Raw genomic sequence first — 71,871 nt, 5'->3', positions numbered from 1 at the left:
ATTTTGGCCTCTTGCTCAACGGAAAAAAAGACCCGAAGGCACAAGCCTTGCTTTCCCATTTTAAAAGCCCTATCCATGCTGCCCTGAAGATACCTAAATAACACTGTTTTCGACTGGCCTCTTGTCACTGTAGGCAGCCCTCTGGAAAGAAAAGGAGTTGTCTCTAAGGAAACAAGGTGCTTCCATAGCATAGGTGGGACCTCATCCTGTTATGCTCTAGAGCTACAGGGAAACTTTACCTGAGAACTTGCCTCAAGCTAAGGCCTGAAAAGCCCTGTTGAAGCGAAAGCGTGTAGCAGCTTCCATTAGGTCGTATTCGCAGTTCTGCTTTACTTTAACGTTTCTTCACTTATCCAGACACTTAGCACCCTCGTGTAGGCATCCTTTTGCCTACAAATACAGTGAGCACCAGCAGGCTCCTCTGCCCTTCTAAGAAACATCCAAACCGAGAAGCCTTTCCCAGTCACTCTATATATTCAGAGATTAGGGAAACACACTGCACCCTTCCTTGAGAAAGCTAGATGTCCTCAGCTCTCCAACAGCTCCAGGGATTCTGTTCTCTCACGTCCTACATGCCATGGAAGTCTGCCTCATTGCCCTCATTGGAGCAGCACTTTGAAACACAATCGGCTTCGCCTTCCTTCTAGGAAGTCTTAGCCAAGGACCCCATACCTACAGGAGAAAGGAGGCTTGCATTCCCACTGGAACAAAAGCACAGTTTTTACTTTTACCCTGCAGGATTTTAGAATTGTCTTAGGACCGATAGCCCACATAGAGCATTCCAAGGAAGAGGGAATTCACTACATGCAGAACACCCTGTGAAGAAAACGATTCAGCAAGGGACCAGGATGTAGCTATAGTCTCTTTTGACTTTTTAGAAATCAGAAGGATTTTGGCCTCTTGTTCAACGGAAAAAAAGACCCGAAGGCACAAGCCTTGCTTTCCCATTTTAAAAGCCCTAGCCATGCTGTCCTGAAGATACCTAAATAACACTGTTTTCGACTGGCCTCTACTCACTGTAGGCACCCTCTGGAAAGAAAAAGAGTTTTCTCTAAAGAAACACGGTGCTTCCATAGCATGGGTGGGAGCTTATCCTGTCATGCTCTAGAGCTACAGGGAAACTTGACGTGAGAACTTGCCTCAAGCTAAGGCCTGAAAACCCCTGCTGAAGCGACAGCGTGTAGCAGTTTCCATTAGGTCGTATTCGCAGTTCTGCTTTACTTTAACGTTTCTTCACTTTTCCAGACACTTAGCACCCTCGTCTAGGCACCCTTTTGCTTACAAATACAGTGAGTACCAGCAGGCTCCTCTGCCCTTCTAGGAAACATCCAGAGCCAGAAGCCTTTCCCAGTCAGTCTATGTATTCAGAGATTAGGGCAACACACTGCACCCTTCCTTTGGAAAGCTAGATGTTCTCAGCTCTCCAACAGCTCCAGGGATTCTGTTCTCTCACGTCCTACATGCCACGGAAGTCTGCCTCATTGCACTCATTGGAGCAGCACTTAGAAACACAATCTGCTTCGCCTTCCTTCTAGGAACTCTTACCTTAGGACCCCATACCTACAGGAGAAAGGAGGTTTGCATTCCTACTGAAACCAAAGCACAGTTTTTCCTCTTACACTGCAGGAGTTTAGAATAAGATTACCCCGATAGCATACTCTGAGCGTTCCAAGGAAGAGGGAGTACGCTAAATGCAAAACAACCTGTGAAGGAAAGTTGATTCAGGCAAGGGACAAGGGTGTAGCTAGGGTCTCTTTTCACTTGTTAGAAGTCAGAAGGGTGTCGGCTGCAGGTTCACTGGAAAAGAAGACCTGATGGCACAAGCCTTGCTTTCCCAGTTTAAAAGATCTATCCATGCTGCCCTGAAGATACCTAAATAACACTGTTTTCGACTGGCTTCTAGTCACTGTAGGCAGCCCTCTGGAAAGAAAAGTTTTCTCTAAGGAAACACGGTGCTTCCATAGCATGGGTGGGGGCTCATTCTGTCATGCTCTAGAGCTACAGGGAAGCTTGACGTGAGAACATGCCCCAAGCTAAGGACTGAAGAGCCCTGCTGAAGCAAAAGCGTGTAGCAGTTTCCATTAGGTCGTATTCGCAGTTCTGCTTTACTTTAACGTTATTTCACTTATCCAACACTTAGCACCCTCGTGTAGGCACCCTTTTGCCTACAAATAGAGTGAGTACCAGCAGGCTCCTCTGCCCTTCTAAGAAACATCCAGAGCCAGTAGCCTCTCCCAGTCACTCTATGTATTCAGACATTAGAGCAACACACTGCACCCTTCCTTTGGAAAGCTAGATGTCCTCACTCTCCAACAGCTCCAGGGTTTTTGTTCTCTCACGTCCTACATGCCATGGAAGTCTGCCTCATTGCCCTCATTGGAGCAGCACTTAGAAACACAATCTGCTTCGCCTTCCTTCTAGGAAGTCTTACCCAAGGACCCCGTACTTACAGGAGAAAGGAGGCTTGCAGTCTTACTGGAACGAAAGCACAGTTTTTCCTGTTACACTGGAGGACTGTAGAATAGGATTAGCCCGATAGCACACATAGAGCGTTCCAAGGAAGAGGGAATACACTAAATGCAGAACACCCTGTAAAGAAATGTTGATTCAGGCAAGGGACCAGGGTGTAGCTAGGGTCTTTTTTGACTTCTTAGAAATCAGAAGGGTTTCGGCTGCAGGTTCACCGGAAAAGAAGACCTGATGGCACAAGCCTTGCTTTCCCATTTTAAAAGCTGTATCCATGCTGCCCTGAAGATACCTACATAACACTGTTTTCGACTGGCCTCTAGTCACTGTAGGCAGCCCTCTGGAAAGAAAAGTTTTCTCTAAGGAAACATGGTGCTTCCATAGCATGGGTGCGGGCTCATTCTGTCATGCTCTAGAGCTACAGGGAAGGTTGACGTGAGAACTTGTCCCAAGCTAAGGCCTCAAGAGCACTGCTGAGCGAAAGCGTGTAGCAGTTTCCATTAGGTCGTATTCGCAGTTCTGCTTTACTTTAACGTTTCTTCACTTACCCAATCACTTAGCACCCTCAAGTAGGCACCCTTTGCCTACAAATACTGTGAGTACCAGCAGGCTCCTCTGCCCTTCTAAGAAACATCCAGCCCCAGGAGACTTTCCAAGGCACTGTATGTATTCAGAGATTAGGGTAACACACTGCACCCTTCCTTTGGAAAGCTAGATGTCCTCAGCACTCCAACAGCTCCAGGGATTCTGTTCTCTCACGTCCTACATGCCTTGCACGTCTGCCTCACTGCCCTTTATGGAGCCGGACATAGAAACACAATCTGCTTCGCCTTCCTTCTAGGAAGTCTTACCCAAGGACCCCATACCTACAGGAGAAAGGAAGCTTGCATTCCTACTGGAACCAAAGCACAGTTTTTAGTTTTACACTGCAGGATTTTAGTATAGGCTTAGGATCGATAGCACACATAGAGCATTCCAAGGATGAGGGAATACGCTAAATGCAGAACACCCTGTGAAGAAAAGTTGATTCAGCAAGGGACCAGGATGTAGCTATAGTCTCTTTTGACTTGTTAGAAATCAGAAGGATTTTGGCCTCTTGCTCAACGGAAAAAAAGACCCGAAGGCACAAGCCTTGCTTTCCCATTTTAAAAGCCCTATCCATGCTGCCCTGAAGATACCTAAATAACACTGTTTTCGACTGGCCTCTTGTCACTGTAGGCAGCCCTCTGGAAAGAAAAGGAGTTGTCTCTAAGGAAACAAGGTGCTTCCATAGCATAGGTGGGACCTCATCCTGTTATGCTCTAGAGCTACAGGGAAACTTTACCTGAGAACTTGCCTCAAGCTAAGGCCTGAAAAGCCCTGTTGAAGCGAAAGCGTGTAGCAGCTTCCATTAGGTCGTATTCGCAGTTCTGCTTTACTTTAACGTTTCTTCACTTATCCAGACACTTAGCACCCTCGTGTAGGCATCCTTTTGCCTACAAATACAGTGAGCACCAGCAGGCTCCTCTGCCCTTCTAAGAAACATCCAAACCGAGAAGCCTTTCCCAGTCACTCTATATATTCAGAGATTAGGGAAACACACTGCACCCTTCCTTGAGAAAGCTAGATGTCCTCAGCTCTCCAACAGCTCCAGGGATTCTGTTCTCTCACGTCCTACATGCCATGGAAGTCTGCCTCATTGCCCTCATTGGAGCAGCACTTTGAAACACAATCGGCTTCGCCTTCCTTCTAGGAAGTCTTAGCCAAGGACCCCATACCTACAGGAGAAAGGAGGCTTGCATTCCCACTGGAACAAAAGCACAGTTTTTACTTTTACCCTGCAGGATTTTAGAATTGTCTTAGGACCGATAGCCCACATAGAGCATTCCAAGGAAGAGGGAATTCACTACATGCAGAACACCCTGTGAAGAAAACGATTCAGCAAGGGACCAGGATGTAGCTATAGTCTCTTTTGACTTTTTAGAAATCAGAAGGATTTTGGCCTCTTGTTCAACGGAAAAAAAGACCCGAAGGCACAAGCCTTGCTTTCCCATTTTAAAAGCCCTAGCCATGCTGTCCTGAAGATACCTAAATAACACTGTTTTCGACTGGCCTCTACTCACTGTAGGCACCCTCTGGAAAGAAAAAGAGTTTTCTCTAAAGAAACACGGTGCTTCCATAGCATGGGTGGGAGCTTATCCTGTCATGCTCTAGAGCTACAGGGAAACTTGACGTGAGAACTTGCCTCAAGCTAAGGCCTGAAAACCCCTGCTGAAGCGACAGCGTGTAGCAGTTTCCATTAGGTCGTATTCGCAGTTCTGCTTTACTTTAACGTTTCTTCACTTTTCCAGACACTTAGCACCCTCGTCTAGGCACCCTTTTGCTTACAAATACAGTGAGTACCAGCAGGCTCCTCTGCCCTTCTAGGAAACATCCAGAGCCAGAAGCCTTTCCCAGTCAGTCTATGTATTCAGAGATTAGGGCAACACACTGCACCCTTCCTTTGGAAAGCTAGATGTTCTCAGCTCTCCAACAGCTCCAGGGATTCTGTTCTCTCACGTCCTACATGCCACGGAAGTCTGCCTCATTGCACTCATTGGAGCAGCACTTAGAAACACAATCTGCTTCGCCTTCCTTCTAGGAACTCTTACCTTAGGACCCCATACCTACAGGAGAAAGGAGGTTTGCATTCCTACTGAAACCAAAGCACAGTTTTTCCTCTTACACTGCAGGAGTTTAGAATAAGATTACCCCGATAGCATACTCTGAGCGTTCCAAGGAAGAGGGAGTACGCTAAATGCAAAACAACCTGTGAAGGAAAGTTGATTCAGGCAAGGGACCAGGGTGTAGCTAGGGTCTCTTTTCACTTGTTAGAAGTCAGAAGGGTGTCGGCTGCAGGTTCACTGGAAAAGAAGACCTGATGGCACAAGCCTTGCTTTCCCAGTTTAAAAGATCTATCCATGCTGCCCTGAAGATACCTAAATAACACTGTTTTCGACTGGCTTCTAGTCACTGTAGGCAGCCCTCTGGAAAGAAAAGTTTTCTCTAAGGAAACACGGTGCTTCCATAGCATGGGTGGGGGCTCATTCTGTCATGCTCTAGAGCTACAGGGAAGCTTGACGTGAGAACATGCCCCAAGCTAAGGACTGAAGAGCCCTGCTGAAGCAAAAGCGTGTAGCAGTTTCCATTAGGTCGTATTCGCAGTTCTGCTTTACTTTAACGTTATTTCACTTATCCAACACTTAGCACCCTCGTGTAGGCACCCTTTTGCCTACAAATAGAGTGAGTACCAGCAGGCTCCTCTGCCCTTCTAAGAAACATCCAGAGCCAGTAGCCTCTCCCAGTCACTCTATGTATTCAGACATTAGAGCAACACACTGCACCCTTCCTTTGGAAAGCTAGATGTCCTCACTCTCCAACAGCTCCAGGGTTTTTGTTCTCTCACGTCCTACATGCCATGGAAGTCTGCCTCATTGCCCTCATTGGAGCAGCACTTAGAAACACAATCTGCTTCGCCTTCCTTCTAGGAAGTCTTACCCAAGGACCCCGTACTTACAGGAGAAAGGAGGCTTGCAGTCTTACTGGAACGAAAGCACAGTTTTTCCTGTTACACTGGAGGACTGTAGAATAGGATTAGCCCGATAGCACACATAGAGCGTTCCAAGGAAGAGGGAATACACTAAATGCAGAACACCCTGTAAAGAAATGTTGATTCAGGCAAGGGACCAGGGTGTAGCTAGGGTCTTTTTTGACTTCTTAGAAATCAGAAGGGTTTCGGCTGCAGGTTCACCGGAAAAGAAGACCTGATGGCACAAGCCTTGCTTTCCCATTTTAAAAGCTGTATCCATGCTGCCCTGAAGATACCTACATAACACTGTTTTCGACTGGCCTCTAGTCACTGTAGGCAGCCCTCTGGAAAGAAAAGTTTTCTCTAAGGAAACATGGTGCTTCCATAGCATGGGTGCGGGCTCATTCTGTCATGCTCTAGAGCTACAGGGAAGGTTGACGTGAGAACTTGTCCCAAGCTAAGGCCTCAAGAGCACTGCTGAGCGAAAGCGTGTAGCAGTTTCCATTAGGTCGTATTCGCAGTTCTGCTTTACTTTAACGTTTCTTCACTTACCCAATCACTTAGCACCCTCAAGTAGGCACCCTTTGCCTACAAATACTGTGAGTACCAGCAGGCTCCTCTGCCCTTCTAAGAAACATCCAGCCCCAGGAGACTTTCCAAGGCACTGTATGTATTCAGAGATTAGGGTAACACACTGCACCCTTCCTTTGGAAAGCTAGATGTCCTCAGCACTCCAACAGCTCCAGGGATTCTGTTCTCTCACGTCCTACATGCCTTGCACGTCTGCCTCACTGCCCTTTATGGAGCCGGACATAGAAACACAATCTGCTTCGCCTTCCTTCTAGGAAGTCTTACCCAAGGACCCCATACCTACAGGAGAAAGGAAGCTTGCATTCCTACTGGAACCAAAGCACAGTTTTTAGTTTTACACTGCAGGATTTTAGTATAGGCTTAGGATCGATAGCACACATAGAGCATTCCAAGGATGAGGGAATACGCTAAATGCAGAACACCCTGTGAAGAAAAGTTGATTCAGCAAGGGACCAGGATGTAGCTATAGTCTCTTTTGACTTGTTAGAAATCAGAAGGATTTTGGCCTCTTGCTCAACGGAAAAAAAGACCCGAAGGCACAAGCCTTGCTTTCCCATTTTAAAAGCCCTATCCATGCTGCCCTGAAGATACCTAAATAACACTGTTTTCGACTGGCCTCTTGTCACTGTAGGCAGCCCTCTGGAAAGAAAAGGAGTTGTCTCTAAGGAAACAAGGTGCTTCCATAGCATAGGTGGGACCTCATCCTGTTATGCTCTAGAGCTACAGGGAAACTTTACCTGAGAACTTGCCTCAAGCTAAGGCCTGAAAAGCCCTGTTGAAGCGAAAGCGTGTAGCAGCTTCCATTAGGTCGTATTCGCAGTTCTGCTTTACTTTAACGTTTCTTCACTTATCCAGACACTTAGCACCCTCGTGTAGGCATCCTTTTGCCTACAAATACAGTGAGCACCAGCAGGCTCCTCTGCCCTTCTAAGAAACATCCAAACCGAGAAGCCTTTCCCAGTCACTCTATATATTCAGAGATTAGGGAAACACACTGCACCCTTCCTTGAGAAAGCTAGATGTCCTCAGCTCTCCAACAGCTCCAGGGATTCTGTTCTCTCACGTCCTACATGCCATGGAAGTCTGCCTCATTGCCCTCATTGGAGCAGCACTTTGAAACACAATCGGCTTCGCCTTCCTTCTAGGAAGTCTTAGCCAAGGACCCCATACCTACAGGAGAAAGGAGGCTTGCATTCCCACTGGAACAAAAGCACAGTTTTTACTTTTACCCTGCAGGATTTTAGAATTGTCTTAGGACCGATAGCCCACATAGAGCATTCCAAGGAAGAGGGAATTCACTACATGCAGAACACCCTGTGAAGAAAACGATTCAGCAAGGGACCAGGATGTAGCTATAGTCTCTTTTGACTTTTTAGAAATCAGAAGGATTTTGGCCTCTTGTTCAACGGAAAAAAAGACCCGAAGGCACAAGCCTTGCTTTCCCATTTTAAAAGCCCTATCCATGCTGTCCTGAAGATACCTAAATAACACTGTTTTCGACTGGCCTCTACTCACTGTAGGCACCCTCTGGAAAGAAAAAGAGTTTTCTCTAAAGAAACACGGTGCTTCCATAGCATGGGTGGGAGCTTATCCTGTCATGCTCTAGAGCTACAGGGAAACTTGACGTGAGAACTTGCCTCAAGCTAAGGCCTGAAAACCCCTGCTGAAGCGACAGCGTGTAGCAGTTTCCATTAGGTCGTATTCGCAGTTCTGCTTTACTTTAACGTTTCTTCACTTTTCCAGACACTTAGCACCCTCGTCTAGGCACCCTTTTGCTTACAAATACAGTGAGTACCAGCAGGCTCCTCTGCCCTTCTAGGAAACATCCAGAGCCAGAAGCCTTTCCCAGTCAGTCTATGTATTCAGAGATTAGGGCAACACACTGCACCCTTCCTTTGGAAAGCTAGATGTTCTCAGCTCTCCAACAGCTCCAGGGATTCTGTTCTCTCACGTCCTACATGCCACGGAAGTCTGCCTCATTGCACTCATTGGAGCAGCACTTAGAAACACAATCTGCTTCGCCTTCCTTCTAGGAACTCTTACCTTAGGACCCCATACCTACAGGAGAAAGGAGGTTTGCATTCCTACTGAAACCAAAGCACAGTTTTTCCTCTTACACTGCAGGAGTTTAGAATAAGATTACCCCGATAGCATACTCTGAGCGTTCCAAGGAAGAGGGAGTACGCTAAATGCAAAACAACCTGTGAAGGAAAGTTGATTCAGGCAAGGGACCAGGGTGTAGCTAGGGTCTCTTTTCACTTGTTAGAAGTCAGAAGGGTGTCGGCTGCAGGTTCACTGGAAAAGAAGACCTGATGGCACAAGCCTTGCTTTCCCAGTTTAAAAGATCTATCCATGCTGCCCTGAAGATACCTAAATAACACTGTTTTCGACTGGCTTCTAGTCACTGTAGGCAGCCCTCTGGAAAGAAAAGTTTTCTCTAAGGAAACACGGTGCTTCCATAGCATGGGTGGGGGCTCATTCTGTCATGCTCTAGAGCTACAGGGAAGCTTGACGTGAGAACATGCCCCAAGCTAAGGACTGAAGAGCCCTGCTGAAGCAAAAGCGTGTAGCAGTTTCCATTAGGTCGTATTCGCAGTTCTGCTTTACTTTAACGTTATTTCACTTATCCAACACTTAGCACCCTCGTGTAGGCACCCTTTTGCCTACAAATAGAGTGAGTACCAGCAGGCTCCTCTGCCCTTCTAAGAAACATCCAGAGCCAGTAGCCTCTCCCAGTCACTCTATGTATTCAGACATTAGAGCAACACACTGCACCCTTCCTTTGGAAAGCTAGATGTCCTCACTCTCCAACAGCTCCAGGGTTTTTGTTCTCTCACGTCCTACATGCCATGGAAGTCTGCCTCATTGCCCTCATTGGAGCAGCACTTAGAAACACAATCTGCTTCGCCTTCCTTCTAGGAAGTCTTACCCAAGGACCCCGTACTTACAGGAGAAAGGAGGCTTGCAGTCTTACTGGAACGAAAGCACAGTTTTTCCTGTTACACTGGAGGACTGTAGAATAGGATTAGCCCGATAGCACACATAGAGCGTTCCAAGGAAGAGGGAATACACTAAATGCAGAACACCCTGTAAAGAAATGTTGATTCAGGCAAGGGACCAGGGTGTAGCTAGGGTCTTTTTTGACTTCTTAGAAATCAGAAGGGTTTCGGCTGCAGGTTCACCGGAAAAGAAGACCTGATGGCACAAGCCTTGCTTTCCCATTTTAAAAGCTGTATCCATGCTGCCCTGAAGATACCTACATAACACTGTTTTCGACTGGCCTCTAGTCACTGTAGGCAGCCCTCTGGAAAGAAAAGTTTTCTCTAAGGAAACATGGTGCTTCCATAGCATGGGTGCGGGCTCATTCTGTCATGCTCTAGAGCTACAGGGAAGGTTGACGTGAGAACTTGTCCCAAGCTAAGGCCTCAAGAGCACTGCTGAGCGAAAGCGTGTAGCAGTTTCCATTAGGTCGTATTCGCAGTTCTGCTTTACTTTAACGTTTCTTCACTTACCCAATCACTTAGCACCCTCAAGTAGGCACCCTTTGCCTACAAATACTGTGAGTACCAGCAGGCTCCTCTGCCCTTCTAAGAAACATCCAGCCCCAGGAGACTTTCCAAGGCACTGTATGTATTCAGAGATTAGGGTAACACACTGCACCCTTCCTTTGGAAAGCTAGATGTCCTCAGCACTCCAACAGCTCCAGGGATTCTGTTCTCTCACGTCCTACATGCCTTGCACGTCTGCCTCACTGCCCTTTATGGAGCCGGACATAGAAACACAATCTGCTTCGCCTTCCTTCTAGGAAGTCTTACCCAAGGACCCCATACCTACAGGAGAAAGGAAGCTTGCATTCCTACTGGAACCAAAGCACAGTTTTTAGTTTTACACTGCAGGATTTTAGTATAGGCTTAGGATCGATAGCACACATAGAGCATTCCAAGGATGAGGGAATACGCTAAATGCAGAACACCCTGTGAAGAAAAGTTGATTCAGCAAGGGACCAGGATGTAGCTATAGTCTCTTTTGACTTGTTAGAAATCAGAAGGATTTTGGCCTCTTGCTCAACGGAAAAAAAGACCCGAAGGCACAAGCCTTGCTTTCCCATTTTAAAAGCCCTATCCATGCTGCCCTGAAGATACCTAAATAACACTGTTTTCGACTGGCCTCTTGTCACTGTAGGCAGCCCTCTGGAAAGAAAAGGAGTTGTCTCTAAGGAAACAAGGTGCTTCCATAGCATAGGTGGGACCTCATCCTGTTATGCTCTAGAGCTACAGGGAAACTTTACCTGAGAACTTGCCTCAAGCTAAGGCCTGAAAAGCCCTGTTGAAGCGAAAGCGTGTAGCAGCTTCCATTAGGTCGTATTCGCAGTTCTGCTTTACTTTAACGTTATTTCACTTATCCAGACACTTAGCACCCTCGTGTAGGCATCCTTTTGCCTACAAATACAGTGAGCACCAGCAGGCTCCTCTGCCCTTCTAAGAAACATCCAAACCGAGAAGCCTTTCCCAGTCACTCTATATATTCAGAGATTAGGGAAACACACTGCACCCTTCCTTGAGAAAGCTAGATGTCCTCAGCTCTCCAACAGCTCCAGGGATTCTGTTCTCTCACGTCCTACATGCCATGGAAGTCTGCCTCATTGCCCTCATTGGAGCAGCACTTTGAAACACAATCGGCTTCGCCTTCCTTCTAGGAAGTCTTAGCCAAGGACCCCATACCTACAGGAGAAAGGAGGCTTGCATTCCCACTGGAACAAAAGCACAGTTTTTACTTTTACCCTGCAGGATTTTAGAATTGTCTTAGGACCGATAGCCCACATAGAGCATTCCAAGGAAGAGGGAATTCACTACATGCAGAACACCCTGTGAAGAAAACGATTCAGCAAGGGACCAGGATGTAGCTATAGTCTCTTTTGACTTTTTAGAAATCAGAAGGATTTTGGCCTCTTGTTCAACGGAAAAAAAGACCCGAAGGCACAAGCCTTGCTTTCCCATTTTAAAAGCCCTAGCCATGCTGTCCTGAAGATACCTAAATAACACTGTTTTCGACTGGCCTCTACTCACTGTAGGCACCCTCTGGAAAGAAAAAGAGTTTTCTCTAAAGAAACACGGTGCTTCCATAGCATGGGTGGGAGCTTATCCTGTCATGCTCTAGAGCTACAGGGAAACTTGACGTGAGAACTTGCCTCAAGCTAAGGCCTGAAAACCCCTGCTGAAGCGACAGCGTGTAGCAGTTTCCATTAGGTCGTATTCGCAGTTCTGCTTTACTTTAACGTTTCTTCACTTTTCCAGACACTTAGCACCCTCGTCTAGGCACCCTTTTGCTTACAAATACAGTGAGTACCAGCAGGCTCCTCTGCCCTTCTAGGAAACATCCAGAGCCAGAAGCCTTTCCCAGTCAGTCTATGTATTCAGAGATTAGGGCAACACACTGCACCCTTCCTTTGGAAAGCTAGATGTTCTCAGCTCTCCAACAGCTCCAGGGATTCTGTTCTCTCACGTCCTACATGCCACGGAAGTCTGCCTCATTGCACTCATTGGAGCAGCACTTAGAAACACAATCTGCTTCGCCTTCCTTCTAGGAACTCTTACCTTAGGACCCCATACCTACAGGAGAAAGGAGGTTTGCATTCCTACTGAAACCAAAGCACAGTTTTTCCTCTTACACTGCAGGAGTTTAGAATAAGATTACCCCGATAGCATACTCTGAGCGTTCCAAGGAAGAGGGAGTACGCTAAATGCAAAACAACCTGTGAAGGAAAGTTGATTCAGGCAAGGGACCAGGGTGTAGCTAGGGTCTCTTTTCACTTGTTAGAAGTCAGAAGGGTGTCGGCTGCAGGTTCACTGGAAAAGAAGACCTGATGGCACAAGCCTTGCTTTCCCAGTTTAAAAGATCTATCCATGCTGCCCTGAAGATACCTAAATAACACTGTTTTCGACTGGCTTCTAGTCACTGTAGGCAGCCCTCTGGAAAGAAAAGTTTTCTCTAAGGAAACACGGTGCTTCCATAGCATGGGTGGGGGCTCATTCTGTCATGCTCTAGAGCTACAGGGAAGCTTGACGTGAGAACATGCCCCAAGCTAAGGACTGAAGAGCCCTGCTGAAGCAAAAGCGTGTAGCAGTTTCCATTAGGTCGTATTCGCAGTTCTGCTTTACTTTAACGTTATTTCACTTATCCAACACTTAGCACCCTCGTGTAGGCACCCTTTTGCCTACAAATAGAGTGAGTACCAGCAGGCTCCTCTGACCTTCTAAGAAACATCCAGAGCCAGTAGCCTCTCCCAGTCACTCTATGTATTCAGACATTAGAGCAACACACTGCACCCTTCCTTTGGAAAGCTAGATGTCCTCACTCTCCAACAGCTCCAGGGTTTTTGTTCTCTCACGTCCTACATGCCATGGAAGTCTGCCTCATTGCCCTCATTGGAGCAGCACTTAGAAACACAATCTGCTTCGCCTTCCTTCTAGGAAGTCTTACCCAAGGACCCCGTACTTACAGGAGAAAGGAGGCTTGCAGTCTTACTGGAACGAAAGCACAGTTTTTCCTGTTACACTGGAGGACTGTAGAATAGGATTAGCCCGATAGCACACATAGAGCGTTCCAAGGAAGAGGGAATACACTAAATGCAGAACACCCTGTAAAGAAATGTTGATTCAGGCAAGGGACCAGGGTGTAGCTAGGGTCTTTTTTGACTTCTTAGAAATCAGAAGGGTTTCGGCTGCAGGTTCACCGGAAAAGAAGACCTGATGGCACAAGCCTTGCTTTCCCATTTTAAAAGCTGTATCCATGCTGCCCTGAAGATACCTACATAACACTGTTTTCGACTGGCCTCTAGTCACTGTAGGCAGCCCTCTGGAAAGAAAAGTTTTCTCTAAGGAAACATGGTGCTTCCATAGCATGGGTGCGGGCTCATTCTGTCATGCTCTAGAGCTACAGGGAAGGTTGACGTGAGAACTTGTCCCAAGCTAAGGCCTCAAGAGCACTGCTGAGCGAAAGCGTGTAGCAGTTTCCATTAGGTCGTATTCGCAGTTCTGCTTTACTTTAACGTTTCTTCACTTACCCAATCACTTAGCACCCTCAAGTAGGCACCCTTTGCCTACAAATACTGTGAGTACCAGCAGGCTCCTCTGCCCTTCTAAGAAACATCCAGCCCCAGGAGACTTTCCAAGGCACTGTATGTATTCAGAGATTAGGGTAACACACTGCACCCTTCCTTTGGAAAGCTAGATGTCCTCAGCACTCCAACAGCTCCAGGGATTCTGTTCTCTCACGTCCTACATGCCTTGCACGTCTGCCTCACTGCCCTTTATGGAGCCGGACATAGAAACACAATCTGCTTCACCTTCCTTCTAGGAAGTCTTACCCAAGGACCCCATACCTACAGGAGAAAGGAAGCTTGCATTCCTACTGGAACCAAAGCACAGTTTTTAGTTTTACACTGCAGGATTTTAGTATAGGCTTAGGATCGATAGCACACATAGAGCATTCCAAGGATGAGGGAATACGCTAAATGCAGAACACCCTGTGAAGAAAAGTTGATTCAGCAAGGGACCAGGATGTAGCTATAGTCTCCTTTGACTTGTTAGAAATCAGAAGGATTTTGGCCTCTTGCTCAACGGAAAAAAAGACCCGAAGGCACAAGCCTTGCTTTCCCATTTTAAAAGCCCTATCCATGCTGCCCTGAAGATACCTAAATAACACTGTTTTCGACTGGCCTCTTGTCACTGTAGGCAGCCCTCTGGAAAGAAAAGGAGTTGTCTCTAAGGAAACAAGGTGCTTCCATAGCATAGGTGGGACCTCATCCTGTTATGCTCTAGAGCTACAGGGAAACTTTACCTGAGAACTTGCCTCAAGCTAAGGCCTGAAAAGCCCTGTTGAAGCGAAAGCGTGTAGCAGCTTCCATTAGGTCGTATTCGCAGTTCTGCTTTACTTTAACGTTTCTTCACTTATCCAGACACTTAGCACCCTCGTGTAGGCATCCTTTTGCCTACAAATACAGTGAGCACCAGCAGGCTCCTCTGCCCTTCTAAGAAACATCCAAACCGAGAAGCCTTTCCCAGTCACTCTATATATTCAGAGATTAGGGAAACACACTGCACCCTTCCTTGAGAAAGCTAGATGTCCTCAGCTCTCCAACAGCTCCAGGGATTCTGTTCTCTCACGTCCTACATGCCATGGAAGTCTGCCTCATTGCCCTCATTGGAGCAGCACTTTGAAACACAATCGGCTTCGCCTTCCTTCTAGGAAGTCTTAGCCAAGGACCCCATACCTACAGGAGAAAGGAGGCTTGCATTCCCACTGGAACAAAAGCACAGTTTTTACTTTTACCCTGCAGGATTTTAGAATTGTCTTAGGACCGATAGCCCACATAGAGCATTCCAAGGAAGAGGGAATTCACTACATGCAGAACACCCTGTGAAGAAAACGATTCAGCAAGGGACCAGGATGTAGCTATAGTCTCTTTTGACTTTTTAGAAATCAGAAGGATTTTGGCCTCTTGTTCAACGGAAAAAAAGACCCGAAGGCACAAGCCTTGCTTTCCCATTTTAAAAGCCCTATCCATGCTGTCCTGAAGATACCTAAATAACACTGTTTTCGACTGGCCTCTACTCACTGTAGGCACCCTCTGGAAAGAAAAAGAGTTTTCTCTAAAGAAACACGGTGCTTCCATAGCATGGGTGGGAGCTTATCCTGTCATGCTCTAGAGCTACAGGGAAACTTGACGTGAGAACTTGCCTCAAGCTAAGGCCTGAAAACCCCTGCTGAAGCGACAGCGTGTAGCAGTTTCCATTAGGTCGTATTCGCAGTTCTGCTTTACTTTAACGTTTCTTCACTTTTCCAGACACTTAGCACCCTCGTCTAGGCACCCTTTTGCTTACAAATACAGTGAGTACCAGCAGGCTCCTCTGCCCTTCTAGGAAACATCCAGAGCCAGAAGCCTTTCCCAGTCAGTCTATGTATTCAGAGATTAGGGCAACACACTGCACCCTTCCTTTGGAAAGCTAGATGTTCTCAGCTCTCCAACAGCTCCAGGGATTCTGTTCTCTCACGTCCTACATGCCACGGAAGTCTGCCTCATTGCACTCATTGGAGCAGCACTTAGAAACACAATCTGCTTCGCCTTCCTTCTAGGAACTCTTACCTTAGGACCCCATACCTACAGGAGAAAGGAGGTTTGCATTCCTACTGAAACCAAAGCACAGTTTTTCCTCTTACACTGCAGGAGTTTAGAATAAGATTACCCCGATAGCATACTCTGAGCGTTCCAAGGAAGAGGGAGTACGCTAAATGCAAAACAACCTGTGAAGGAAAGTTGATTCAGGCAAGGGACCAGGGTGTAGCTAGGGTCTCTTTTCACTTGTTAGAAGTCAGAAGGGTGTCGGCTGCAGGTTCACTGGAAAAGAAGACCTGATGGCACAAGCCTTGCTTTCCCAGTTTAAAAGATCTATCCATGCTGCCCTGAAGATACCTAAATAACACTGTTTTCGACTGGCTTCTAGTCACTGTAGGCAGCCCTCTGGAAAGAAAAGTTTTCTCTAAGGAAACACGGTGCTTCCATAGCATGGGTGGGGGCTCATTCTGTCATGCTCTAGAGCTACAGGGAAGCTTGACGTGAGAACATGCCCCAAGCTAAGGACTGAAGAGCCCTGCTGAAGCAAAAGCGTGTAGCAGTTTCCATTAGGTCGTATTCGCAGTTCTGCTTTACTTTAACGTTATTTCACTTATCCAACACTTAGCACCCTCGTGTAGGCACCCTTTTGCCTACAAATAGAGTGAGTACCAGCAGGCTCCTCTGCCCTTCTAAGAAACATCCAGAGCCAGTAGCCTCTCCCAGTCACTCTATGTATTCAGACATTAGAGCAACACACTGCACCCTTCCTTTGGAAAGCTAGATGTCCTCACTCTCCAACAGCTCCAGGGTTTTTGTTCTCTCACGTCCTACATGCCATGGAAGTCTGCCTCATTGCCCTCATTGGAGCAGCACTTAGAAACACAATCTGCTTCGCCTTCCTTCTAGGAAGTCTTACCCAAGGACCCCGTACTTACAGGAGAAAGGAGGCTTGCAGTCTTACTGGAACGAAAGCACAGTTTTTCCTGTTACACTGGAGGACTGTAGAATAGGATTAGCCCGATAGCACACATAGAGCGTTCCAAGGAAGAGGGAATACACTAAATGCAGAACACCCTGTAAAGAAATGTTGATTCAGGCAAGGGACCAGGGTGTAGCTAGGGTCTTTTTTGACTTCTTAGAAATCAGAAGGGTTTCGGCTGCAGGTTCACCGGAAAAGAAGACCTGATGGCACAAGCCTTGCTTTCCCATTTTAAAAGCTGTATCCATGCTGCCCTGAAGATACCTACATAACACTGTTTTCGACTGGCCTCTAGTCACTGTAGGCAGCCCTCTGGAAAGAAAAGTTTTCTCTAAGGAAACATGGTGCTTCCATAGCATGGGTGCGGGCTCATTCTGTCATGCTCTAGAGCTACAGGGAAGGTTGACGTGAGAACTTGTCCCAAGCTAAGGCCTCAAGAGCACTGCTGAGCGAAAGCGTGTAGCAGTTTCCATTAGGTCGTATTCGCAGTTCTGCTTTACTTTAACGTTTCTTCACTTACCCAATCACTTAGCACCCTCAAGTAGGCACCCTTTGCCTACAAATACTGTGAGTACCAGCAGGCTCCTCTGCCCTTCTAAGAAACATCCAGCCCCAGGAGACTTTCCAAGGCACTGTATGTATTCAGAGATTAGGGTAACACACTGCACCCTTCCTTTGGAAAGCTAGATGTCCTCAGCACTCCAACAGCTCCAGGGATTCTGTTCTCTCACGTCCTACATGCCTTGCACGTCTGCCTCACTGCCCTTTATGGAGCCGGACATAGAAACACAATCTGCTTCGCCTTCCTTCTAGGAAGTCTTACCCAAGGACCCCATACCTACAGGAGAAAGGAAGCTTGCATTCCTACTGGAACCAAAGCACAGTTTTTAGTTTTACACTGCAGGATTTTAGTATAGGCTTAGGATCGATAGCACACATAGAGCATTCCAAGGATGAGGGAATACGCTAAATGCAGAACACCCTGTGAAGAAAAGTTGATTCAGCAAGGGACCAGGATGTAGCTATAGTCTCTTTTGACTTGTTAGAAATCAGAAGGATTTTGGCCTCTTGCTCAACGGAAAAAAAGACCCGAAGGCACAAGCCTTGCTTTCCCATTTTAAAAGCCCTATCCATGCTGCCCTGAAGATACCTAAATAACACTGTTTTCGACTGGCCTCTTGTCACTGTAGGCAGCCCTCTGGAAAGAAAAGGAGTTGTCTCTAAGGAAACAAGGTGCTTCCATAGCATAGGTGGGACCTCATCCTGTTATGCTCTAGAGCTACAGGGAAACTTTACCTGAGAACTTGCCTCAAGCTAAGGCCTGAAAAGCCCTGTTGAAGCGAAAGCGTGTAGCAGCTTCCATTAGGTCGTATTCGCAGTTCTGCTTTACTTTAACGTTTCTTCACTTATCCAGACACTTAGCACCCTCGTGTAGGCATCCTTTTGCCTACAAATACAGTGAGCACCAGCAGGCTCCTCTGCCCTTCTAAGAAACATCCAAACCGAGAAGCCTTTCCCAGTCACTCTATATATTCAGAGATTAGGGAAACACACTGCACCCTTCCTTGAGAAAGCTAGATGTCCTCAGCTCTCCAACAGCTCCAGGGATTCTGTTCTCTCACGTCCTACATGCCATGGAAGTCTGCCTCATTGCCCTCATTGGAGCAGCACTTTGAAACACAATCGGCTTCGCCTTCCTTCTAGGAAGTCTTAGCCAAGGACCCCATACCTACAGGAGAAAGGAGGCTTGCATTCCCACTGGAACAAAAGCACAGTTTTTACTTTTACCCTGCAGGATTTTAGAATTGTCTTAGGACCGATAGCCCACATAGAGCATTCCAAGGAAGAGGGAATTCACTACATGCAGAACACCCTGTGAAGAAAACGATTCAGCAAGGGACCAGGATGTAGCTATAGTCTCTTTTGACTTTTTAGAAATCAGAAGGATTTTGGCCTCTTGTTCAACGGAAAAAAAGACCCGAAGGCACAAGCCTTGCTTTCCCATTTTAAAAGCCCTATCCATGCTGTCCTGAAGATACCTAAATAACACTGTTTTCGACTGGCCTCTACTCACTGTAGGCACCCTCTGGAAAGAAAAAGAGTTTTCTCTAAAGAAACACGGTGCTTCCATAGCATGGGTGGGAGCTTATCCTGTCATGCTCTAGAGCTACAGGGAAACTTGACGTGAGAACTTGCCTCAAGCTAAGGCCTGAAAACCCCTGCTGAAGCGACAGCGTGTAGCAGTTTCCATTAGGTCGTATTCGCAGTTCTGCTTTACTTTAACGTTTCTTCACTTTTCCAGACACTTAGCACCCTCGTCTAGGCACCCTTTTACTTACAAATACAGTGAGTACCAGCAGGCTCCTCTGCCCTTCTAGGAAACATCCAGAGCCAGAAGCCTTTCCCAGTCAGTCTATGTATTCAGAGATTAGGGCAACACACTGCACCCTTCCTTTGGAAAGCTAGATGTTCTCAGCTCTCCAACAGCTCCAGGGATTCTGTTCTCTCACGTCCTACATGCCACGGAAGTCTGCCTCATTGTACTCATTGGAGCAGCACTTAGAAACACAATCTGCTTCGCCTTCCTTCTAGGAACTCTTACCTTAGGACCCCATACCTACAGGAGAAAGGAGGTTTGCATTCCTACTGAAACCAAAGCACAGTTTTTCCTCTTACACTGCAGGAGTTTAGAATAAGATTACCCCGATAGCATACTCTGAGCGTTCCAAGGAAGAGGGAGTACGCTAAATGCAAAACAACCTGTGAAGGAAAGTTGATTCAGGCAAGGGACCAGGGTGTAGCTAGGGTCTCTTTTCACTTGTTAGAAGTCAGAAGGGTGTCGGCTGCAGGTTCACTGGAAAAGAAGACCTGATGGCACAAGCCTTGCTTTCCCAGTTTAAAAGATCTATCCATGCTGCCCTGAAGATACCTAAATAACACTGTTTTCGACTGGCTTCTAGTCACTGTAGGCAGCCCTCTGGAAAGAAAAGTTTTCTCTAAGGAAACACGGTGCTTCCATAGCATGGGTGGGGGCTCATTCTGTCATGCTCTAGAGCTACAGGGAAGCTTGACGTGAGAACATGCCCCAAGCTAAGGACTGAAGAGCCCTGCTGAAGCAAAAGCGTGTAGCAGTTTCCATTAGGTCGTATTCGCAGTTCTGCTTTACTTTAACGTTATTTCACTTATCCAACACTTAGCACCCTCGTGTAGGCACCCTTTTGCCTACAAATAGAGTGAGTACCAGCAGGCTCCTCTGCCCTTCTAAGAAACATCCAGAGCCAGTAGCCTCTCCCAGTCACTCTATGTATTCAGACATTAGAGCAACACACTGCACCCTTCCTTTGGAAAGCTAGATGTCCTCACTCTCCAACAGCTCCAGGGTTTTTGTTCTCTCACGTCCTACATGCCATGGAAGTCTGCCTCATTGCCCTCATTGGAGCAGCACTTAGAAACACAATCTGCTTCGCCTTCCTTCTAGGAAGTCTTACCCAAGGACCCCGTACTTACAGGAGAAAGGAGGCTTGCAGTCTTACTGGAACGAAAGCACAGTTTTTCCTGTTACACTGGAGGACTGTAGAATAGGATTAGCCCGATAGCACACATAGAGCGTTCCAAGGAAGAGGGAATACACTAAATGCAGAACACCCTGTAAAGAAATGTTGATTCAGGCAAGGGACCAGGGTGTAGCTAGGGTCTTTTTTGACTTCTTAGAAATCAGAAGGGTTTCGGCTGCAGGTTCACCGGAAAAGAAGACCTGATGGCACAAGCCTTGCTTTCCCATTTTAAAAGCTGTATCCATGCTGCCCTGAAGATACCTAAATCACACTCTTTTCGACTGGCCTCTAGTCACTCTAGGAAGCCCTCTGGAAAGAAAAGTTTTCTCTAAGGAAACACGGTGCTTCCATAGCATGGGTGGGAGCTCATCCTGTCATGCTCTAGAGCTACAGGGAAACTTGACGTGAGAACTTGCCTCAAGCTAAGGCCTGAAGTTTCCTGCTGAAGCGAAAGCGTGTAGCAGTTTCCATTAGGTCGTATTCGCAGTTCTGCTTTACTTTAACGTTTCTTCACTTATCCAGACACTTAGCACCCTCGTGTAGGCATCCTTTTGCCTACAAATACAGTGAGTACCAGCAGGCTCCTCTGCCCTGCTAAGAAACATCCAGAGCCAGTAGCCTCTCCCAGTCACTCTATATATTCAGAGATTAGGGAAACACACTGCACCCTTCCTTGAGAAAGCTAGATGTCCTCAGCTCTCCAGCAGCTCCAGGGATTCTGTTCTCTCACGTCCTACATGCCACGGAAGTCTGCCTCATTGCCCTCATTGGAGCAGCACTTAGAAACACAATCTGCTTCGCCTTCCTTCTAGGAAGTCTTACCCAAGGACCCCGTACTTACAGGAAAAAGGAGGCTTGCATTCCTACTGGAACGAAAGCACAGTTTTTCCTGTTACACTGGAGGACTGTAGAATAGGATTAGCCCGATAGTACACATAGATCGTTCCAAGGAAGAGAGAATACGCTAAATGCAGAACACCCTGTTAAGAAAAGTTGATGCAGGCAAGGGACCAGGGTGTAGCTAGGGTCTTTTTTGACCTCTTAGAAATCAGAAGGGTTTCGGCTGCAGGTTCACCGGAAAAGAAGACCTGATGGCACAAGCCTTGCTTTCCCATTTTAAAAGATCTATCCATGCTGCCCTGAAGATACCTACATAACACTGTTTTCGACTGGCCTCTAGTCACTGTAGGCAGCCCTCTGGAAAGAAAAGTTTTCTCTAAGGAAACATGGTGCTTCCATAGCATGGGTGCGGGCTCATTCTGTCATGCTCTAGAGCTACAGGGAAGCTTGACGTGAGAACTTGTCCCAAGCTAAGGCCTCAAGAGCACTGCTGAGCGAAAGCGTGTAGCAGTTTCCATTAGGTCGTATTCGCAGTTCTGCTTTACTTTAACGTTATTTCACTTATCCAACACTTAGCACCCTCGTGTAGGCACCCTTTTTCCTACAAATAGAATGAGTACCAGCAGGCTCCTCTGCCCTTCTAAGAAACATCCAGAGCCAGTAGCCTCTCCCAGTCACTCTATGTATTCAGACATTAGAGCAACACACTGCACCCTTCCTTTGGAAAGCTAGATGTCCTCACTCTCCAACAGTTCCAGGGTTTTTGTTCTCTCACGTCCTACATGCCATGGAAGTCTGCCTCATTGCCCTCATTGGAGCAGCACTTAGAAACACAATCTACTTCGCCTTCCTTCTAGGAAGTCTTACCCAAGGACCCCGTACTTACAGGAGAATGGAGGCTTGCATTCCTACTGGAACGAAAGCACAGTTTTTCCTGTTACACTGGAGGACTGTAGAATAGGATTAGCCCGATAGCACACATAGAGAGTTCCAAGGAAGAGGGAATACACTAAATGCCGAACACCCTGTGAAGAAAAGTTGATTCAGGCAAGGGACCAGGGTGTAGCTAGGGTCTTTTTTGACTTCTAAGAAATCAGAAGGGTTTCGGCTGCAGGTTCACCGGAAAAGAAGACCTGATGGCACAAGCCTTGCTTTCCCATTTTAAAAGCTGTATCCATGCTGCCCTGAAGATACCTAAATAACACTCTTTTCGACTGGCCTCTAGTCACTGTAGGCAGCCCTCTGGAAAGAAAAGTTTTCTCTAAGGAAACACGGTGCTTCCATAGCATGGGTGGGAGCTCATCCTGTCATGCTCTAGAGCTACAGGGAAACTTGACGTGAGAACTTGCCCCAACCTAAGGCCTGAAGATTCCTGCTGAAGCGAAAGCGTGTATCAGTTTCCATTAGGTCGTATTCGCAGTTCTGCTTTACTTTAACGTTTCTTCACTTACCCAATCACTTAGCACCCTCAAGTAGGCACCCTTTGCCTACAAATACTGTGAGTACCAGCAGGCTCCTCTGCCCTTCTAAGAAACATCCAGCCCCAGGAGACTTTCCAAGGCACTGTATGTATTCAGAGATTAGGGTAACACACTGCACCCTTCCTTTGGAAAGCTAGATGTCCTCAGCACTCCAACAGCTCCAGGGATTCTGTTCTCTCACGTCCTACATGCCTTGCACGTCTGCCTCACTGCCCTTTATGGAGCCGGACATAGAAACACAATCTGCTTCGCCTTCCTTCTAGGAAGTCTTACCCAAGGACCCCATACCTACAGGAGAAAGGAAGCTTGCATTCCTACTGGAACCAAAGCACAGTTTTTAGTTTTACACTGCAGGATTTTAGTATAGGCTTAGGATCGATAGCACACATAGAGCATTCCAAGGATGAGGGAATACGCTAAATGCAGAACACCCTGTGAAGAAAAGTTGATTCAGCAAGGGACCAGGATGTAGCTATAGTCTCTTTTGACTTGTTAGAAATCAGAAGGATTTTGGCCTCTTGCTCAACGGAAAAAAAGACCCGAAGGCACAAGCCTTGCTTTCCCATTTTAAAAGCCCTATCCATGCTGCCCTGAAGATACCTAAATAACACTGTTTTCGACTGGCCTCTTGTCACTGTAGGCAGCCCTCTGGAAAGAAAAGGAGTTGTCTCTAAGGAAACAAGGTGCTTCCATAGCATAGGTGGGACCTCATCCTGTTATGCTCTAGAGCTACAGGGAAACTTTACCTGAGAACTTGCCTCAAGCTAAGGCCTGAAAAGCCCTGTTGAAGCGAAAGCGTGTAGCAGCTTCCATTAGGTCGTATTCGCAGTTCTGCTTTACTTTAACGTTTCTTCACTTATCCAGACACTTAGCACCCTCGTGTAGGCATCCTTTTGCCTACAAATACAGTGAGCACCAGCAGGCTCCTCTGCCCTTCTAAGAAACATCCAAACCGAGAAGCCTTTCCCAGTCACTCTATATATTCAGAGATTAGGGAAACACACTGCACCCTTCCTTGAGAAAGCTAGATGTCCTCAGCTCTCCAACAGCTCCAGGGATTCTGTTCTCTCACGTCCTACATGCCATGGAAGTCTGCCTCATTGCCCTCATTGGAGCAGCACTTTGAAACACAATCGGCTTCGCCTTCCTTCTAGGAAGTCTTAGCCAAGGACCCCATACCTACAGGAGAAAGGAGGCTTGCATTCCCACTGGAACAAAAGCACAGTTTTTACTTTTACCCTGCAGGATTTTAGAATTGTCTTAGGACCGATAGCCCACATAGAGCATTCCAAGGAAGAGGGAATTCACTACATGCAGAACACCCTGTGAAGAAAACGATTCAGCAAGGGACCAGGATGTAGCTATAGTCTCTTTTGACTTTTTAGAAATCAGAAGGATTTTGGCCTCTTGTTCAACGGAAAAAAAGACCCGAAGGCACAAGCCTTGCTTTCCCATTTTAAAAGCCCTATCCATGCTGTCCTGAAGATACCTAAATAACACTGTTTTCGACTGGCCTCTACTCACTGTAGGCACCCTCTGGAAAGAAAAAGAGTTTTCTCTAAAGAAACACGGTGCTTCCATAGCATGGGTGGGAGCTTATCCTGTCATGCTCTAGAGCTACAGGGAAACTTGACGTGAGAACTTGCCTCAAGCTAAGGCCTGAAAACCCCTGCTGAAGCGACAGCGTGTAGCAGTTTCCATTAGGTCGTATTCGCAGTTCTGCTTTACTTTAACGTTTCTTCACTTTTCCAGACACTTAGCACCCTCGTCTAGGCACCCTTTTGCTTACAAATACAGTGAGTACCAGCAGGCTCCTCTGCCCTTCTAGGAAACATCCAGAGCCAGAAGCCTTTCCCAGTCAGTCTATGTATTCAGAGATTAGGGCAACACACTGCACCCTTCCTTTGGAAAGCTAGATGTTCTCAGCTCTCCAACAGCTCCAGGGATTCTGTTCTCTCACGTCCTACATGCCACGGAAGTCTGCCTCATTGCACTCATTGGAGCAGCACTTAGAAACACAATCTGCTTCGCCTTCCTTCTAGGAACTCTTACCTTAGGACCCCATACCTACAGGAGAATGGAGGTTTGCATTCCTACTGAAACCAAAGCACAGTTTTTCCTCTTACACTGCAGGAGTTTAGAATAAGATTACCCCGATAGCATACTCTGAGCGTTCCAAGGAAGAGGGAGTACGCTAAATGCAAAACAACCTGTGAAGGAAAGTTGATTCAGGCAAGGGACCAGGGTGTAGCTAGGGTCTCTTTTCACTTGTTAGAAGTCAGAAGGGTGTCGGCTGCAGGTTCACTGGAAAAGAAGACCTGATGGCACAAGCCTTGCTTTCCCAGTTTAAAAGATCTATCCATGCTGCCCTGAAGATACCTAAATAACACTGTTTTCGACTGGCTTCTAGTCACTGTAGGCAGCCCTCTGGAAAGAAAAGTTTTCTCTAAGGAAACACGGTGCTTCCATAGCATGGGTGGGGGCTCATTCTGTCATGCTCTAGAGCTACAGGGAAGCTTGACGTGAGAACATGCCCCAAGCTAAGGACTGAAGAGCCCTGCTGAAGCAAAAGCGTGTAGCAGTTTCCATTAGGTCGTATTCGCAGTTCTGCTTTACTTTAACGTTATTTCACTTATCCAACACTTAGCACCCTCGTGTAGGCACCCTTTTGCCTACAAATAGAGTGAGTACCAGCAGGCTCCTCTGCCCTTCTAAGAAACATCCAGAGCCAGTAGCCTCTCCCAGTCACTCTATGTATTCAGACATTAGAGCAACACACTGCACCCTTCCTTTGGAAAGCTAGATGTCCTCACTCTCCAACAGCTCCAGGGTTTTTGTTCTCTCACGTCCTACATGCCATGGAAGTCTGCCTCATTGCCCTCATTGGAGCAGCACTTAGAAACACAATCTGCTTCGCCTTCCTTCTAGGAAGTCTTACCCAAGGACCCCGTACTTACAGGAGAAAGGAGGCTTGCAGTCTTACTGGAACGAAAGCACAGTTTTTCCTGTTACACTGGAGGACTGTAGAATAGGATTAGCCCGATAGCACACATAGAGCGTTCCAAGGAAGAGGGAATACACTAAATGCAGAACACCCTGTAAAGAAATGTTGATTCAGGCAAGGGACCAGGGTGTAGCTAGGGTCTTTTTTGACTTCTTAGAAATCAGAAGGGTTTCGGCTGCAGGTTCACCGGAAAAGAAGACCTGATGGCACAAGCCTTGCTTTCCCATTTTAAAAGCTGTATCCATGCTGCCCTGAAGATACCTACATAACACTGTTTTCGACTGGCCTCTAGTCACTGTAGGCAGCCCTCTGGAAAGAAAAGTTTTCTCTAAGGAAACATGGTGCTTCCATAGCATGGGTGCGGGCTCATTCTGTCATGCTCTAGAGCTACAGGGAAGGTTGACGTGAGAACTTGTCCCAAGCTAAGGCCTCAAGAGCACTGCTGAGCGAAAGCGTGTAGCAGTTTCCATTAGGTCGTATTCGCAGTTCTGCTTTACTTTAACGTTATTTCACTTATCCAACACTTAGCACCCTCGTGTAGGCACCCTTTTTCCTACAAATAGAATGAGTACCAGCAGGCTCCTCTGCCCTTCTAAGAAACATCCAGAGCCAGTAGCCTCTCCCAGTCACTCTATGTATTCAGACATTAGAGCAACACACTGCACCCTTCCTTTGGAAAGCTAGATGTCCTCACTCTCCAACAGTTCCAGGGTTTTTGTTCTCTCACGTCCTACATGCCATGGAAGTCTGCCTCATTGCCCTCATTGGAGCAGCACTTAGAAACACAATCTGCTTCGCCTTCCTTCTAGGAAGTCTTACCCAAGGACCCCGTACTTACAGGAGAATGGAGGCTTGCATTCCTACTGGAACGAAAGCACAGTTTTTCCTGTTACACTGGAGGACTGTAGAATAGGATTAGCCCGATAGCACACATAGAGAGTTCCAAGGAAGAGGGAATACACTAAATGCCGAACACCCTGTGAAGAAAAGTTGATTCAGGCAAGGGACCAGGGTGTAGCTAGGGTCTTTTTTGACTTCTAAGAAATCAGAAGGGTTTCGGCTGCAGGTTCACCGGAAAAGAAGACCTGATGGCACAAGCCTTGCTTTCCCATTTTAAAAGCTGTATCCATGCTGCCCTGAAGATACCTAAATAACACTCTTTTCGACTGGCCTCTAGTCACTGTAGGCAGCCCTCTGGAAAGAAAAGTTTTCTCTAAGGAAACACGGTGCTTCCATAGCATGGGTGGGAGCTCATCCTGTCATGCTCTAGAGCTACAGGGAAACTTGACGTGAGAACTTGCCCCAACCTAAGGCCTGAAGATTCCTGCTGAAGCGAAAGCGTGTATCAGTTTCCATTAGGTCGTATTCGCAGTTCTGCTTTACTTTAACGTTTCTTCACTTACCCAATCACTTAGCACCCTCAAGTAGGCACCCTTTGCCTACAAATACTGTGAGTACCAGCAGGCTCCTCTGCCCTTCTAAGAAACATCCAGCCCCAGGAGACTTTCCAAGGCACTGTATGTATTCAGAGATTAGGGTAACACACTGCACCCTTCCTTTGGAAAGCTAGATGTCCTCAGCACTCCAACAGCTCCAGGGATTCTGTTCTCTCACGTCCTACATGCCTTGCACGTCTGCCTCACTGCCCTTTATGGAGCCGGACATAGAAACACAATCTGCTTCGCCTTCCTTCTAGGAAGTCTTACCCAAGGACCCCATACCTACAGGAGAAAGGAAGCTTGCATTCCTACTGGAACCAAAGCACAGTTTTTAGTTTTACACTGCAGGATTTTAGTATAGGCTTAGGATCGATAGCACACATAGAGCATTCCAAGGATGAGGGAATACGCTAAATGCAGAACACCCTGTGAAGAAAAGTTGATTCAGCAAGGGACCAGGATGTAGCTATAGTCTCTTTTGACTTGTTAGAAATCAGAAGGATTTTGGCCTCTTGCTCAACGGAAAAAAAGACCCGAAGGCACAAGCCTTGCTTTCCCATTTTAAAAGCCCTATCCATGCTGCCCTGAAGATACCTAAATAACACTGTTTTCGACTGGCCTCTTGTCACTGTAGGCAGCCCTCTGGAAAGAAAAGGAGTTGTCTCTAAGGAAACAAGGTGCTTCCATAGCATAGGTGGGACCTCATCCTGTTATGCTCTAGAGCTACAGGGAAACTTTACCTGAGAACTTGCCTCAAGCTAAGGCCTGAAAAGCCCTGTTGAAGCGAAAGCGTGTAGCAGCTTCCATTAGGTCGTATTCGCAGTTCTGCTTTACTTTAACGTTTCTTCACTTATCCAGACACTTAGCACCCTCGTGTAGGCATCCTTTTGCCTACAAATACAGTGAGCACCAGCAGGCTCCTCTGCCCTTCTAAGAAACATCCAAACCGAGAAGCCTTTCCCAGTCACTCTATATATTCAGAGATTAGGGAAACACACTGCACCCTTCCTTGAGAAAGCTAGATGTCCTCAGCTCTCCAACAGCTCCAGGGATTCTGTTCTCTCACGTCCTACATGCCATGGAAGTCTGCCTCATTGCCCTCATTGGAGCAGCACTTTGAAACACAATCGGCTTCGCCTTCCTTCTAGGAAGTCTTAGCCAAGGACCCCATACCTACAGGAGAAAGGAGGCTTGCATTCCCACTGGAACAAAAGCACAGTTTTTACTTTTACCCTGCAGGATTTTAGAATTGTCTTAGGACCGATAGCCCACATAGAGCATTCCAAGGAAGAGGGAATTCACTACATGCAGAACACCCTGTGAAGAAAACGATTCAGCAAGGGACCAGGATGTAGCTATAGTCTCTTTTGACTTTTTAGAAATCAGAAGGATTTTGGCCTCTTGTTCAACGGAAAAAAAGACCCGAAGGCACAAGCCTTGCTTTCCCATTTTAAAAGCCCTATCCATGCTGTCCTGAAGATACCTAAATAACACTGTTTTCGACTGGCCTCTACTCACTGTAGGCACCCTCTGGAAAGAAAAAGAGTTTTCTCTAAAGAAACACGGTGCTTCCATAGCATGGGTGGGAGCTTATCCTGTCATGCTCTAGAGCTACAGGGAAACTTGACGTGAGAACTTGCCTCAAGCTAAGGCCTGAAAACCCCTGCTGAAGCGACAGCGTGTAGCAGTTTCCATTAGGTCGTATTCGCAGTTCTGCTTTACTTTAACGTTTCTTCACTTTTCCAGACACTTAGCACCCTCGTCTAGGCACCCTTTTGCTTACAAATACAGTGAGTACCAGCAGGCTCCTCTGCCCTTCTAGGAAACATCCAGAGCCAGAAGCCTTTCCCAGTCAGTCTATGTATTCAGAGATTAGGGCAACACACTGCACCCTTCCTTTGGAAAGCTAGATGTTCTCAGCTCTCCAACAGCTCCAGGGATTCTGTTCTCTCACGTCCTACATGCCACGGAAGTCTGCCTCATTGCACTCATTGGAGCAGCACTTAGAAACACAATCTGCTTCGCCTTCCTTCTAGGAACTCTTACCTTAGGACCCCATACCTACAGGAGAAAGGAGGTTTGCATTCCTACTGAAACCAAAGCACAGTTTTTCCTCTTACACTGCAGGAGTTTAGAATAAGATTACCCCGATAGCATACTCTGAGCGTTCCAAGGAAGAGGGAGTACGCTAAATGCAAAACAACCTGTGAAGGAAAGTTGATTCAGGCAAGGGACCAGGGTGTAGCTAGGGTCTCTTTTCACTTGTTAGAAGTCAGAAGGGTGTCGGCTGCAGGTTCACTGGAAAAGAAGACCTGATGGCACAAGCCTTGCTTTCCCAGTTTAAAAGATCTATCCATGCTGCCCTGAAGATACCTAAATAACACTGTTTTCGACTGGCTTCTAGTCACTGTAGGCAGCCCTCTGGAAAGAAAAGTTTTCTCTAAGGAAACACGGTGCTTCCATAGCATGGGTGGGGGCTCATTCTGTCATGCTCTAGAGCTACAGGGAAGCTTGACGTGAGAACATGCCCCAAGCTAAGGACTGAAGAGCCCTGCTGAAGCAAAAGCGTGTAGCAGTTTCCATTAGGTCGTATTCGCAGTTCTGCTTTACTTTAACGTTATTTCACTTATCCAACACTTAGCACCCTCGTGTAGGCACCCTTTTGCCTACAAATAGAGTGAGTACCAGCAGGCTCCTCTGCCCTTCTAAGAAACATCCAGAGCCAGTAGCCTCTCCCAGTCACTCTATGTATTCAGACATTAGAGCAACACACTGCACCCTTCCTTTGGAAAGCTAGATGTCCTCACTCTCCAACAGCTCCAGGGTTTTTGTTCTCTCACGTCCTACATGCCATGGAAGTCTGCCTCATTGCCCTCATTGGAGCAGCACTTAGAAACACAATCTGCTTCGCCTTCCTTCTAGGAAGTCTTACCCAAGGACCCCGTACTTACAGGAGAAAGGAGGCTTGCAGTCTTACTGGAACGAAAGCACAGTTTTTCCTGTTACACTGGAGGACTGTAGAATAGGATTAGCCCGATAGCACACATAGAGCGTTCCAAGGAAGAGGGAATACACTAAATGCAGAACACCCTGTAAAGAAATGTTGATTCAGGCAAGGGACCAGGGTGTAGCTAGGGTCTTTTTTGACTTCTTAGAAATCAGAAGGGTTTCGGCTGCAGGTTCACCGGAAAAGAAGACCTGATGGCACAAGCCTTGCTTTCCCATTTTAAAAGCTGTATCCATGCTGCCCTGAAGATACCTACATAACACTGTTTTCGACTGGCCTCTAGTCACTGTAGGCAGCCCTCTGGAAAGAAAAGTTTTCTCTAAGGAAACATGGTGCTTCCATAGCATGGGTGCGGGCTCATTCTGTCATGCTCTAGAGCTACAGGGAAGCTTGACGTGAGAACTTGTCCCAAGCTAAGGCCTCAAGAGCACTGCTGAGCGAAAGCGTGTAGCAGTTTCCATTAGGTCGTATTCGCAGTTCTGCTTTACTTTAACGTTATTTCACTTATCCAACACTTAGCACCCTCGTGTAGGCACCCTTTTTCCTACAAATAGAATGAGTACCAGCAGGCTCCTCTGCCCTTCTAAGAAACATCCAGAGCCAGTAGCCTCTCCCAGTCACTCTATGTATTCAGACATTAGAGCAACACACTGCACCCTTCCTTTGGAAAGCTAGATGTCCTCACTCTCCAACAGTTCCAGGGTTTTTGTTCTCTCACGTCCTACATGCCATGGAAGTCTGCCTCATTGCCCTCATTGGAGCAGCACTTAGAAACACAATCTACTTCGCCTTCCTTCTAGGAAGTCTTACCCAAGGACCCCGTACTTACAGGAGAATGGAGGCTTGCATTCCTACTGGAACGAAAGCACAGTTTTTCCTGTTACACTGGAGGACTGTAGAATAGGATTAGCCCGATAGCACACATAGAGAGTTCCAAGGAAGAGGGAATACACTAAATGCCGAACACCCTGTGAAGAAAAGTTGATTCAGGCAAGGGACCAGGGTGTAGCTAGGGTCTTTTTTGACTTCTAAGAAATCAGAAGGGTTTCGGCTGCAGGTTCACCGGAAAAGAAGACCTGATGGCACAAGCCTTGCTTTCCCATTTTAAAAGCTGTATCCATGCTGCCCTGAAGATACCTAAATAACACTCTTTTCGACTGGCCTCTAGTCACTGTAGGCAGCCCTCTGGAAAGAAAAGTTTTCTCTAAGGAAACACGGTGCTTCCATAGCATGGGTGGGAGCTCATCCTGTCATGCTCTAGAGCTACAGGGAAACTTGACGTGAGAACTTGCCCCAACCTAAGGCCTGAAGATTCCTGCTGAAGCGAAAGCGTGTATCAGTTTCCATTAGGTCGTATTCGCAGTTCTGCTTTACTTTAACGTTTCTTCACTTACCCAATCACTTAGCACCCTCAAGTAGGCACCCTTTGCCTACAAATACTGTGAGTACCAGCAGGCTCCTCTGCCCTTCTAAGAAACATCCAGCCCCAGGAGACTTTCCAAGGCACTGTATGTATTCAGAGATTAGGGTAACACACTGCACCCTTCCTTTGGAAAGCTAGATGTCCTCAGCACTCCAACAGCTCCAGGGATTCTGTTCTCTCACGTCCTACATGCCTTGCACGTCTGCCTCACTGCCCTTTATGGAGCCGGACATAGAAACACAATCTGCTTCGCCTTCCTTCTAGGAAGTCTTACCCAAGGACCCCATACCTACAGGAGAAAGGAAGCTTGCATTCCTACTGGAACCAAAGCACAGTTTTTAGTTTTACACTGCAGGATTTTAGTATAGGCTTAGGATCGATAGCACACATAGAGCATTCCAAGGATGAGGGAATACGCTAAATGCAGAACACCCTGTGAAGAAAAGTTGATTCAGCAAGGGACCAGGATGTAGCTATAGTCTCTTTTGACTTGTTAGAAATCAGAAGGATTTTGGCCTCTTGCTCAACGGAAAAAAAGACCCGAAGGCACAAGCCTTGCTTTCCCATTTTAAAAGCCCTATCCATGCTGCCCTGAAGATACCTAAATAACACTGTTTTCGACTGGCCTCTTGTCACTGTAGGCAGCCCACTGGAAAGAAAAGGAGTTGTCTCTAAGGAAACAAGGTGCTTCCATAGCATAGGTGGGACCTCATCCTGTTATGCTCTAGAGCTACAGGGAAACTTTACCTGAGAACTTGCCTCAAGCTAAGGCCTGAAAAGCCCTGTTGAAGCGAAAGCGTGTAGCAGCTTCCATTAGGTCGTATTCGCAGTTCTGCTTTACTTTAACGTTTCTTCACTTATCCAGACACTTAGCACCCTCGTGTAGGCATCCTTTTGCCTACAAATACAGTGAGCACCAGCAGGCTCCTCTGCCCTTCTAAGAAACATCCAAACCGAGAAGCCTTTCCCAGTCACTCTATATATTCAGAGATTAGGGAAACACACTGCACCCTTCCTTGAGAAAGCTAGATGTCCTCAGCTCTCCAACAGCTCCAGGGATTCTGTTCTCTCACGTCCTACATGCCATGGAAGTCTGCCTCATTGCCCTCATTGGAGCAGCACTTTGAAACACAATCGGCTTCGCCTTCCTTCTAGGAAGTCTTAGCCAAGGACCCCATACCTACAGGAGAAAGGAGGCTTGCATTCCCACTGGAACAAAAGCACAGTTTTTACTTTTACCCTGCAGGATTTTAGAATTGTCTTAGGACCGATAGCCCACATAGAGCATTCCAAGGAAGAGGGAATTCACTACATGCAGAACACCCTGTGAAGAAAACGATTCAGCAAGGGACCAGGATGTAGCTATAGTCTCTTTTGACTTTTTAGAAATCAGAAGGATTTTGGCCTCTTGTTCAACGGAAAAAAAGACCCGAAGGCACAAGCCTTGCTTTCCCATTTTAAAAGCCCTATCCATGCTGTCCTGAAGATACCTAAATAACACTGTTTTCGACTGGCCTCTACTCACTGTAGGCACCCTCTGGAAAGAAAAAGAGTTTTCTCTAAAGAAACACGGTGCTTCCATAGCATGGGTGGGAGCTTATCCTGTCATGCTCTAGAGCTACAGGGAAACTTGACGTGAGAACTTGCCTCAAGCTAAGGCCTGAAAACCCCTGCTGAAGCGACAGCGTGTAGCAGTTTCCATTAGGTCGTATTCGCAGTTCTGCTTTACTTTAACGTTTCTTCACTTTTCCAGACACTTAGCACCCTCGTCTAGGCACCCTTTTGCTTACAAATACAGTGAGTACCAGCAGGCTCCTCTGCCCTTCTAGGAAACATCCAGAGCCAGAAGCCTTTCCCAGTCAGTCTATGTATTCAGAGATTAGGGCAACACACTGCACCCTTCCTTTGGAAAGCTAGATGTTCTCAGCTCTCCAACAGCTCCAGGGATTCTGTTCTCTCACGTCCTACATGCCACGGAAGTCTGCCTCATTGTACTCATTGGAGCAGCACTTAGAAACACAATCTGCTTCGCCTTCCTTCTAGGAACTCTTACCTTAGGACCCCATACCTACAGGAGAAAGGAGGTTTGCATTCCTACTGAAACCAAAGCACAGTTTTTCCTCTTACACTGCAGGAGTTTAGAATAAGATTACCCCGATAGCATACTCTGAGCGTTCCAAGGAAGAGGGAGTACGCTAAATGCAAAACAACCTGTGAAGGAAAGTTGATTCAGGCAAGGGACCAGGGTGTAGCTAGGGTCTCTTTTCACTTGTTAGAAGTCAGAAGGGTGTCGGCTGCAGGTTCACTGGAAAAGAAGACCTGATGGCACAAGCCTTGCTTTCCCAGTTTAAAAGATCTATCCATGCTGCCCTGAAGATACCTAAATAACACTGTTTTCGACTGGCTTCTAGTCACTGTAGGCAGCCCTCTGGAAAGAAAAGTTTTCTCTAAGGAAACACGGTGCTTCCATAGCATGGGTGGGGGCTCATTCTGTCATGCTCTAGAGCTACAGGGAAGCTTGACGTGAGAACATGCCCCAAGCTAAGGACTGAAGAGCCCTGCTGAAGCAAAAGCGTGTAGCAGTTTCCATTAGGTCGTATTCGCAGTTCTGCTTTACTTTAACGTTATTTCACTTATCCAACACTTAGCACCCTCGTGTAGGCACCCTTTTGCCTACAAATAGAGTGAGTACCAGCAGGCTCCTCTGCCCTTCTAAGAAACATCCAGAGCCAGTAGCCTCTCCCAGTCACTCTATGTATTCAGACATTAGAGCAACACACTGCACCCTTCCTTTGGAAAGCTAGATGTCCTCACTCTCCAACAGCTCCAGGGTTTTTGTTCTCTCACGTCCTACATGCCATGGAAGTCTGCCTCATTGCCCTCATTGGAGCAGCACTTAGAAACACAATCTGCTTCGCCTTCCTTCTAGGAAGTCTTACCCAAGGACCCCGTACTTACAGGAGAAAGGAGGCTTGCAGTCTTACTGGAACGAAAGCACAGTTTTTCCTGTTACACTGGAGGACTGTAGAATAGGATTAGCCCGATAGCACACATAGAGCGTTCCAAGGAAGAGGGAATACACTAAATGCAGAACACCCTGTAAAGAAATGTTGATTCAGGCAAGGGACCAGGGTGTAGCTAGGGTCTTTTTTGACTTCTTAGAAATCAGAAGGGTTTCGGCTGCAGGTTCACCGGAAAAGAAGACCTGATGGCACAAGCCTTGCTTTCCCATTTTAAAAGCTGTATCCATGCTGCCCTGAAGATACCTACATAACACTGTTTTCGACTGGCCTCTAGTCACTGTAGGCAGCCCTCTGGAAAGAAAAGTTTTCTCTAAGGAAACATGGTGCTTCCATAGCATGGGTGCGGGCTCATTCTGTCATGCTCTAGAGCTACAGGGAAGCTTGACGTGAGAACTTGTCCCAAGCTAAGGCCTCAAGAGCACTGCTGAGCGAAAGCGTGTAGCAGTTTCCATTAGGTCGTATTCGCAGTTCTGCTTTACTTTAACGTTATTTCACTTATCCAACACTTAGCACCCTCGTGTAGGCACCCTTTTTCCTACAAATAGAATGAGTACCAGCAGGCTCCTCTGCCCTTCTAAGAAACATCCAGAGCCAGTAGCCTCTCCCAGTCACTCTATGTATTCAGACATTAGAGCAACACACTGCACCCTTCCTTTGGAAAGCTAGATGTCCTCACTCTCCAACAGTTCCAGGGTTTTTGTTCTCTCACGTCCTACATGCCATGGAAGTCTGCCTCATTGCCCTCATTGGAGCAGCACTTAGAAACACAATCTACTTCGCCTTCCTTCTAGGAAGTCTTACCCAAGGACCCCGTACTTACAGGAGAATGGAGGCTTGCATTCCTACTGGAACGAAAGCACAGTTTTTCCTGTTACACTGGAGGACTGTAGAATAGGATTAGCCCGATAGCACACATAGAGAGTTCCAAGGAAGAGGGAATACACTAAATGCCGAACACCCTGTGAAGAAAAGTTGATTCAGGCAAGGGACCAGGGTGTAGCTAGGGTCTTTTTTGACTTCTAAGAAATCAGAAGGGTTTCGGCTGCAGGTTCACCGGAAAAGAAGACCTGATGGCACAAGCCTTGCTTTCCCATTTTAAAAGCTGTATCCATGCTGCCCTGAAGATACCTAAATAACACTCTTTTCGACTGGCCTCTAGTCACTGTAGGCAGCCCTCTGGAAAGAAAAGTTTTCTCTAAGGAAACACGGTGCTTCCATAGCATGGGTGGGAGCTCATCCTGTCATGCTCTAGAGCTACAGGGAAACTTGACGTGAGAACTTGCCCCAACCTAAGGCCTGAAGATTCCTGCTGAAGCGAAAGCGTGTATCAGTTTCCATTAGGTCGTATTCGCAGTTCTGCTTTACTTTAACGTTTCTTCACTTACCCAATCACTTAGCACCCTCAAGTAGGCACCCTTTGCCTACAAATACTGTGAGTACCAGCAGGCTCCTCTGCCCTTCTAAGAAACATCCAGCCCCAGGAGACTTTCCAAGGCACTGTATGTATTCAGAGATTAGGGTAACACACTGCACCCTTCCTTTGGAAAGCTAGATGTCCTCAGCACTCCAACAGCTCCAGGGATTCTGTTCTCTCACGTCCTACATGCCTTGCACGTCTGCCTCACTGCCCTTTATGGAGCCGGACATAGAAACACAATCTGCTTCGCCTTCCTTCTAGGAAGTCTTACCCAAGGACCCCATACCTACAGGAGAAAGGAAGCTTGCATTCCTACTGGAACCAAAGCACAGTTTTTAGTTTTACACTGCAGGATTTTAGTATAGGCTTAGGATCGATAGCACACATAGAGCATTCCAAGGATGAGGGAATACGCTAAATGCAGAACACCCTGTGAAGAAAAGTTGATTCAGCAAGGGACCAGGATGTAGCTATAGTCTCTTTTGACTTGTTAGAAATCAGAAGGATTTTGGCCTCTTGCTCAACGGAAAAAAAGACCCGAAGGCACAAGCCTTGCTTTCCCATTTTAAAAGCCCTATCCATGCTGCCCTGAAGATACCTAAATAACACTGTTTTCGACTGGCCTCTTGTCACTGTAGGCAGCCCTCTGGAAAGAAAAGGAGTTGTCTCTAAGGAAACAAGGTGCTTCCATAGCATAGGTGGGACCTCATCCTGTTATGCTCTAGAGCTACAGGGAAACTTTACCTGAGAACTTGCCTCAAGCTAAGGCCTGAAAAGCCCTGTTGAAGCGAAAGCGTGTAGCAGCTTCCATTAGGTCGTATTCGCAGTTCTGCTTTACTTTAACGTTTCTTCACTTATCCAGACACTTAGCACCCTCGTGTAGGCATCCTTTTGCCTACAAATACAGTGAGCACCAGCAGGCTCCTCTGCCCTTCTAAGAAACATCCAAACCGAGAAGCCTTTCCCAGTCACTCTATATATTCAGAGATTAGGGAAACACACTGCACCCTTCCTTGAGAAAGCTAGATGTCCTCAGCTCTCCAACAGCTCCAGGGATTCTGTTCTCTCACGTCCTACATGCCATGGAAGTCTGCCTCATTGCCCTCATTGGAGCAGCACTTTGAAACACAATCGGCTTCGCCTTCCTTCTAGGAAGTCTTAGCCAAGGACCCCATACCTACAGGAGAAAGGAGGCTTGCATTCCCACTGGAACAAAAGCACAGTTTTTACTTTTACCCTGCAGGATTTTAGAATTGTCTTAGGACCGATAGCCCACATAGAGCATTCCAAGGAAGAGGGAATTCACTACATGCAGAACACCCTGTGAAGAAAACGATTCAGCAAGGGACCAGGATGTAGCTATAGTCTCTTTTGACTTTTTAGAAATCAGAAGGATTTTGGCCTCTTGTTCAACGGAAAAAAAGACCCGAAGGCACAAGCCTTGCTTTCCCATTTTAAAAGCCCTATCCATGCTGTCCTGAAGATACCTAAATAACACTGTTTTCGACTGGCCTCTACTCACTGTAGGCACCCTCTGGAAAGAAAAAGAGTTTTCTCTAAAGAAACACGGTGCTTCCATAGCATGGGTGGGAGCTTATCCTGTCATGCTCTAGAGCTACAGGGAAACTTGACGTGAGAACTTGCCTCAAGCTAAGGCCTGAAAACCCCTGCTGAAGCGACAGCGTGTAGCAGTTTCCATTAGGTCGTATTCGCAGTTCTGCTTTACTTTAACGTTTCTTCACTTTTCCAGACACTTAGCACCCTCGTCTAGGCACCCTTTTGCTTACAAATACAGTGAGTACCAGCAGGCTCCTCTGCCCTTCTAGGAAACATCCAGAGCCAGAAGCCTTTCCCAGTCAGTCTATGTATTCAGAGATTAGGGCAACACACTGCACCCTTCCTTTGGAAAGCTAGATGTTCTCAGCTCTCCAACAGCTCCAGGGATTCTGTTCTCTCACGTCCTACATGCCACGGAAGTCTGCCTCATTGTACTCATTGGAGCAGCACTTAGAAACACAATCTGCTTCGCCTTCCTTCTAGGAACTCTTACCTTAGGACCCCATACCTACAGGAGAAAGGAGGTTTGCATTCCTACTGAAACCAAAGCACAGTTTTTCCTCTTACACTGCAGGAGTTTAGAATAAGATTACCCCGATAGCATACTCTGAGCGTTCCAAGGAAGAGGGAGTACGCTAAATGCAAAACAACCTGTGAAGGAAAGTTGATTCAGGCAAGGGACCAGGGTGTAGCTAGGGTCTCTTTTCACTTGTTAGAAGTCAGAAGGGTGTCGGCTGCAGGTTCACTGGAAAAGAAGACCTGATGGCACAAGCCTTGCTTTCCCAGTTTAAAAGATCTATCCATGCTGCCCTGAAGATACCTAAATAACACTGTTTTCGACTGGCTTCTAGTCACTGTAGGCAGCCCTCTGGAAAGAAAAGTTTTCTCTAAGGAAACACGGTGCTTCCATAGCATGGGTGGGGGCTCATTCTGTCATGCTCTAGAGCTACAGGGAAGCTTGACGTGAGAACATGCCCCAAGCTAAGGACTGAAGAGCCCTGCTGAAGCAAAAGCGTGTAGCAGTTTCCATTAGGTCGTATTCGCAGTTCTGCTTTACTTTAACGTTATTTCACTTATCCAACACTTAGCACCCTCGTGTAGGCACCCTTTTGCCTACAAATAGAGTGAGTACCAGCAGGCTCCTCTGCCCTTCTAAGAAACATCCAGAGCCAGTAGCCTCTCCCAGTCACTCTATGTATTCAGACATTAGAGCAACACACTGCACCCTTCCTTTGGAAAGCTAGATGTCCTCACTCTCCAACAGCTCCAGGGTTTTTGTTCTCTCACGTCCTACATGCCATGGAAGTCTGCCTCATTGCCCTCATTGGAGCAGCACTTAGAAACACAATCTGCTTCGCCTTCCTTCTAGGAAGTCTTACCCAAGGACCCCGTACTTACAGGAGAAAGGAGGCTTGCAGTCTTACTGGAACGAAAGCACAGTTTTTCCTGTTACACTGGAGGACTGTAGAATAGGATTAGCCCGATAGCACACATAGAGCGTTCCAAGGAAGAGGGAATACACTAAATGCAGAACACCCTGTAAAGAAATGTTGATTCAGGCAAGGGAACAGGGTGTAGCTAGGGTCTTTTTTGACTTCTTAGAAATCAGAAGGGTTTCGGCTGGCAGGTTCACCGGAAAAGAAGACCTGATGGCACAAGCCTTGCTTTCCCATTTTAAAAGCTGTATCCATGCTGCCCTGAAGATACCTAAATCACACTCTTTTCGACTGGCCTCTAGTCACTCTAGGAAGCCCTCTGGAAAGAAAAGTTTTCTCTAAGGAAACACGGTGCTTCCATAGCATGGGTGGGAGCTCATCCTGTCATGCTCTAGAGCTACAGGGAAACTTGACGTGAGAACTTGCCTCAAGCTAAGGCCTGAAAACCCCTGCTGAAGCGACAGCGTGTAGCAGTTTCCATTAGGTCGTATTCGCAGTTCTGCTTTACTTTAACGTTTCTTCACTTTTCCAGACACTTAGCACCCTCGTCTAGGCACCCTTTTGCTTACAAATACAGTGAGTACCAGCAGGCTCCTCTGCCCTTCTAGGAAACATCCAGAGCCAGAAGCCTTTCCCAGTCAGTCTATGTATTCAGAGATTAGGGCAACACACTGCACCCTTCCTTTGGAAAGCTAGATGTTCTCAGCTCTCCAACAGCTCCAGGGATTCTGTTCTCTCACGTCCTACATGCCACGGAAGTCTGCCTCATTGTACTCATTGGAGCAGCACTTAGAAACACAATCTGCTTCGCCTTCCTTCTAGGAACTCTTACCTTAGGACCCCATACCTACAGGAGAAAGGAGGTTTGCATTCCTACTGAAACCAAAGCACAGTTTTTCCTCTTACACTGCAGGAGTTTAGAATAAGATTACCCCGATAGCATACTCTGAGCGTTCCAAGGAAGAGGGAGTACGCTAAATGCAAAACAACCTGTGAAGGAAAGTTGATTCAGGCAAGGGACCAGGGTGTAGCTAGGGTCTCTTTTCACTTGTTAGAAGTCAGAAGGGTGTCGGCTGCAGGTTCACTGGAAAAGAAGACCTGATGGCACAAGCCTTGCTTTCCCAGTTTAAAAGATCTATCCATGCTGCCCTGAAGATACCTAAATAACACTGTTTTCGACTGGCTTCTAGTCACTGTAGGCAGCCCTCTGGAAAGAAAAGTTTTCTCTAAGGAAACACGGTGCTTCCAATGCATGGGTGGGGGCTCATTCTGTCATGCTCTAGAGCTACAGGGAAGCTTGACGTGAGAACATGCCCCAAGCTAAGGACTGAAGAGCCCTGCTGAAGCAAAAGCGTGTAGCAGTTTCCATTAGGTCGTATTCGCAGTTCTGCTTTACTTTAACGTTATTTCACTTATCCAACACTTAGCACCCTCGTGTAGGCACCCTTTTGCCTACAAATAGAGTGAGTACCAGCAGGCTCCTCTGCCCTTCTAAGAAACATCCAGAGCCAGTAGCCTCTCCCAGTCACTCTATGTATTCAGACATTAGAGCAACACACTGCACCCTTCCTTTGGAAAGCTAGATGTCCTCACTCTCCAACAGCTCCAGGGTTTTTGTTCTCTCACGTCCTACATGCCATGGAAGTCTGCCTCATTGCCCTCATTGGAGCAGCACTTAGAAACACAATCTGCTTCGCCTTCCTTCTAGGAAGTCTTACCCAAGGACCCCGTACTTACAGGAGAAAGGAGGCTTGCAGTCTTACTGGAACGAAAGCACAGTTTTTCCTGTTACACTGGAGGACTGTAGAATAGGATTAGCCCGATAGCACACATAGAGCGTTCCAAGGAAGAGGGAATACACTAAATGCAGAACACCCTGTAAAGAAATGTTGATTCAGGCAAGGGACCAGGGTGTAGCTAGGGTCTTTTTTGACTTCTTAGAAATCAGAAGGGTTTCGGCTGCAGGTTCACCGGAAAAGAAGACCTGATGGCACAAGCCTTGCTTTCCCATTTTAAAAGCTGTATCCATGCTGCCCTGAAGATACCTACATAACACTGTTTTCGACTGGCCTCTAGTCACTGTAGGCAGCCCTCTGGAAAGAAAAGTTTTCTCTAAGGAAACATGGTGCTTCCATAGCATGGGTGCGGGCTCATTCTGTCATGCTCTAGAGCTACAGGGAAGCTTGACGTGAGAACTTGTCCCAAGCTAAGGCCTCAAGAGCACTGCTGAGCGAAAGCGTGTAGCAGTTTCCATTAGGTCGTATTCGCAGTTCTGCTTTACTTTAACGTTATTTCACTTATCCAACACTTAGCACCCTCGTGTAGGCACCCTTTTTCCTACAAATAGAATGAGTACCAGCAGGCTCCTCTGCCCTTCTAAGAAACATCCAGAGCCAGTAGCCTCTCCCAGTCACTCTATGTATTCAGACATTAGAGCAACACACTGCACCCTTCCTTTGGAAAGCTAGATGTCCTCACTCTCCAACAGTTCCAGGGTTTTTGTTCTCTCACGTCCTACATGCCATGGAAGTCTGCCTCATTGCCCTCATTGGAGCAGCACTTAGAAACACAATCTACTTCGCCTTCCTTCTAGGAAGTCTTACCCAAGGACCCCGTACTTACAGGAGAATGGAGGCTTGCATTCCTACTGGAACGAAAGCACAGTTTTTCCTGTTACACTGGAGGACTGTAGAATAGGATTAGCCCGATAGCACACATAGAGAGTTCCAAGGAAGAGGGAATACACTAAATGCCGAACACCCTGTGAAGAAAAGTTGATTCAGGCAAGGGACCAGGGTGTAGCTAGGGTCTTTTTTGACTTCTAAGAAATCAGAAGGGTTTCGGCTGCAGGTTCACCGGAAAAGAAGACCTGATGGCACAAGCCTTGCTTTCCCATTTTAAAAGCTGTATCCATGCTGCCCTGAAGATACCTAAATAACACTCTTTTCGACTGGCCTCTAGTCACTGTAGGCAGCCCTCTGGAAAGAAAAGTTTTCTCTAAGGAAACACGGTGCTTCCATAGCATGGGTGGGAGCTCATCCTGTCATGCTCTAGAGCTACAGGGAAACTTGACGTGAGAACTTGCCCCAACCTAAGGCCTGAAGATTCCTGCTGAAGCGAAAGCGTGTATCAGTTTCCATTAGGTCGTATTCGCAGTTCTGCTTTACTTTAACGTTTCTTCACTTACCCAATCACTTAGCACCCTCAAGTAGGCACCCTTTGCCTACAAATACTGTGAGTACCAGCAGGCTCCTCTGCCCTTCTAAGAAACATCCAGCCCCAGGAGACTTTCCAAGGCACTGTATGTATTCAGAGATTAGGGTAACACACTGCACCCTTCCTTTGGAAAGCTAGATGTCCTCAGCACTCCAACAGCTCCAGGGATTCTGTTCTCTCACGTCCTACATGCCTTGCACGTCTGCCTCACTGCCCTTTATGGAGCCGGACATAGAAACACAATCTGCTTCGCCTTCCTTCTAGGAAGTCTTACCCAAGGACCCCATACCTACAGGAGAAAGGAAGCTTGCATTCCTACTGGAACCAAAGCACAGTTTTTAGTTTTACACTGCAGGATTTTAGTATAGGCTTAGGATCGATAGCACACATAGAGCATTCCAAGGATGAGGGAATACGCTAAATGCAGAACACCCTGTGAAGAAAAGTTGATTCAGCAAGGGACCAGGATGTAGCTATAGTCTCTTTTGACTTGTTAGAAATCAGAAGGATTTTGGCCTCTTGCTCAACGGAAAAAAAGACCCGAAGGCACAAGCCTTGCTTTCCCATTTTAAAAGCCCTATCCATGCTGCCCTGAAGATACCTAAATAACACTGTTTTCGACTGGCCTCTTGTCACTGTAGGCAGCCCTCTGGAAAGAAAAGGAGTTGTCTCTAAGGAAACAAGGTGCTTCCATAGCATAGGTGGGACCTCATCCTGTTATGCTCTAGAGCTACAGGGAAACTTTACCTGAGAACTTGCCTCAAGCTAAGGCCTGAAAAGCCCTGTTGAAGCGAAAGCGTGTAGCAGCTTCCATTAGGTCGTATTCGCAGTTCTGCTTTACTTTAACGTTTCTTCACTTATCCAGACACTTAGCACCCTCGTGTAGGCATCCTTTTGCCTACAAATACAGTGAGCACCAGCAGGCTCCTCTGCCCTTCTAAGAAACATCCAAACCGAGAAGCCTTTCCCAGTCACTCTATATATTCAGAGATTAGGGAAACACACTGCACCCTTCCTTGAGAAAGCTAGATGTCCTCAGCTCTCCAACAGCTCCAGGGATTCTGTTCTCTCACGTCCTACATGCCATGGAAGTCTGCCTCATTGCCCTCATTGGAGCAGCACTTTGAAACACAATCGGCTTCGCCTTCCTTCTAGGAAGTCTTAGCCAAGGACCCCATACCTACAGGAGAAAGGAGGCTTGCATTCCCACTGGAACAAAAGCACAGTTTTTACTTTTACCCTGCAGGATTTTAGAATTGTCTTAGGACCGATAGCCCACATAGAGCATTCCAAGGAAGAGGGAATTCACTACATGCAGAACACCCTGTGAAGAAAACGATTCAGCAAGGGACCAGGATGTAGCTATAGTCTCTTTTGACTTTTTAGAAATCAGAAGGATTTTGGCCTCTTGTTCAACGGAAAAAAAGACCCGAAGGCACAAGCCTTGCTTTCCCATTTTAAAAGCCCTATCCATGCTGTCCTGAAGATACCTAAATAACACTGTTTTCGACTGGCCTCTACTCACTGTAGGCACCCTCTGGAAAGAAAAAGAGTTTTCTCTAAAGAAACACGGTGCTTCCATAGCATGGGTGGGAGCTTATCCTGTCATGCTCTAGAGCTACAGGGAAACTTGACGTGAGAACTTGCCTCAAGCTAAGGCCTGAAAACCCCTGCTGAAGCGACAGCGTGTAGCAGTTTCCATTAGGTCGTATTCGCAGTTCTGCTTTACTTTAACGTTTCTTCACTTTTCCAGACACTTAGCACCCTCGTCTAGGCACCCTTTTGCTTACAAATACAGTGAGTACCAGCAGGCTCCTCTGCCCTTCTAGGAAACATCCAGAGCCAGAAGCCTTTCCCAGTCAGTCTATGTATTCAGAGATTAGGGCAACACACTGCACCCTTCCTTTGGAAAGCTAGATGTTCTCAGCTCTCCAACAGCTCCAGGGATTCTGTTCTCTCACGTCCTACATGCCACGGAAGTCTGCCTCATTGTACTCATTGGAGCAGCACTTAGAAACACAATCTGCTTCGCCTTCCTTCTAGGAACTCTTACCTTAGGACCCCATACCTACAGGAGAAAGGAGGTTTGCATTCCTACTGAAACCAAAGCACAGTTTTTCCTCTTACACTGCAGGAGTTTAGAATAAGATTACCCCGATAGCATACTCTGAGCGTTCCAAGGAAGAGGGAGTACGCTAAATGCAAAACAACCTGTGAAGGAAAGTTGATTCAGGCAAGGGACCAGGGTGTAGCTAGGGTCTCTTTTCACTTGTTAGAAGTCAGAAGGGTGTCGGCTGCAGGTTCACTGGAAAAGAAGACCTGATGGCACAAGCCTTGCTTTCCCAGTTTAAAAGATCTATCCATGCTGCCCTGAAGATACCTAAATAACACTGTTTTCGACTGGCTTCTAGTCACTGTAGGCAGCCCTCTGGAAAGAAAAGTTTTCTCTAAGGAAACACGGTGCTTCCATAGCATGGGTGGGGGCTCATTCTGTCATGCTCTAGAGCTACAGGGAAGCTTGACGTGAGAACATGCCCCAAGCTAAGGACTGAAGAGCCCTGCTGAAGCAAAAGCGTGTAGCAGTTTCCATTAGGTCGTATTCGCAGTTCTGCTTTACTTTAACGTTATTTCACTTATCCAACACTTAGCACCCTCGTGTAGGCACCCTTTTGCCTACAAATAGAGTGAGTACCAGCAGGCTCCTCTGCCCTTCTAAGAAACATCCAGAGCCAGTAGCCTCTCCCAGTCACTCTATGTATTCAGACATTAGAGCAACACACTGCACCCTTCCTTTGGAAAGCTAGATGTCCTCACTCTCCAACAGCTCCAGGGTTTTTGTTCTCTCACGTCCTACATGCCATGGAAGTCTGCCTCATTGCCCTCATTGGAGCAGCACTTAGAAACACAATCTGCTTCGCCTTCCTTCTAGGAAGTCTTACCCAAGGACCCCGTACTTACAGGAGAAAGGAGGCTTGCAGTCTTACTGGAACGAAAGCACAGTTTTTCCTGTTACACTGGAGGACTGTAGAATAGGATTAGCCCGATAGCACACATAGAGCGTTCCAAGGAAGAGGGAATACACTAAATGCAGAACACCCTGTAAAGAAATGTTGATTCAGGCAAGGGACCAGGGTGTAGCTAGGGTCTTTTTTGACTTCTTAGAAATCAGAAGGGTTTCGGCTGGCAGGTTCACCGGAAAAGAAGACCTGATGGCACAAGCCTTGCTTTCCCATTTTAAAAGCTGTATCCATGCTGCCCTGAAGATACCTAAATCACACTCTTTTCGACTGGCCTCTAGTCACTCTAGGAAGCCCTCTGGAAAGAAAAGTTTTCTCTAAGGAAACACGGTGCTTCCATAGCATGGGTGGGAGCTCATCCTGTCATGCTCTAGAGCTACAGGGAAACTTGACGTGAGAACTTGCCTCAAGCTAAGGCCTGAAGTTTCCTGCTGAAGCGAAAGCGTGTAGCAGTTTCCATTAGGTCGTATTCGCAGTTCTGCTTTACTTTAACGTTTCTTCACTTATCCAGACACTTAGCACCCTCGTGTAGGCATCCTTTTGCCTACAAATACAGTGAGTACCAGCAGGCTCCTCTGCCCTGCTAAGAAACATCCAGAGCCAGTAGCCTCTCCCAGTCACTCTATATATTCAGAGATTAGGGAAACACACTGCACCCTTCCTTGAGAAAGCTAGATGTCCTCAGCTCTCCAGCAGCTCCAGGGATTCTGTTCTCTCACGTCCTACATGCCACGGAAGTCTGCCTCATTGCCCTCATTGGAGCAGCACTTAGAAACACAATCTGCTTCGCCTTCCTTCTAGGAAGTCTTACCCAAGGACCCCGTACTTACAGGAAAAAGGAGGCTTGCATTCCTACTGGAAGGAAAGCACAGTTTTTCCTGTTACACTGGAGGACTGTAGAATAGGATTAGCCCGATAGTACACATAGATCGTTCCAAGGAAGAGAGAATACGCTAAATGCAGAACACCCTGTTAAGAAAAGTTGATGCAGGCAAGGGACCAGGGTGTAGCTAGGGTCTTTTTTGACTTCTTAGAAATCAGAAGGGTTTCGGCTGCAGGTTCACCGGAAAAGAAGACCTGATGGCACAAGCCTTGCTTTCCCATTTTAAAAGATCTATCCATGCTGCCCTGAAGATACCTACATAACACTGTTTTCGACTGGCCTCTAGTCACTGTAGGCAGCCCTCTGGAAAGAAAAGTTTTCTCTAAGGAAACATGGTGCTTCCATAGCATGGGTGCGGGCTCATTCTGTCATGCTCTAGAGCTACAGGGAAGCTTGACGTGAGAACTTGTCCCAAGCTAAGGCCTCAAGAGCACTGCTGAGCGAAAGCGTGTAGCAGTTTCCATTAGGTCGTATTCGCAGTTCTGCTTTACTTTAACGTTATTTCACTTATCCAACACTTAGCACCCTCGTGTAGGCACCCTTTTTCCTACAAATAGAATGAGTACCAGCAGGCTCCTCTGCCCTTCTAAGAAACATCCAGAGCCAGTAGCCTCTCCCAGTCACTCTATGTATTCAGACATTAGAGCAACACACTGCACCCTTCCTTTGGAAAGCTAGATGTCCTCACTCTCCAACAGTTCCAGGGTTTTTGTTCTCTCACGTCCTACATGCCATGGAAGTCTGCCTCATTGCCCTCATTGGAGCAGCACTTAGAAACACAATCTGCTTCGCCTTCCTTCTAGGAAGTCTTACCCAAGGACCCCGTACTTACAGGAGAATGGAGGCTTGCATTCCTACTGGAACGAAAGCACAGTTTTTCCTGTTACACTGGAGGACTGTAGAATAGGATTAGCCCGATAGCACACATAGAGAGTTCCAAGGAAGAGGGAATACACTAAATGCCGAACACCCTGTGAAGAAAAGTTGATTCAGGCAAGGGACCAGGGTGTAGCTAGGGTCTTTTTTGACTTCTAAGAAATCAGAAGGGTTTCGGCTGCAGGTTCACCGGAAAAGAAGACCTGATGGCACAAGCCTTGCTTTCCCATTTTAAAAGCTGTATCCATGCTGCCCTGAAGATACCTAAATAACACTCTTTTCGACTGGCCTCTAGTCACTGTAGGCAGCCCTCTGGAAAGAAAAGTTTTCTCTAAGGAAACACGGTGCTTCCATAGCATGGGTGGGAGCTCATCCTGTCATGCTCTAGAGCTACAGGGAAACTTGACGTGAGAACTTGCCCCAACCTAAGGCCTGAAGATTCCTGCTGAAGCGAAAGCGTGTATCAGTTTCCATTAGGTCGTATTCGCAGTTCTGCTTTACTTTAACGTTTCTTCACTTACCCAATCACTTAGCACCCTCAAGTAGGCACCCTTTGCCTACAAATACTGTGAGTACCAGCAGGCTCCTCTGCCCTTCTAAGAAACATCCAGCCCCAGGAGACTTTCCAAGGCACTGTATGTATTCAGAGATTAGGGTAACACACTGCACCCTTCCTTTGGAAAGCTAGATGTCCTCAGCACTCCAACAGCTCCAGGGATTCTGTTCTCTCACGTCCTACATGCCTTGCACGTCTGCCTCACTGCCCTTTATGGAGCCGGACATAGAAACACAATCTGCTTCGCCTTCCTTCTAGGAAGTCTTACCCAAGGACCCCATACCTACAGGAGAAAGGAAGCTTGCATTCCTACTGGAACCAAAGCACAGTTTTTAGTTTTACACTGCAGGATTTTAGTATAGGCTTAGGATCGATAGCACACATAGAGCATTCCAAGGATGAGGGAATACGCTAAATGCAGAACACCCTGTGAAGAAAAGTTGATTCAGCAAGGGACCAGGATGTAGCTATAGTCTCTTTTGACTTGTTAGAAATCAGAAGGATTTTGGCCTCTTGCTCAACGGAAAAAAAGACCCGAAGGCACAAGCCTTGCTTTCCCATTTTAAAAGCCCTATCCATGCTGCCCTGAAGATACCTAAATAACACTGTTTTCGACTGGCCTCTTGTCACTGTAGGCAGCCCTCTGGAAAGAAAAGGAGTTGTCTCTAAGGAAACAAGGTGCTTCCATAGCATAGGTGGGACCTCATCCTGTTATGCTCTAGAGCTACAGGGAAACTTTACCTGAGAACTTGCCTCAAGCTAAGGCCTGAAAAGCCCTGTTGAAGCGAAAGCGTGTAGCAGCTTCCATTAGGTCGTATTCGCAGTTCTGCTTTACTTTAACGTTTCTTCACTTATCCAGACACTTAGCACCCTCGTGTAGGCATCCTTTTGCCTACAAATACAGTGAGCACCAGCAGGCTCCTCTGCCCTTCTAAGAAACATCCAAACCGAGAAGCCTTTCCCAGTCACTCTATATATTCAGAGATTAGGGAAACACACTGCACCCTTCCTTGAGAAAGCTAGATGTCCTCAGCTCTCCAACAGCTCCAGGGATTCTGTTCTCTCACGTCCTACATGCCATGGAAGTCTGCCTCATTGCCCTCATTGGAGCAGCACTTTGAAACACAATCGGCTTTGCCTTCCTTCTAGGAAGTCTTAGCCAAGGACCCCATACCTACAGGAGAAAGGAGGCTTGCATTCCCACTGGAACAAAAGCACAGTTTTTACTTTTACCCTGCAGGATTTTAGAATTGTCTTAGGACCGATAGCCCACATAGAGCATTCCAAGGAAGAGGGAATTCACTACATGCAGAACACCCTGTGAAGAAAACGATTCAGCAAGGGACCAGGATGTAGCTATAGTCTCTTTTGACTTTTTAGAAATCAGAAGGATTTTGGCCTCTTGTTCAACGGAAAAAAAGACCCGAAGGCACAAGCCTTGCTTTCCCATTTTAAAAGCCCTATCCATGCTGTCCTGAAGATACCTAAATAACACTGTTTTCGACTGGCCTCTACTCACTGTAGGCACCCTCTGGAAAGAAAAAGAGTTTTCTCTAAAGAAACACGGTGCTTCCATAGCATGGGTGGGAGCTTATCCTGTCATGCTCTAGAGCTACAGGGAAACTTGACGTGAGAACTTGCCTCAAGCTAAGGCCTGAAAACCCCTGCTGAAGCGACAGCGTGTAGCAGTTTCCATTAGGTCGTATTCGCAGTTCTGCTTTACTTTAACGTTTCTTCACTTTTCCAGACACTTAGCACCCTCGTCTAGGCACCCTTTTGCTTACAAATACAGTGAGTACCAGCAGGCTCCTCTGCCCTTCTAGGAAACATCCAGAGCCAGAAGCCTTTCCCAGTCAGTCTATGTATTCAGAGATTAGGGCAACACACTGCACCCTTCCTTTGGAAAGCTAGATGTTCTCAGCTCTCCAACAGCTCCAGGGATTCTGTTCTCTCACGTCCTACATGCCACGGAAGTCTGCCTCATTGCACTCATTGGAGCAGCACTTAGAAACACAATCTGCTTCGCCTTCCTTCTAGGAACTCTTACCTTAGGACCCCATACCTACAGGAGAAAGGAGGTTTGCATTCCTACTGAAACCAAAGCACAGTTTTTCCTCTTACACTGCAGGAGTTTAGAATAAGATTACCCCGATAGCATACTCTGAGCGTTCCAAGGAAGAGGGAGTACGCTAAATGCAAAACAACCTGTGAAGGAAAGTTGATTCAGGCAAGGGACCAGGGTGTAGCTAGGGTCTCTTTTCACTTGTTAGAAGTCAGAAGGGTGTCGGCTGCAGGTTCACTGGAAAAGAAGACCTGATGGCACAAGCCTTGCTTTCCCAGTTTAAAAGATCTATCCATGCTGCCCTGAAGATACCTAAATAACACTGTTTTCGACTGGCTTCTAGTCACTGTAGGCAGCCCTCTGGAAAGAAAAGTTTTCTCTAAGGAAACACGGTGCTTCCATAGCATGGGTGGGGGCTCATTCTGTCATGCTCTAGAGCTACAGGGAAGCTTGACGTGAGAACATGCCCCAAGCTAAGGACTGAAGAGCCCTGCTGAAGCAAAAGCGTGTAGCAGTTTCCATTAGGTCGTATTCGCAGTTCTGCTTTACTTTAACGTTATTTCACTTATCCAACACTTAGCACCCTCGTGTAGGCACCCTTTTGCCTACAAATAGAGTGAGTACCAGCAGGCTCCTCTGCCCTTCTAAGAAACATCCAGAGCCAGTAGCCTCTCCCAGTCACTCTATGTATTCAGACATTAGAGCAACACACTGCACCCTTCCTTTGGAAAGCTAGATGTCCTCACTCTCCAACAGCTCCAGGGTTTTTGTTCTCTCACGTCCTACATGCCATGGAAGTCTGCCTCATTGCCCTCATTGGAGCAGCACTTAGAAACACAATCTGCTTCGCCTTCCTTCTAGGAAGTCTTACCCAAGGACCCCGTACTTACAGGAGAAAGGAGGCTTGCAGTCTTACTGGAACGAAAGCACAGTTTTTCCTGTTACACTGGAGAACTGTAGAATAGGATTAGCCCGATAGCACACATAGAGCGTTCCAAGGAAGAGGGAATACACTAAATGCAGAACACCCTGTAAAGAAATGTTGATTCAGGCAAGGGACCAGGGTGTAGCTAGGGTCTTTTTTGACTTCTTAGAAATCAGAAGGGTTTCGGCTGGCAGGTTCACCGGAAAAGAAGACCTGATGGCACAAGCCTTGCTTTCCCATTTTAAAAGCTGTATCCATGCTGCCCTGAAGATACCTAAATCACACTCTTTTCGACTGGCCTCTAGTCACTCTAGGAAGCCCTCTGGAAAGAAAAGTTTTCTCTAAGGAAACACGGTGCTTCCATAGCATGGGTGGGAGCTCATCCTGTCATGCTCTAGAGCTACAGGGAAACTTGACGTGAGAACTTGCCTCAAGCTAAGGCCTGAAGTTTCCTGCTGAAGCGAAAGCGTGTAGCAGTTTCCATTAGGTCGTATTCGCAGTTCTGCTTTACTTTAACGTTTCTTCACTTATCCAGACACTTAGCACCCTCGTGTAGGCATCCTTTTGCCTACAAATACAGTGAGTACCAGCAGGCTCCTCTGCCCTGCTAAGAAACATCCAGAGCCAGTAGCCTCTCCCAGTCACTCTATATATTCAGAGATTAGGGAAACACACTGCACCCTTCCTTGAGAAAGCTAGATGTCCTCAGCTCTCCAGCAGCTCCAGGGATTCTGTTCTCTCACGTCCTACATGCCACGGAAGTCTGCCTCATTGCCCTCATTGGAGCAGCACTTAGAAACACAATCTGCTTCGCCTTCCTTCTAGGAAGTCTTACCCAAGGACCCCGTACTTACAGGAAAAAGGAGGCTTGCATTCCTACTGGAAGGAAAGCACAGTTTTTCCTGTTACACTGGAGGACTGTAGAATAGGATTAGCCCGATAGTACACATAGATCGTTCCAAGGAAGAGAGAATACGCTAAATGCAGAACACCCTGTTAAGAAAAGTTGATTCAGGCAAGGGACCAGGGTGTAGCTAAGGTCTTTTTTGACTTCTTAGAAATCAGAAGGGTTTCGGCTGCAGGTTCACCGGAAAAGAAGACCTGATGGCACCAGCCTAGCTTTCCCATTTACAAAGCTCTATCCATGCTGCCCTGAAGATACCTACATAACACTGTTTTCGACTGGCCTCTAGTCACTGTAGGCACCCTCTGGAAAGAAAAAGAGTTTTCTCTAAAGAAACACGGTGCTTCCATAGCATGGGTGGGAGCTTATCCTGTCATGCTCTAGAGCTACAGGGAAACTTGACGTGAGAACTTGCCTCAAGCTAAGGCCTGAAAACCCCTGCTGAAGCGACAGCGTGTAGCAGTTTCCATTAGGTCGTATTCGCAGTTCTGCTTTACTTTAACGTTTCTTCACTTTTCCAGACACTTAGCACCCTCGTCTAGGCACCCTTTTGCTTACAAATACAGTGAGTACCAGCAGGCTCCTCTGCCCTTCTAGGAAACATCCAGAGCCAGAAGCCTTTCCCAGTCAGTCTATGTATTCAGAGATTAGGGCAACACACTGCACCCTTCCTTTGGAAAGCTAGATGTTCTCAGCTCTCCAACAGCTCCAGGGATTCTGTTCTCTCACGTCCTACATGCCACGGAAGTCTGCCTCATTGCACTCATTGGAGCAGCACTTAGAAACACAATCTGCTTCGCCTTCCTTCTAGGAACTCTTACCCCATACCTACAGGAGAAAGGAGGTTTGCATTCCTACTGAAACCAAAGCACAGTTTTTCCTCTTACACTGCAGGAGTTTAGAATAAGATTACCCCGATAGCATACTCTGAGCGTTCCAAGGAAGAGGGAGTACGCTAAATGCAAAACAACCTGTGAAGGAAAGTTGATTCAGGCAAGGGACCAGGGTGTAGCTAGGGTCTCTTTTCACTTGTTAGAAGTCAGAAGGGTGTCGGCTGCAGGTTCACTGGAAAAGAAGACCTGATGGCACAAGCCTTGCTTTCCCAGTTTAAAAGATCTATCCATGCTGCCCTGAAGATACCTAAATAACACTGTTTTCGACTGGCTTCTAGTCACTGTAGGCAGCCCTCTGGAAAGAAAAGTTTTCTCTAAGGAAACACGGTGCTTCCATAGCATGGGTGGGGGCTCATTCTGTCATGCTCTAGAGCTACAGGGAAGCTTGACGTGAGAACATGCCCCAAGCTAAGGACTGAAGAGCCCTGCTGAAGCAAAAGCGTGTAGCAGTTTCCATTAGGTCGTATTCGCAGTTCTGCTTTACTTTAACGTTATTTCACTTATCCAACACTTAGCACCCTCGTGTAGGCACCCTTTTGCCTACAAATAGAGTGAGTACCAGCAGGCTCCTCTGCCCTTCTAAGAAACATCCAGAGCCAGTAGCCTCTCCCAGTCACTCTATGTATTCAGACATTAGAGCAACACACTGCACCCTTCCTTTGGAAAGCTAGATGTCCTCACTCTCCAACAGCTCCAGGGTTTTTGTTCTCTCACGTCCTACATGCCATGGAAGTCTGCCTCATTGCCCTCATTGGAGCAGCACTTAGAAACACAATCTGCTTCGCCTTCCTTCTAGGAAGTCTTACCCAAGGACCCCGTACTTACAGGAGAAAGGAGGCTTGCAGTCTTACTGGAACGAAAGCACAGTTTTTCCTGTTACACTGGAGGACTGTAGAATAGGATTAGCCCGATAGCACACATAGAGCGTTCCAAGGAAGAGGGAATACACTAAATGCAGAACACCCTGTAAAGAAATGTTGATTCAGGCAAGGGACCAGGGTGTAGCTAGGGTCTTTTTTGACTTCTTAGAAATCAGAAGGGTTTCGGCTGGCAGGTTCACCGGAAAAGAAGACCTGATGGCACAAGCCTTGCTTTCCCATTTTAAAAGCTGTATCCATGCTGCCCTGAAGATACCTAAATCACACTCTTTTCGACTGGCCTCTAGTCACTCTAGGAAGCCCTCTGGAAAGAAAAGTTTTCTCTAAGGAAACACGGTGCTTCCATAGCATGGGTGGGAGCTCATCCTGTCATGCTCTAGAGCTACAGGGAAACTTGACGTGAGAACTTGCCTCAAGCTAAGGCCTGAAGTTTCCTGCTGAAGCGAAAGCGTGTAGCAGTTTCCATTAGGTCGTATTCGCAGTTCTGCTTTACTTTAACGTTTCTTCACTTATCCAGACACTTAGCACCCTCGTGTAGGCATCCTTTTGCCTACAAATACAGTGAGTACCAGCAGGCTCCTCTGCCCTGCTAAGAAACATCCAGAGCCAGTAGCCTCTCCCAGTCACTCTATATATTCAGAGATTAGGGAAACACACTGCACCCTTCCTTGAGAAAGCTAGATGTCCTCAGCTCTCCAGCAGCTCCAGGGATTCTGTTCTCTCACGTCCTACATGCCACGGAAGTCTGCCTCATTGCCCTCATTGGAGCAGCACTTAGAAACACAATCTGCTTCGCCTTCCTTCTAGGAAGTCTTACCCAAGGACCCCGTACTTACAGGAAAAAGGAGGCTTGCATTCCTACTGGAAGGAAAGCACAGTTTTTCCTGTTACACTGGAGGACTGTAGAATAGGATTAGCCCGATAGTACACATAGATCGTTCCAAGGAAGAGAGAATACGCTAAATGCAGAACACCCTGTTAAGAAAAGTTGATGCAGGCAAGGGACCAGGGTGTAGCTAGGGTCTTTTTTGACTTCTTAGAAATCAGAAGGGTTTCGGCTGCAGGTTCACCGGAAAAGAAGACCTGATGGCACAAGCCTTGCTTTCCCATTTTAAAAGATCTATCCATGCTGCCCTGAAGATACCTACATAACACTGTTTTCGACTGGCCTCTAGTCACTGTAGGCAGCCCTCTGGAAAGAAAAGTTTTCTCTAAGGAAACATGGTGCTTCCATAGCATGGGTGCGGGCTCATTCTGTCATGCTCTAGAGCTACAGGGAAGCTTGACGTGAGAACTTGTCCCAAGCTAAGGCCTCAAGAGCACTGCTGAGCGAAAGCGTGTAGCAGTTTCCATTAGGTCGTATTCGCAGTTCTGCTTTACTTTAACGTTATTTCACTTATCCAACACTTAGCACCCTCGTGTAGGCACCCTTTTTCCTACAAATAGAATGAGTACCAGCAGGCTCCTCTGCCCTTCTAAGAAACATCCAGAGCCAGTAGCCTCTCCCAGTCACTCTATGTATTCAGACATTAGAGCAACACACTGCACCCTTCCTTTGGAAAGCTAGATGTCCTCACTCTCCAACAGTTCCAGGGTTTTTGTTCTCTCACGTCCTACATGCCATGGAAGTCTGCCTCATTGCCCTCATTGGAGCAGCACTTAGAAACACAATCTGCTTCGCCTTCCTTCTAGGAACTCTTACCCAAGGACCCCATAGCTACAGGAGAAACAAGGCTTGCATTCCTACTGGAACGAAAGCACAGTTTTTCCTGTTACACTGGAGGACTGTAGAAAAGGATTAGCCCGATAGCACACATAGAGCGTTCCAAAGAAGAGGGAATACACTAAATGCAGAACACCCTGTGAAGAAAAGTTGATTCAGGCAAGGGACCAGGGTGTAGCTAGGGTCTTTTTTGACTTCTTAGAAATCAGAAGGGTTTCGGCTGCAGGTTCACCGGAAAAGAAGACCTGATGGCACAAGCCTTGCTTTCCCATTTTAAAAGCTGTATCCATGCTGCCCTGAAGATACCTAAATAACACTCTTTTCGACTGGCCTCTAGTCACTGTAGGCAGCCCTCTGGAAAGAAAAGTTTTCTCTAAGGAAACACGGTGCTTCCATAGCATGGGTGGGAGCTCATCCTGTCATGCTCTAGAGCTACAGGGAAACTTGACGTGAGAACTTGCCCCAACCTAAGGCCTGAAGATTCCTGCTGAAGCGAAAGCGTGTAGCAGTTTCCATTAGGTCGTATTCGCAGTTCTGCTTTACTTTAACGTTTCTTCACTTACCCAATCACTTAGCACCCTCAAGTAGGCACCCTTTGCCTACAAATACAGTGAGTACCAGCAGGCTCCTCTGCCCTTCTAAGAAACATCCAGCCCCAGGAGCCTTTCCAAGGCACTGTATGTATTCAGAGATTAGGGTAACACACTGCACCCTTCCTTTGGAAAGCTAGATGTCCTCAGCACTCCAACAGCTCCAGGGATTCTGTTCTCTCACGTCCTACATGCCTTGGACGTCTGCCTCACTGCCCTTTATGGAGCCGGACATAGAAACACAATCTGCTTCGCCTTCCTTCTAGGAAGTCTTACCCAAGGACCCCATACCTACAGGAGAAAGGAAGCTTGCATTCCTACTGGAACCAAAGCACAGTTTTTAGTTTTACACTGCAGGATTTTAGTATAGGCTTAGGATCGATAGCACACATAGAGCATTCCAAGGATGAGGGAATACGCTAAATGCAGAACACCCTGTGAAGAAAAGTTGATTCAGCAAGGGACCAGGATGTAGCTATAGTCTCTTTTGACTTGTTAGAAATCAGAAGGATTTTGGCCTCTTGCTCAACGGAAAAAAAGACCCGAAGGCACAAGCCTTGCTTTCCCATTTTAAAAGCCCTATCCATGCTGCCCTGAAGATACCTAAATAACACTGTTTTCGACTGGCCTCTTGTCACTGTAGGCAGCCCTCTGGAAAGAAAAGGAGTTGTCTCTAAGGAAACAAGGTGCTTCCATAGCATAGGTGGGACCTCATCCTGTTATGCTCTAGAGCTACAGGGAAACTTTACCTGAGAACTTGCCCCAAGCTAAGGCCTGAAAAGCCCTGTTGAAGCGACAGCGTGTAGCAGCGTCCATTAGGTCGTATTCGCAGTTCTGCTTTACTTTAACGTTTCTTCACTTATCCAGACACTTAGCACCCTCGTGTAGGCATCCTTTTGCCTACAAATACAGTGAGCACCAGCAGGCTCCTCTGCCCTTCTAAGAAACATCCAAACCAAGAAGCCTTTCCCAGTCACTCTATATATTCAGAGATTAGGGAAACACACTGCACCCTTCCTTGAGAAAGCTAGATGTCCTCAGCTCTCCAACAGCTCCAGGGATTCTGTTCTCTCACGTCCTACATGCCATGGAAGTCTGCCTCATTGCCCTCATTGGAGCAGCACTTTGAAACACAATCGGCTTCGCCTTCCTTCTAGGAAGTCTTAGCCAAGGACCCCATACCTACAGGAGAAAGGAGGCTTGCATTCCCACTGGAACAAAAGCACAGTTTTTACTTTTACCCTGCAGGATTTTAGAATTGTCTTAGGACCGATAGCCCACATAGAGCATTCCAAGGAAGAGGGAATTCACTACATGCAGAATACCCTGTGAAGAAAACGATTCAGCAAGGGACCAGGATGTAGCTATAGTCTCTTTTGACTTTTTAGAAATCAGAAGGATTTTGGCCTCTTGTTCAACGGAAAAAAAGACCCGAAGGCACAAGCCTTGCTTTCCCATTTTAAAAGCCCTATCCATGCTGTCCTGAAGATACCTAAATAACACTGTTTTCGACTGGCCTCTACTCACTGTAGGCACCCTCTGGAAAGAAAAAGAGTTTTCTCTAAAGAAACACGGTGCTTCCATAGCATGGGTGGGAGCTTATCCTGTCATGCTCTAGAGCTACAGGGAAACTTGGCGTGAGAACTTGCCTCAAGCTAAGGCCTGAAAACCCCTGCTGAAGCGACAGCGTGTAGCAGTTTCCATTAGGTCGTATTCGCAGTTCTGCTTTACTTTAACGTTTCTTCACTTTTCCAGACACTTAGCACCCTCGTCTAGGCACCCTTTTGCTTACAAATACAGTGAGTACCAGCAGGCTCCTCTGCCCTTCTAGGAAACATCCAGAGCCAGAAGCCTTTCCCAGTCAGTCTAAGTATTCAGAGATTAGGGCAACACACTGCACCCTTCCTTTGGAAAGCTAGATGTTCTCAGCTCTCCAACAGCTCCAGGGATTCTGTTCTCTCACGTCCTACATGCCACGGAAGTCTGCCTCATTGCACTCATTGGAGCAGCACTTAGAAACACAATCTGCTTCGCCTTCCTTCTAGGAACTCTTACCCCATACCTACAGGAGAAAGGAGGTTTGCATTCCTACTGAAACCAAAGCACAGTTTTTCCTCTTACACTGCAGGAGTTTAGAATAAGATTACCCCGATAGCATACTCTGAGCGTTCCAAGGAAGAGGGAGTACGCTAAATGCAAAACAACCTGTGAAGGAAAGTTGATTCAGGCAAGGGACCAGGGTGTAGCTAGGGTCTCTTTTCACTTGTTAGAAGTCAGAAGGGTGTCGGCTGCAGGTTCACTGGAAAAGAAGACCTGATGGCACAAGCCTTGCTTTCCCAGTTTAAAAGATCTATCCATGCTGCCCTGAAGATACCTAAATAACACTGTTTTCGACTGGCTTCTAGTCACTGTAGGCAGCCCTCTGGAAAGAAAAGTTTTCTCTAAGGAAACACGGTGCTTCCATAGCATGGGTGGGGGCTCATTCTGTCATGCTCTAGAGCTACAGGGAAGCTTGACGTGAGAACATGCCCCAAGCTAAGGACTGAAGAGCCCTGCTGAAGCAAAAGCGTGTAGCAGTTTCCATTAGGTCGTATTCGCAGTTCTGCTTTACTTTAACGTTATTTCACTTATCCAACACTTAGCACCCTCGTGTAGGCACCCTTTTGCCTACAAATAGAGTGAGTACCAGCAGGCTCCTCTGCCCTTCTAAGAAACATCCAGAGCCAGTAGCCTCTCCCAGTCACTCTATGTATTCAGACATTAGAGCAACACACTGCACCCTTCCTTTGGAAAGCTAGATGTCCTCACTCTCCAACAGCTCCAGGGTTTTTGTTCTCTCACGTCCTACATGCCATGGAAGTCTGCCTCATTGCCCTCATTGGAGCAGCACTTAGAAACACAATCTGCTTCGCCTTCCTTCTAGGAAGTCTTACCCAAGGACCCCGTACTTACAGGAGAAAGGAGGCTTGCAGTCTTACTGGAACGAAAGCACAGTTTTTCCTGTTACACTGGAGGACTGTAGAATAGGATTAGCCCGATAGCACACATAGAGCGTTCCAAGGAAGAGGGAATACACTAAATGCAGAACACCCTGTAAAGAAATGTTGATTCAGGCAAGGGACCAGGGTGTAGCTAGGGTCTTTTTTGACTTCTTAGAAATCAGAAGGGTTTCGGCTGGCAGGTTCACCGGAAAAGAAGACCTGATGGCACAAGCCTTGCTTTCCCATTTTAAAAGCTGTATCCATGCTGCCCTGAAGATACCTAAATCACACTCTTTTCGACTGGCCTCTAGTCACTCTAGGAAGCCCTCTGGAAAGAAAAGTTTTCTCTAAGGAAACACGGTGCTTCCATAGCATGGGTGGGAGCTCATCCTGTCATGCTCTAGAGCTACAGGGAAACTTGACGTGAGAACTTGCCTCAAGCTAAGGCCTGAAGTTTCCTGCTGAAGCGAAAGCGTGTAGCAGTTTCCATTAGGTCGTATTCGCAGTTCTGCTTTACTTTAACGTTTCTTCACTTATCCAGACACTTAGCACCCTCGTGTAGGCATCCTTTTGCCTACAAATACAGTGAGTACCAGCAGGCTCCTCTGCCCTGCTAAGAAACATCCAGAGCCAGTAGCCTCTCCCAGTCACTCTATATATTCAGAGATTAGGGAAACACACTGCACCCTTCCTTGAGAAAGCTAGATGTCCTCAGCTCTCCAGCAGCTCCAGGGATTCTGTTCTCTCACGTCCTACATGCCACGGAAGTCTGCCTCATTGCCCTCATTGGAGCAGCACTTAGAAACACAATCTGCTTCGCCTTCCTTCTAGGAAGTCTTACCCAAGGACCCCGTACTTACAGGAAAAAGGAGGCTTGCATTCCTACTGGAAGGAAAGCACAGTTTTTCCTGTTACACTGGAGGACTGTAGAATAGGATTAGCCCGATAGTACACATAGATCGTTCCAAGGAAGAGAGAATACGCTAAATGCAGAACACCCTGTTAAGAAAAGTTGATGCAGGCAAGGGACCAGGGTGTAGCTAGGGTCTTTTTTGACTTCTTAGAAATCAGAAGGGTTTCGGCTGCAGGTTCACCGGAAAAGAAGACCTGATGGCACAAGCCTTGCTTTCCCATTTTAAAAGATCTATCCATGCTGCCCTGAAGATACCTACATAACACTGTTTTCGACTGGCCTCTAGTCACTGTAGGCAGCCCTCTGGAAAGAAAAGTTTTCTCTAAGGAAACATGGTGCTTCCATAGCATGGGTGCGGGCTCATTCTGTCATGCTCTAGAGCTACAGGGAAGCTTGACGTGAGAACTTGTCCCAAGCTAAGGCCTCAAGAGCACTGCTGAGCGAAAGCGTGTAGCAGTTTCCATTAGGTCGTATTCGCAGTTCTGCTTTACTTTAACGTTATTTCACTTATCCAACACTTAGCACCCTCGTGTAGGCACCCTTTTTCCTACAAATAGAATGAGTACCAGCAGGCTCCTCTGCCCTTCTAAGAAACATCCAGAGCCAGTAGCCTCTCCCAGTCACTCTATGTATTCAGACATTAGAGCAACACACTGCACCCTTCCTTTGGAAAGCTAGATGTCCTCACTCTCCAACAGTTCCAGGGTTTTTGTTCTCTCACGTCCTACATGCCATGGAAGTCTGCCTCATTGCCCTCATTGGAGCAGCACTTAGAAACACAATCTGCTTCGCCTTCCTTCTAGGAACTCTTACCCAAGGACCCCATAGCTACAGGAGAAACAAGGCTTGCATTCCTACTGGAACGAAAGCACAGTTTTTCCTGTTACACTGGAGGACTGTAGAAAAGGATTAGCCCGATAGCACACATAGAGCGTTCCAAAGAAGAGGGAATACACTAAATGCAGAACACCCTGTGAAGAAAAGTTGATTCAGGCAAGGGACCAGGGTGTAGCTAGGGTCTTTTTTGACTTCTTAGAAATCAGAAGGGTTTCGGCTGCAGGTTCACCGGAAAAGAAGACCTGATGGCACAAGCCTTGCTTTCCCATTTTAAAAGCTGTATCCATGCTGCCCTGAAGATACCTAAATAACACTCTTTTCGACTGGCCTCTAGTCACTGTAGGCAGCCCTCTGGAAAGAAAAGTTTTCTCTAAGGAAACACGGTGCTTCCATAGCATGGGTGGGAGCTCATCCTGTCATGCTCTAGAGCTACAGGGAAACTTGACGTGAGAACTTGCCCCAACCTAAGGCCTGAAGATTCCTGCTGAAGCGAAAGCGTGTATCAGTTTCCATTAGGTCGTATTCGCATTTCTGCTTTACTTTAACGTTTCTTCACTTACCCAATCACTTAGCACCCTCAAGTAGGCACCCTTTGCCTACAAATACAGTGAGTACCAGCAGGCTCCTCTGCCCTTCTAAGAAACATCCAGCCCCAGGAGCCTTTCCAAGGCACTGTATGTATTCAGAGATTAGGGTAACACACTGCACCCTTCCTTTGGAAAGCTAGATGTCCTCAGCACTCCAACAGCTCCAGGGATTCTGTTCTCTCACGTCCTACATGCCTTGGACGTCTGCCTCACTGCCCTTTATGGAGCCGGACATAGAAACACAATCTGCTTCGCCTTCCTTCTAGGAAGTCTTACCCAAGGACCCCATACCTACAGGAGAAAGGAAGCTTGCATTCCTACTGGAACCAAAGCACAGTTTTTAGTTTTACACTGCAGGATTTTAGTATAGGCTTAGGATCGATAGCACACATAGAGCATTCCAAGGATGAGGGAATACGCTAAATGCAGAACACCCTGTGAAGAAAAGTTGATTCAGCAAGGGACCAGGATGTAGCTATAGTCTCTTTTGACTTGTTAGAAATCAGAAGGATTTTGGCCTCTTGCTCAACGGAAAAAAAGACCCGAAGGCACAAGCCTTGCTTTCCCATTTTAAAAGCCCTATCCATGCTGCCCTGAAGATACCTAAATAACACTGTTTTCGACTGGCCTCTTGTCACTGTAGGCAGCCCTCTGGAAAGAAAAGGAGTTGTCTCTAAGGAAACAAGGTGCTTCCATAGCATAGGTGGGACCTCATCCTGTTATGCTCTAGAGCTACAGGGAAACTTTACCTGAGAACTTGCCCCAAGCTAAGGCCTGAAAAGCCCTGTTGAAGCGACAGCGTGTAGCAGCGTCCATTAGGTCGTATTCGCAGTTCTGCTTTACTTTAACGTTTCTTCACTTATCCAGACACTTAGCACCCTCGTGTAGGCATCCTTTTGCCTACAAATACAGTGAGCACCAGCAGGCTCCTCTGCCCTTCTAAGAAACATCCAAACCAAGAAGCCTTTCCCAGTCACTCTATATATTCAGAGATTAGGGAAACACACTGCACCCTTCCTTGAGAAAGCTAGATGTCCTCAGCTCTCCAACAGCTCCAGGGATTCTGTTCTCTCACGTCCTACATGCCATGGAAGTCTGCCTCATTGCCCTCATTGGAGCAGCACTTTGAAACACAATCGGCTTCGCCTTCCTTCTAGGAAGTCTTAGCCAAGGACCCCATACCTACAGGAGAAAGGAGGCTTGCATTCCCACTGGAACAAAAGCACAGTTTTTACTTTTACCCTGCAGGATTTTAGAATTGTCTTAGGACCGATAGCCCACATAGAGCATTCCAAGGAAGAGGGAATTCACTACATGCAGAATACCCTGTGAAGAAAACGATTCAGCAAGGGACCAGGATGTAGCTATAGTCTCTTTTGACTTTTTAGAAATCAGAAGGATTTTGGCCTCTTGTTCAACGGAAAAAAAGACCCGAAGGCACAAGCCTTGCTTTCCCATTTTAAAAGCCCTATCCATGCTGTCCTGAAGATACCTAAATAACACTGTTTTCGACTGGCCTCTACTCACTGTAGGCACCCTCTGGAAAGAAAAAGAGTTTTCTCTAAAGAAACACGGTGCTTCCATAGCATGGGTGGGAGCTTATCCTGTCATGCTCTAGAGCTACAGGGAAACTTGGCGTGAGAACTTGCCTCAAGCTAAGGCCTGAAAACCCCTGCTGAAGCGACAGCGTGTAGCAGTTTCCATTAGGTCGTATTCGCAGTTCTGCTTTACTTTAACGTTTCTTCACTTTTCCAGACACTTAGCACCCTCGTCTAGGCACCCTTTTGCTTACAAATACAGTGAGTACCAGCAGGCTCCTCTGCCCTTCTAGGAAACATCCAGAGCCAGAAGCCTTTCCCAGTCAGTCTAAGTATTCAGAGATTAGGGCAACACACTGCACCCTTCCTTTGGAAAGCTAGATGTTCTCAGCTCTCCAACAGCTCCAGGGATTCTGTTCTCTCACGTCCTACATGCCACGGAAGTCTGCCTCATTGCACTCATTGGAGCAGCACTTAGAAACACAATCTGCTTCGCCTTCCTTCTAGGAACTCTTACCTTAGGACCCCATACCTACAGGAGAAAGGAGGCTTGCATTCCTACTGAAACCAAAGCACAGTTTTTCCTCTTACACTGCAGGAGTTTAGAGTAAGATTACCCCGATAGCATACTCTGAGCGTTCCAAGGAAGAGGGAGTACGCTAAATGCAAAACAACCTGTGAAGGAAAGTTGATTCAGGCAAGGGACCAGGGTGTAGCTAGGGTCTCTTTTCACTTGTTAGAAGTCAGAAGGGTGTCGGCTGCAGGTTCACCGGAAAAGAAGACCTGATGGCACAAGCCTTGCTTTCCCAGTTTAAAAGATCTATCCATGCTGCCCTGAAGATACCTAAATAACACTGTTTTCGACTGGCTTCTAGTCACTGTAGGCAGCCCTCTGGAAAGAAAAGTTTTCTCTAAGGAAACACGGTGCTTCCATAGCATGGGTGGGGGCTCATTCTGTCATGCTCTAGAGCTACAGGGAAGCTTGACGTGAGAACATGCCCCAAGCTAAGGACTGAAGAGCCCTGCTGAAGCAAAAGCGTGTAGCAGTTTCCATTAGGTCGTATTCGCAGTTCTGCTTTACTTTAACGTTATTTCACTTATCCAACACTTAGCACCCTCGTGTAGGCACCCTTTTGCCTACAAATAGAGTGAGTACCAGCAGGCTCCTCTGCCCTTCTAAGAAACATCCAGAGCCAGTAGCCTCTCCCAGTCACTCTATGTATTCAGACATTAGAGCAACACACTGCACCCTTCCTTTGGAAAGCTAGATGTCCTCACTCTCCAACAGCTCCAGGGTTTTTGTTCTCTCACGTCCTACATGCCATGGAAGTCTGCCTCATTGCCCTCATTGGAGCAGCACTTAGAAACACAATCTGCTTCGCCTTCCTTCTAGGAAGTCTTACCCAAGGACCCCGTACTTACAGGAGAAAGGAGGCTTGCAGTCTTACTGGAACGAAAGCACAGTTTTTCCTGTTACACTGGAGGACTGTAGAATAGGATTAGCCCGATAGCACACATAGAGCGTTCCAAGGAAGAGGGAATACACTAAATGCAGAACACCCTGTAAAGAAATGTTGATTCAGGCAAGGGACCAGGGTGTAGCTAGGGTCTTTTTTGACTTCTTAGAAATCAGAAGGGTTTCGGCTGGCAGGTTCACCGGAAAAGAAGACCTGATGGCACAAGCCTTGCTTTCCCATTTTAAAAGCTGTATCCATGCTGCCCTGAAGATACCTAAATCACACTCTTTTCGACTGGCCTCTAGTCACTCTAGGAAGCCCTCTGGAAAGAAAAGTTTTCTCTAAGGAAACACGGTGCTTCCATAGCATGGGTGGAAGCTCATCCTGTCATGCTCTAGAGCTACAGGGAAACTTGACGTGAGAACTTGCCTCAAGCTAAGGCCTGAAGTTTCCTGCTGAAGCGAAAGCGTGTAGCAGTTTCCATTAGGTCGTATTCGCAGTTCTGCTTTACTTTAACGTTTCTTCACTTATCCAGACACTTAGCACCCTCGTGTAGGCATCCTTTTGCCTACAAATACAGTGAGTACCAGCAGGCTCCTCTGCCCTGCTAAGAAACATCCAGAGCCAGTAGCCTCTCCCAGTCACTCTATATATTCAGAGATTAGGGAAACACACTGCACCCTTCCTTGAGAAAGCTAGATGTCCTCAGCTCTCCAGCAGCTCCAGGGATTCTGTTCTCTCACGTCCTACATGCCACGGAAGTCTGCCTCATTGCCCTCATTGGAGCAGCACTTAGAAACACAATCTGCTTCGCCTTCCTTCTAGGAAGTCTTACCCAAGGACCCCGTACTTACAGGAGAAAGGAGGCTTGCAGTCTTACTGGAACGAAAGCACAGTTTTTCCTGTTACACTGGAGGACTGTAGAATAGGATTAGCCCGATAGTACACATAGATCGTTCCAAGGAAGAGAGAATACGCTAAATGCAGAACACCCTGTTAAGAAAAGTTGATGCAGGCAAGGGACCAGGGTGTAGCTAGGGTCTTTTTTGACTTCTTAGAAATCAGAAGGGTTTCGGCTGCAGGTTCACCGGAAAAGAAGACCTGATGGCACAAGCCTTGCTTTCCCATTTTAAAAGATCTATCCATGCTGCCCTGAAGATACCTACATAACACTGTTTTCGACTGGCCTCTAGTCACTGTAGGCAGCCCTCTGGAAAGAAAAGTTTTCTCTAAGGAAACACGGTGCTTCCATAGCATGGATGGGGGCTCATTCTGTCATGCTCTAGAGCTACAGGGAAGCTTGACGTGAGAACTTGTCCCAAGCTAAGGCCTCAAGAGCCCTGCTGAAGCGAAAGCGTGTAGCAGTTTCCATTAGGTCGTATTCGCAGTTCTGCTTTACTTTAACGTTATTTCACTTATCCAACACTTAGCACCCTCGTGTAGGCACCCTTTTTCCTACAAATAGAATGAGTACCAGCAGGCTCCTCTGCCCTGCTAAGAAACATCCAGAGCCAGTAGCCTCTCCCAGTCACTCTATGTATTCAGACATTAGAGCAACACACTGCACCCTTCCTTTGGAAAGCTAGATGTCCTCACTCTCCAACAGTTCCAGGGTTTTTGTTCTCTCACGTCCTACATGCCATGGAAGTCTGCCTCATTGCCCTCATTGGAGCAGCACTTAGAAACACAATCTGCTTCGCCTTCCTTCTAGGAAGTCTTACCCAAGGACCCCGTACTTACAGGAGAATGGAGGCTTGCATTCCTACTGGAACGAAAGCACAGTTTTTCCTGTTACACTGGAGGACTGTAGAATAGGATTAGCCCGATAGCACACATAGAGAGTTCCAAGGAAGAGGGAATACACTAAATGCCGAACACCCTGTGAAGAAAAGTTGATTCAGGCAAGGGACCAGGGTGTAGCTAGGGTCTTTTTTGACTTCTTAGAAATCAGAAGGGTTTCGGCTGCAGGTTCACCGGAAAAGAAGACCTGATGGCACAAGCCTTGCTTTCCCATTTTAAAAGCTGTATCCATGCTGCCCTGAAGATACCTAAATCACACTCTTTTCGACTGGCCTCTAGTCACTGTAGGCAGCCCTCTGGAAAGAAAAGTTTTCTCTAAGGAAACACGGTGCTTCCATAGCATGGGTGGGAGCTCATCCTGTCATGCTCTAGAGCTACAGGGAAACTTGACGTGAGAACTTGCCCCAACCTAAGGCCTGAAGATTCCTGCTGAAGCGAAAGCGTGTAGCAGTTTCCATTAGGTCGTATTCGCAGTTCTGCTTTACTTTAACGTTTCTTCACTTACCCAATCACTTAGCACCCTCAAGTAGGCACCCTTTGCCTACAAATACAGTGAGTACCAGCAGGCTCCTCTGCCCTTCTAAGAAACATCCAGCCCCAGGAGCCTTTCCAAGGCACTGTATGTATTCAGAGATTAGGGTAACACACTGCACCCTTCCTTTGGAAAGCTAGATGTCCTCAGCACTCCAACAGCTCCAGGGATTCTGTTCTCTCACGTCCTACATGCCTTGGACGTCTGCCTCACTGCCCTTTATGGAGCCGGACATAGAAACACAATCTGCTTCGCCTTCCTTCTAGGAAGTCTTACCCAAGGACCCCATACCTACAGGAGAAAGGAAGCTTGCATTCCTACTGGAACCAAAGCACAGTTTTTAGTTTTACACTGCAGGATTTTAGTATAGGCTTAGGATCGATAGCACACATAGAGCATTCCAAGGATGAGGGAATACGCTAAATGCAGAACACCGTGTGAAGAAAAGTTGATTCAGCAAGGGACCAGGATGTAGCTATAGTCTCTTTTGACTTGTTAGAAATCAGAAGGATTTTGGCCTCTTGCTCAACGGAAAAAAAGACCCGAAGGCACAAGCCTTGCTTTCCCATTTTAAAAGCCCTATCCATGCTGCCCTGAAGATACCTAAATAACACTGTTTTCGACTGGCCTCTTGTCACTGTAGGCAGCCCTCTGGAAAGAAAAGGAGTTGTCTCTAAGGAAACAAGGTGCTTCCATAGCATAGGTGGGACCTCATCCTGTTATGCTCTAGAGCTACAGGGAAACTTTACCTGAGAACTTGCCTCAAGCTAAGGCCTGAAAAGCCCTGTTGAAGCGAAAGCGTGTAGCAGCGTCCATTAGGTCGTATTCGCAGTTCTGCTTTACTTTAACGTTTCTTCACTTATCCAGACACTTAGCACCCTCGTGTAGGCATCCTTTTGCCTACAAATACAGTGAGCACCAGCAGGCTCCTCTGCCCTTCTAAGAAACATCCAAACCGAGAAGCCTTTCCCAGTCACTCTATATATTCAGAGATTAGGGAAACACACTGCACCCTTCCTTGAGAAAGCTAGATGTCCTCAGCTCTCCAACAGCTCCAGGGATTCTGTTCTCTCACGTCCTACATGCCATGGAAGTCTGCCTCATTGCCCTCATTGGAGCTGCACTTTGAAACACAATCGGCTTCGCCTTCCTTCTAGGAAGTCTTAGCCAAGGACCCCATACCTACAGGAGAAAGGAGGCTTGCATTCCCACTGGAACAAAAGCACAGTTTTTACTTTTACCCTGCAGGATTTTAGAATTGTCTTAGGACCGATAGCCCACATAGAGCATTCCAAGGAAGAGGGAATTCACTACATGCAGAACACCCTGTGAAGAAAACGATTCAGCAAGGGACCAGGATGTAGCTATAGTCTCTTTTGACTTTTTAGAAATCAGAAGGATTTTGGCCTCTTGTTCAACGGAAAAAAAGACCCGAAGGCACAAGCCTTGCTTTCCCATTTTAAAAGCCCTATCCATGCTGTCCTGAAGATACCTAAATAACACTGTTTTCGACTGGCCTCTACTCACTGTAGGCACCCTCTGGATAGAAAAAGAGTTTTCTCTAAAGAAACACGGTGCTTCCATAGCATGGGTGGGAGCTTATCCTGTCATGCTCTAGAGCTACAGGGAAACTTGACGTGAGAACTTGCCACAAGCTAAGGCCTGAAAACCCCTGCTGAAGCGACAGCGTGTAGCAGTTTCCATTAGGTCGTATTGGCAGTTCTGCTTTACTTTAACGTTTCTTCACTTTTCCAGACACTTAGCACCCTCGTCTAGGCACCCTTTTGCTTACAAATACAGTGAGTACCAGCAGGCTCCTCTGCCCTTCTAGGAAACATCCAGAGCCAGAAGCCTTTCCCAGTCAGTCTAAGTATTCAGAGATTAGGGCAACACACTGCACCCTTCCTTTGGAAAGCTAGATGTTCTCAGCTCTCCAACAGCTCCAGGGATTCTGTTCTCTCACGTCCTACATGCCATGGAAGTCTGCCTCATTGCACTCATTGGAGCAGCACTTAGAAACACAATCTGCTTCGCCTTCCTTCTAGGAACTCTTACCTTAGGACCCAATACCTACAGGAGAAAGGAGGCTTGCATTCCTACTGAAACCAAAGCACAGTTTTTCCTCTTACACTGCAGGAGTTTAGAGTAAGATTACCCCGATAGCATACTCTGAGCGTTCCAAGGAAGAGGGAGTACGCTAAATGCAAAACAACCTGTGAAGGAAAGTTGATTCAGGCAAGGGACCAGGGTGTAGCTAGGGTCTCTTTTCACTTGTTAGAAGTCAGAAGGGTGTCGGCTGCAGGTTCACCGGAAAAGAAGACCTGATGGCACATTCCTTGCTTTCCCAGTTTAAAAGATCTATCCATGCTGCCCTGAAGATACCTAAATAACACTGTTTTCGACTGGCTTCTAGTCACTGTAGGGAGCCCTCTGGAAAGAAAAGTTTTCTCTACGGAAACACGGTGCTTCCATAGCATGGGTGGCGGCTCATTCTGTCATGCTCTAGAGCTACAGGGAAGCTTGACGTGAGAACATGCCCCAAGCTAAGGACTGAAGAGCCCTGCTGAAGCAAAAGCGTGTAGCAGTTTCCATTAGGTCGTATTCGCAGTTCTGCTTTACTTTAACGTTATTTCACTTATCCAACACTTAGCACCCTCGTGTAGGCACCCTTTTGCCTACAAATAGAGTACCAGCAGGCTCCTCTGCCCTTCTAAGAAACATCCAGAGCCAGTAGCCTCTCCCAGTCACTCTATGTATTCAGACATTAGAGCAACACACTGCACCCTTCCTTTGGAAAGCTAGATGTCCTCACTCTCCAACAGTTCCAGGGTTTTTGTTCTCTCACGTCCTACATGCCATGGAAGTCTGCCTCATTGCCCTCATTGGAGCAGCACTTAGAAACACAATCGGCTTCGCCTTCCTTCTAGGAAGTCTTACCCAAGGACCCCGTACTTACAGGAGAATGGAGGCTTGCATTCCTACTGGAACGAAAGCACAGTTTTTCCTGTTACACTGGAGGACTGTAGAATAGGATTAGCCCGATAGCACACATAGAGAGTTCCAAGGAAGAGGGAATACACTAAATGCCGAACACCCTGTGAAGAAAAGTTGATTCAGGCAAGGGACCAGGGTGTAGCTAGGGTCTTTTTTGACTTCTTAGAAATCAGAAGGGTTTCGGCTGCAGGTTCACCGGAAAAGAAGAACTGATGGCACAAGCCTTGCTTTCCCATTTTAAAAGCTCTATCCATGCTGCCCTGAAGATACCTAAATCACACTCTTTTCGACTGGCCTCTAGTCACTGTAGGCAGCCCTCTGGAAAGAAAAGTTTTCTCTAAGGAAACACGGTGCTTCCATAGCATGGGTGGAAGCTCATCCTGTCATGCTCTAGAGCTACAGGGAAACTTGACGTGAGAACTTGCCTCAAGCTAAGGCCTGAAGTTTCCTGCTGAAGCGAAAGCGTGTAGCAGTTTCCATTAGGTCGTATTCGCAGTTCTGCTTTACTTTAACGTTTCTTCACTTATCCAGACACTTAGCACCCTCGTGTAGGCATCCTTTTGCCTACAAATACAGTGAGTACCAGCAGGCTCCTCTGCCCTGCTAAGAAACATCCAGAGCCAGTAGCCTCTCCCAGTCACTCTATATATTCAGAGATTAGGGAAACACACTGCACCCTTCCTTGAGAAAGCTAGATGTCCTCAGCTCTCCAGCAGCTCCAGGGATTCTGTTCTCTCACGTCCTACATGCCACGGAAGTCTGCCTCATTGCCCTCATTGGAGCAGCACTTAGAAACACAATCTGCTTCGCCTTCCTTCTAGGAAGTCTTACCCAAGGACCCCGTACTTACAGGAGAAAGGAGGCTTGCAGTCTTACTGGAACGAAAGCACAGTTTTTCCTGTTACACTGGAGGACTGTAGAATAGGATTAGCCCGATAGTACACATAGATCGTTCCAAGGAAGAGAGAATACGCTAAATGCAGAACACCCTGTTAAGAAAAGTTGATGCAGGCAAGGGACCAGGGTGTAGCTAGGGTCTTTTTTGACTTCTTAGAAATCAGAAGGGTTTCGGCTGCAGGTTCACCGGAAAAGAAGACCTGATGGCACAAGCCTTGCTTTCCCATTTTAAAAGATCTATCCATGCTGCCCTGAAGATACCTACATAACACTGTTTTCGACTGGCCTCTAGTCACTGTAGGCAGCCCTCTGGAAAGAAAAGTTTTCTCTAAGGAAACACGGTGCTTCCATAGCATGGATGGGGGCTCATTCTGTCATGCTCTAGAGCTACAGGGAAGCTTGACGTGAGAACTTGTCCCAAGCTAAGGCCTCAAGAGCCCTGCTGAAGCGAAAGCGTGTAGCAGTTTCCATTAGGTCGTATTCGCAGTTCTGCTTTACTTTAACGTTATTTCACTTATCCAACACTTAGCACCCTCGTGTAGGCACCCTTTTTCCTACAAATAGAATGAGTACCAGCAGGCTCCTCTGCCCTGCTAAGAAACATCCAGAGCCAGTAGCCTCTCCCAGTCACTCTATGTATTCAGACATTAGAGCAACACACTGCACCCTTCCTTTGGAAAGCTAGATGTCCTCACTCTCCAACAGTTCCAGGGTTTTTGTTCTCTCACGTCCTACATGCCATGGAAGTCTGCCTCATTGCCCTCATTGGAGCAGCACTTAGAAACACAATCTGCTTCGCCTTCCTTCTAGGAAGTCTTACCCAAGGACCCCGTACTTACAGGAGAATGGAGGCTTGCATTCCTACTGGAACGAAAGCACAGTTTTTCCTGTTACACTGGAGGACTGTAGAATAGGATTAGCCCGATAGCACACATAGAGAGTTCCAAGGAAGAGGGAATACACTAAATGCCGAACACCCTGTGAAGAAAAGTTGATTCAGGCAAGGGACCAGGGTGTAGCTAGGGTCTTTTTTGACTTCTTAGAAATCAGAAGGGTTTCGGCTGCAGGTTCACCGGAAAAGAAGACCTGATGGCACAAGCCTTGCTTTCCCATTTTAAAAGCTGTATCCATGCTGCCCTGAAGATACCTAAATCACACTCTTTTCGACTGGCCTCTAGTCACTGTAGGCAGCCCTCTGGAAAGAAAAGTTTTCTCTAAGGAAACACGGTGCTTCCATAGCATGGGTGGGAGCTCATCCTGTCATGCTCTAGAGCTACAGGGAAACTTGACGTGAGAACTTGCCCCAACCTAAGGCCTGAAGATTCCTGCTGAAGCGAAAGCGTGTAGCAGTTTCCATTAGGTCGTATTCGCAGTTCTGCTTTACTTTAACGTTTCTTCACTTACCCAATCACTTAGCACCCTCAAGTAGGCACCCTTTGCCTACAAATACAGTGAGTACCAGCAGGCTCCTCTGCCCTTCTAAGAAACATCCAGCCCCAGGAGCCTTTCCAAGGCACTGTATGTATTCAGAGATTAGGGTAACACACTGCACCCTTCCTTTGGAAAGCTAGATGTCCTCAGCACTCCAACAGCTCCAGGGATTCTGTTCTCTCACGTCCTACATGCCTTGGACGTCTGCCTCACTGCCCTTTATGGAGCCGGACATAGAAACACAATCTGCTTCGCCTTCCTTCTAGGAAGTCTTACCCAAGGACCCCATACCTACAGGAGAAAGGAAGCTTGCATTCCTACTGGAACCAAAGCACAGTTTTTAGTTTTACACTGCAGGATTTTAGTATAGGCTTAGGATCGATAGCACACATAGAGCATTCCAAGGATGAGGGAATACGCTAAATGCAGAACACCGTGTGAAGAAAAGTTGATTCAGCAAGGGACCAGGATGTAGCTATAGTCTCTTTTGACTTGTTAGAAA

This window comes from Eschrichtius robustus, chromosome 2, assembly GCF_028021215.1.
Source record: "Eschrichtius robustus isolate mEscRob2 chromosome 2, mEscRob2.pri, whole genome shotgun sequence".
NCBI lineage: Eukaryota > Metazoa > Chordata > Mammalia > Artiodactyla > Eschrichtiidae > Eschrichtius > Eschrichtius robustus.
The sequence above is the reverse complement of the archived record's forward strand: the minus strand, read 5'-3'. Positions refer to the sequence as shown.